Below are 72,089 nucleotides of genomic sequence, written 5' to 3'. Positions count from 1 at the left end.
TCTTGCTAAATACTGCTGCAGTGCTGTTATTTGCCTCCTACAGAAACCCACAGTCAGTACGCTTTCAAAAGGTACTAATATGTACCATTTAGGGGTAAATAATTTAGCTTTTGTACCTTTGTATCTTATACTGCCCTAGCTTTGTACCTATTTCTGAAAATTTAGTTCTGTATTTTTTTCTAAAATTATGTTAAATGTGTTAACATATTCTCAAACCAGAGATCAGTTTCTCTGAGAGTCATCATGCAAGCGAGTGAACGTGCCAAACAAGTAACATAAACAAACTGGTAATTTATCTGGCTAGAGAGTTAGCTCGCACAATGTGCACAAACACAACAATGTCAAAGCATTTCTGTATAGGGGATTTATTCACATGCACTGTCTGTAAGCACCTGATTCACTAAAGGAATCTGGCAACAATTTGAACAAATCCTCAGTATACAGACTGTTCTAGATGCTCAGTTGAGGTGGATACAGCAGACAACAAAATCTGTATACTCTGATCATTTGTGACTGCAAACGTCAAACACAGCCATTTGCACAAAAAGGAGGTGTGTTTGCACGGAAAAGAATCACAACTAAACCAGTGCAAACAAGCATATAGTTAAACTGGTCTGCAGATAGTCAGTGAATAAGACAGATTTTGAGCTGACATAATATGCTGTAAAGTGGCAAAAGAGTTTAAATAATTTGCCCTATGACAGTTTACACTAGCCCTGAAAGTTTGGAATACTTACGATTTTTACATTTTAAAAAGTCTTATATGCTCACCAAGGCTGCTTTATTTATTTATTTAAAAATACAGTAAAAACAGTAATATTGAGAGAGTATAACAATTTAAAATTGCTGTTTTGGATTTAAAAAGTCTTATATGCTCACCAAGGCTGCTTTATTTATTTATTTATTTAAAAAACAGTAAAAAATAGTAATATTGAGAGAGTATAACAATTTAAAATAGCTATTTTGGATTTAAATATTTTAAAATGTAATTTATCGTAATGTCAAAACTGAATTTTTAGCATCATTGCTCCAGTATTCAGTGATCTTTTAAAAATCATCCTAATATGCTGATTTGATGCTCAATTATTATTGATGGCTAATTATTAATAATGGTTCTTGTTATTATCAATGCTGTAAGCACTTTTTGCTATGGTGGCTGAGAGAGCTCAACACGCTGCAACTTCAGAAAACACATGCAAATAGAAAAAGCACCAGCAAATCAAGACAACATCTTCATTAGTTTGACAGCAGGTGCTGCAAATGCTCACAACACAAACAAATAAAGAAACCCACTGCAAATGCTCACAACACAACCAAATAAAGAATTTTATTTGCAGCACGTTTCTTTATTTGTTTGTGTTGTGAGCATTTGCAGAGTGTGTGTTGTCAAACTGATGAAGCTGTTTTCTTAATTTGCAGTGCGTTTCTTTATTTGGTTGTGTTGTGAGCATTTGCAGTGCGTGCATTGTAAAATTGACAAAGTTTTTTTCTTCATTTGCAAGTGTTTTTCTACACTCTTAAAAATAAAGGTGCTTCACGATGCCATAGAAGAACCTTTTTGTCTAAAATTTGTCTAAAACCTTTAACATCTGAAGAACCTTTCTGTTTCACAAAAGGTTCTTTATGGTGAAAGAAGGTTCTTCAGATTATAAAAAGGTAAGAAAGAGATGGTTCTTTAAAGAACCTTTGACTGAATGGTTCTTTGTGGAACCAAAAATGGTTCTTCTATGGCATCACTTGAAGAAGCTTTTGAAGCACCTTTATTTTTAAGAGTGTATTTGCAGCACGTTGAGCTCTATTGGCCACAGTATTTTCACTTTTTATCAATCTCATAAATTCAACTTTTGATAGCGCATAACAGTTTCCATAAAAATATAAAAGATAAGCTGCAAAACAGTTTTCAAAATTGATAATAATAAGAAATGTTTCTTGAACAGCAAATCAGCATATTGGAATGATTTCTGTAGGAAACTTCTAAACCTTAATTATTTCTTAAGGCCATCAGTGTAAATGCAAATTCTTTTAGATTTTATTTTATTCATATTCAGACCATTTGGTTTAGGGGCAGACGTGTTACAGAAGACCGTTTTTCCTGTGACACGATCAGAATAGATTCACACATGAAGACACACACACACACACACACACTGATACACTCCTTATTTCCGCCTACATATCCTTAAATTTCTCCACAGCTTTCTCTCTTGGCTCCTCTCTCTCTTTCTCTCTGTCTATTTCTCACTCTTCATGCTGTGGTAAATCTGGGAGACCTTAGGCCTATTAGAAGCTTACTTATGTCCCTCAACGGGCCTCTTTACCCAGTCTGTAATTAGACCTGGCCATACACACACACACACAGAGTGAAGCCAACTTCATATATTCAAATGTACCTCAAATCAGGATATGACATCAGTGTTGGTTAGAAAAAAAACCCTCAACCAAGTAAAGCATTTCTGTGATGTAGACGAGAACTAATTTTGAGCCTATAAATTTATTGTTCACTTCCCATCCCAGATATGTGTGGTGTAGCACACAGCCTTGACCAGTTGCCCACTGGCACGACAAGGTCAGCCTACCATTAATCAACACTGCAGACCGGCAGTTAGACATCCATTAACGATACCGTGGATTATAATCTAGAAGCTTGGTCAAGGTCAGGATTGCGGGTATAATTAGCAGTGTGATTCATTGTGAACTGGGCTAGAAAGGTGGGCATGGCCAGCTGAAAAACTAGAAATAAAAGGTGATTTACAGAAGATCTATCTAAACTGAAACATCCTGTGGCAGTGAAATCTCTCAGAAACACACTGTAATCTGTTCTTGGAATGCCATTCATATCGAGAGTTGCCTCAAATCCATACGAATGATGTTGTGGATTTGCAGCATATTCTTATTAAATAAACTGCATTGGTGTTTGAGCTGTTTTGGTCCATTTTGTCTCATACTCCTCATTAATGGAGTCAAATAAATAAAACTTCCCATTTTACTGTCAGTAAACGTTTACATGCAAAAATTTAATTTAAAATAAAATAATGTGAATTAAAATAAACAAATTAAATACAGAAAAAACACTAATATCATGAAATAATATTGCAATTGCTAACATTGGTTTCCTATTTAAATATATTTTTAAATATAATCTATTTCTGTTACACAGCGCTGAATTTTCATCAGCCATTACTCCATTACAGCCATTACTTTTTTAGCCTTTGATACTTTTTTCTTTGATTCTCTGATTAATAAAAAGATAAAAAGAACAGCATTTAAGTCTTTATTATCACTATTTATCCATTTAACACATCCTTGCTGAATAAAAGTATTAATTTCTTTAAAAAAAAAAGAAATAATTTACTGACACCAAACTTTTGAAAAGTAGTTTATATTGTACAAATAAATTATATTTCGAATAAACACTGTTCTTTTCAACTTTTTTATTGATCAAAGAATCCTGAAAAAAAAACAAGTCCCAAAAAATATTAAGCTACACAACTGTTTCTAACATTGACTATAAATCAGCATATTAGTATGATTTCTGAATAATCACGTGACACTGAAGAGTGGAGTAATGATGCTGAAAATTCTGCCTTGTTTCACATGAATCAATTATATTTTTTAAGTATATTTAAAAATGTAAAACTGTCATTTTAAATTGCAACAATATTTCACAAAATTGCAGGGGGGTTTCTGTCAAATAGATACATCCTTGATGAGCATAAGAAACATTAAATATCTTAATGATCCCACAGTAGTTATGTGTGTGTGTGTATATATAAAATACACTTAAAAATAATGACAAAAATGACACTACGACAAATGCAATAAATTACTTTAGATATTAAATATTTAAATTTGCTCAGTTAATGCCAAAGCAAATATTATAATGTGTTGTTCCATTACCAAACTGTACTGTTTAACATATGAATATTGTTTTCTAATTTAAGAGTTCATATTTTAAGATTATTTTTAATTAAATACTTCATATTCATTCTGAACTGACAACATGAACCACAATATTTAAACATTTACACTTTCATACAAGTTTTTGTTTTTACAAAATGACTAATTGATAAATAAATTTGAATGACCTTGAATGTCATACTCTGAGCTAGAAAACACTTATACACTTGTATGTTTAGATTGCCATCTGCCGTTTAAACGGAGTACTGCACAAGGCTGAAACACGTTGCAATAACTAAATATGACGCCAGGTGTCACCCTTATGATACGACTCAAACTCTTTGGGCCACCTTTGAGGATTTGAACTGAAAACAGCACAGTTAACTAAGAAAAAAAATAACATGGGGACAGCTGTTTCCTCATGGCCTTGAATCAGGCTGTGCACAATAATATGCAAGCTTTCTTCCTCAAACAGGTGTGGAAATATTTACATTTTGAGTTTTTGCTCTGAAACTAATGAGAGTTTAAGTTCTTACTATTGTAGTTTACTACCCTCTCATGAGGTGCAAATCAGTTTGCCAACATCCAGAAAACTTTTGATTGAAATTACTTAATGTGCCGCACATTGTGGCCACCGATTGGCTCAAAGGATAAATGAACCTACATTCACTCCATGTTGCATAATCATTTGTTTGAAAGTTTTCCATTTTTAAAACCTCTGATGTTCATTAATAAACTGAAACCCAAGCAGGGCTAATGTATTTGGGTCATTAAGTAGATAAAAAAATGAAATAAAAATAAACAAACTAAAAATATATTAAAAAATGTGCTATATCCTACTTGTTTTTTTTTTGTTTTTTTACCTTACTAATATTAGTAAAATGAATGATAATGTAGAACAATATCCAGCATTATTAAAATAAACACATTTTCTGGTTTGGTGTTGATGAAGGGGTGCTTGATCTTTACTGATGGGTCCGTGAGGAAACCCTGTACTAATGGATTGCACTATTCACTTATAAGAGATCATCATTTGTTTGGGTTATTAGACAAATTCACACTAAACTGTTCCAGGGAATTTAAATAGCCCTGGTAAACAACACTAAAAAGCATCCAATGACTGTAGAAACACCCAGTGTGCGCACCTGCTATTGCTCGCACTTGTGAAATTATTCCAAATGTTTGTGCAAAATGGTCTTTAGTTGCTAGGAGACATGTATACATAATTACATTAATTACATAGCAACAAACGATCTTTTCGCAGTTCTGCTTTGATATAACTGATGGTACATATGAACATATCAGCACCGAATAGAAATATCAGACACATTATTTGTATGCCAATTAGGTTTGGCTTCCACTTATGTGCACATTACAAATGGATGGGAAATTTTATATGCTTTTTTATCCATATATGTATCCACTTCATATGCTTTTTATCCATCCATTCCTTCAAACCAATGGAAAACTACCCAGGGGGCTGTGCTATCTAGTATTAATACTATTAATACTAATACTAAGGATTAAATGGTTATATTTAAGGGGCCGGTTAGGGCTGCACAACATGTTAATACTGCTAGAAATGTAAGGGAATGTTTATTAAATGGCTCCATCACACTTGAGGTGTTGACAGTAACCATGACGGTTTTAAGGGTCTGTCTGGCAATGATAACATTGCCTTCTTATTTTATATAGCCTTACATATAAGGATTGGAAGTGGATTTGTATCTGACGCGACCTTTGATATTAGTGACTGAGGTTGGTTAGAGCTGGCATGCTTTTTATTTTGGCGTCATTGTGTTTTTACACAGAATTTTGTGAAGTCATAGTCTTAACCCGGCTGTATAAAGAAACCCTGAGGAATAAACAAAGTGGGACAACCACACACAAACTCGCTGGGGTACATAGGCACAATGCAAAACAAGTATGGGCATTGCTTTGCCAGAAAATTTTACCAATTTATTTTGGAAAGACAGTATGCATTTCTTTTCAGCAAAACAATGGAAAACACAATCAACAATAATCAGCTGATTGGAGTAGATAAACAGAATTTAGCAATGCATACACAAAATGTTCCACTCTATGAAGACGGGAATGGACCTCACAAAACGGCAACAAGCTCTGACCAAGACTAGCAATTAACAAACAACACACATCGCCGTCTTTATCCTGGCATCAGGACTGAGCATGCTCAGAAAGCACTGACATATTCATTGGCTTTGAACTTCAAGCACACCGTGAAGATCTAAAAGACAGATAATTATAACACGCTCTGAATGGAAGGCTTTTAATGTCAGAGATTTATTTATTTTCCACTTACTGTATCCGAAAAGACACAGACATGCTTGTTTCAAGTATGAGGTGTTATTATACTCAATTTGATTGGGGAAAAAATGGTTTGAGTTGTAAAGGACTACCCAAATTATTGCATTAAACAACAAGTACTATTAGATAAAACTAAACAGGAACAAACGGTGGCAGTTCAATTGTGTTTATTTTATTTTTTACCCATGTTAAAAAGTATACATTATTTTTAAAAAGTGTAATTATTAGGGAATTATTATAATAGAACATATACTTGAGTGCAGACTGAATGTATCGTTATCAGACACTTACTTGCATGTTAAATGCAACTGAATGAAAATGTACTTTAATTTATATTAAATGCAATTAGCTTTATATAATTCTTTATTGTATTTTAGAAGTACTTCTATTGCCTGAAATACGGTTCAAATTTATTGGCGAATGTACTGACAAGCATTTGTTTAAACCAAAATATACTTTAATTTCTGCTGAAACTTGCGTGTCTTTTTTATATTATATTTGTAGTAACATTTGTGATGAAGCTGCAATTCAGACCATTTTAAATATATTAACTTTAAATGTAATATTTAATAACATTTAAAATTATGATGAAGTACTTTACATGTGCTTTAGTACATCAAAATAAGTGTACTTTTTAAAGCATGACAAAAGATTATTAAAACTATGATTTACTTTAAAGTAAAACTTTTAATTTGACTTTTTTTTAAAGTATAATTTTTAAATTGTACTTAATTGTGGTCATAAAAGTGTATTCTCTATTTAAGTACACATAAATGGCCTTTTATTTTATCAAAATATTTTATCTTCAAGTACAGTTTTTACTTTTAAGATTTGAAGTATATTGCAAGTGCACATTCAATACAATTAAGCATATTTCCTTTATTTTTACCATAGAAGAGCAACATTCAGCAAGCAGGTGTCTGGGAAAAAATAAATAAATAATAATAATTCTATGGAAAATTTTTAAATAACAGTCAAAACTGTCAGATCATAACTGCCCATCCCCTTTTTTGTATGAGTTGTTTTAACAGTATTGCAACCAGATGGTTGCCAAACTTTATTAAGAATAAATGCTCTTGACATGAACATTTGAAAATGATCAATATGATTTACAATTTTTTAGTGCAAAGTGATTTAATGTTCTCAAAGAAACAGAGAAAAAAAAATCATCAATGAGATCACTTACACTTTAAGATAAAAAGGAAAAAAGATCAGCCAAAGTGTCCTTGCCAATCTCTTCTCATCTGCTTCCAGGAGAGCAGTGGACCAAGACAGAAATCCTATCCATGACCTCTGTGGGTGGCCACAGCACTTGACAAGGGGAGATCCGGCCAGGTGATCACATAGTGGTCATAAAGTGTGTACCAAACACACACAAACACAATCCCTGCGAAATCAAACACTTATTTGCAGATCTATCAGTTAACGATTTGTCTTCAGAATGATTCAAAATGCTTTCCAAAGATTTCCTAATCGTAAAGTTTGGAAATGATTAACCTCCCAGCCCATGATATGTGCTGAGAGCATTTAAAAAGCACATTTCATCTTAACAACTATGCTTCTGTGGACTACGTTTCATTCAAATCTTTCAAATAATGTAGGCCGGATCTGATTCTATAGGACAATATATGGTTTGGCTTTGAAATAACACATACTGTGAATCCTTAAATCCATTTATAAAACACTTTAATGAAGTGTTGAGCTTCACTGCTATGTAAACCACATGAGAGGTCACTGGGGGCAGCTTTAGTCTCTGTCTGGGTCTTTTCAGTGTGGATAGCAAGGTTGGGTGAGGTGAGTGGGTCAGTTGACCTCAGATCCGTCTGTAACCAGAGACTCTTCTAACAGATCAGGTTTAAGGTGTTTTACCTTAACCGTTTGACCAGCTGGAAGTGTCGGGCATGTAAACATCACAGCTTTTCATTTCACGGTTCAAAGAGTTCAATATCTCTTCAAAAAGGCCTTGTTTACACCTGGTATATAGATCTGTGCTCAGCCAAGACACATCACTGTTTACACCTGGTTGTAACATGCATCTCCTGTGACCACTTGTGATCAAATTTCTAGAGGATGGTCTCTGATTTCTTAACTACATGCATCACTCACTACACCAGTTTGTTATTTAAAGAGCAAGAAAGCATGAAAAAAAAAAATCAATGCAGATTCAAAATTTGTGCCAAATTGATATTTTGAGCTGAATTCCTGACTGTTTTTAAGTATCAAATAGAACTTTACAGTGACCGTCCGTTCAGTTTAATTGTGGGTATTTAATGATTCATGTCATTAAGAAACATAATAATGAATTGGTTTAATGATGAATTCGAAACTATGGACATCACACTTAAAAATGGTAAAGAATATTTTTAAAAAGTTAAATTATTTTTATGTCTTGACATTAAAGGCATCTTAAAAACCCAGCGCTCATGCATGGCATGCTTTAAAATAAGCGAGATATGCAACAGCCTAAGACAATCTTTAAGCACGTTCTTTAAGCCAAAATTGAAAATTAGCCCACGATTTACTCACCCTCAAGCAATCTTAGTAGTATATAACTTCTTCTTTCAGATGAATACAATCAGAGTTATATTAAAAACTGTCCTGGCTCTTCCAAGCTTTATAATGGCAGTAAATGGTGGTCAAAATTTTGAAGCCCAAAAAAGTGCATCCATCATCATAAAAAGTACTCCACATGGCTCCGGTTCTTGCGAGACTAGCATGTTCTCACCAGAGCTTACGCTATGCCTACGTCATCTGCTGGAAAGCCACTCTCTCGTAAACCCCTGTAAGACAATTAGGGCCTGTTCACACCTGGTAACTTCATGCATTTTCGCTGATTGGATATCTAATTTGTTAAAACGTTTCCATTTACACTTGGCTAAATAAATGTGTCTTTGCAAAATGTTCACGTAAACAAAAGCAACAGATAAGCACTGCATTTTTTTTTCATTATCAGCTAATTTCAAGATCAAAGACCACAATAGGAGAAAGAGTGGCATCAGCACTGGAAAGATAAGTTCAATCAGGCCAACTCTTGGAAGATTTTAGCATGGTAATGGTTTTGACAATGTTAATGTATTTGTTCTTGGCACAATAGAGCTGCTACGCTGCTGCTGCTGAATTGCTGTTGGTTATTGCTGCTGCTGCAAGTAAGTAAGGGAATTTGCTACTGCCAATGCATACGGTGAAACGGTGCTGTAAGTATTTAAGACATACTGCTGCTGCACAAATAGAATATATAGTAACCCGTAGCAGATTTATACAGGTGGAGCTGGGGAAGTGGAACTCTGAAACTCTGAAAGCGTGCTGCTAAATGCAACATGAACCAATACCTTGCAATTCCCCTACTTGTGCATCTGTGACTTACTTTCAGTTTTATTTGTGGGAGTTTGCGCTTCGGCTTTTTGAACAGATACTCAGCTGCTCATCTGCGGCGATGCATGTTGCATTATCACTGTCATACCTTACTATAACATATCATATAGCCTATAATATGCTCTCAGATGTTTGTAATTTTAACATTTTGGGAGGAGTAAAATTTTCATATGTGGTTTCAACAACCTGGGGTCTCATTTATAAAATTCTCCGTAGATTTAATCCTAAAAAAAAAAGTGTACTTACGCACAAAAGCTACATTCTTTCAGATTTATAAAACCATATGCATATCATTTCCATGCATATTCCCATCCACGTGACATGTGTTTAACACCGTCAAAGGTACAAGACATTAAGGAAATATGAGATCCTGACTGCAATTCCATTTGGGCCATAGCCTACACATTAATTGTTATTGCTAAAAATTATCCAGTATCCTTGTTATGTTTGATAAGGAAAATATCCATAAAAACAAAATGGTTTAAAATAGTTGATCTCATTCTTTTACACAGGTCATATAGTATTTAAATTGTTTTAAACAATTCAAATCAAATTAAATGTATGCAGTTTTGCTGATAAGGTGAACATAAGCTGAACATCTGTTTTTAGTGGAATATAATAGGCCTATATTTTTTGCAGTGTAAATACAACTGTCTGACTGCGAATTACTGAAAATATTTTAAAAAGGAAATGTGCAAATCTTACTGTTTTCCTTTATTGGTATCCTTCAAATACAGTGGTATTTTTTATAATGTTTTGGAGATGCCTTTACACGACATCAACACGTCCGTGCAGCTGTGGTAGTACAGTAAGATATTATCATTGGCCCTATTCAAACCGGACAATGGACTTACCGTTCGACCACCATATCCAGCTGTGTCCGCCATAATATCGAAGTAAGTGCACATCACGATCATTGTTCGCGCAAAAAAACAAAAACTCCTCGTAACATGAGATCTGCAGTTTAGTTTAAAAATGAATTATTGTGCACCTATAGCACTCCTCGCTGTCATTAAAACATAGGATGCCACATGAAAAGAGATCAAATTAATCCACTATATGTCTAAATTTAATTTAGTTTAACTTCTGCATAATTACGTTTTGTAATTTTAGTGCTTATCTCCATTAATGAAAGTGGAATATTTATTGCAAATGCTTATCAAAATGAAAACACAGTTTAAAATCATTTACTTCATTACTTCTCACTCCAAAAGAGTTCGGCATGGTCTAGAATGTCAAAGTACGGTGCGTACATATTTATGTCAAGTTTATTTTATGTCAAGTACGCAATGTTTATAAATGAGACCCCAAATGCATTTGCAGGTGTCTAGTTCAGTCTGGAATGTGGCCCAGACCACCTCCTGAAGAGGTTTGAGCAGTGGCGGCTGCTGGTCTTTCAAAGAGGGGAAGCTCATTTTCGGCCTACATCATAAAAATTTATCATTTATTTATACGTAAATTCTGCCCTACGTTCCTTTTCAAGAAAATGCTCTGTGACCCTGTCGTACCAAGCACTGTCTGCCATCGTGTGCAGTTTGCTAGCTGGCTAGTTCACCCATATGAGGCTAGCCTGGCCTACTGAATGAATGAATGAACGAACAAACGATCTAAAAAAAAAAGATATTAAACTCGACAGAGGAAATGTGGGAATTAGGTTAGACTGAAACAAGGAATGTGGTGTATAATTGTGTGAAATGTATGATGAAAATAGCCTAGCAATTTTGCCAAGTAAATACCAAGAAATAGGCTGCAGCAGTTTGTCTTTTGACTACACCTGAAAAATCCGCTATGGGACTGAGCTCGAATAGCTTCAGCGTCAGAGACTTCTTATAGGACAAAATCGCTGTCAATCAAAAGGAGATGCAGTCTTTCGACAGACCCTCCAATCATCACGCAGAAGCCCGGAGTCCAGGCCAGCCCACTCCTCTATTCACCCCCAGAGATGCTGAGCGTCCGGGGGCGGGACATAATTTATCCAATTACCATCTAGTTTTGAAGCACTGAAAAAAACTGTTCAAAGCAGCCCCATTGAAGTCAATGGACGCTAGGCTTCAGCAGGGAAATACATTGTGACTCTACGGGAATGTATGAGAAGGAAATCGAGTCAGCCGACCTGCTATATGTAGCTGGTTCTGAACTAACTCGTCTTTGAGATGAACCTTTTTCTAATGCATTTTTAGTCAATAAAATGTTAAAACAATAGTACATATTTGACCATTAATTTTTTGACATTATAGGGGAAGCCGAGCTTCCCTTGCAGTCTTAAAGAAATCCCCACTGGGTTTGAGCAATCGGATTTAAATCGGTCTCAAAAGCGTTTCAGAGGGCATTTAACACCTGGTCTTTTCACGATCGGATAGCTATCCGATTAAAGAAAAAGCATGAAGTGACCAGGTGTAAGCAGGTCAAAAGCATAAGCTAGAGATTACGGTTTATAAAGTTTTAAATATAGATATTTTTCTTACAAAAGTGCATCACTTCCCTTTAGAAGGCCTAAGACGGCTTGAGGGTGAGTAAATCATGGAGTAATTTTAATTTTTGGGTGAACTATCCCTTTAAGCACTGTAGATGAAAAAAAAACATGTTTCTGCATTTAAAATCGTGAGATGCAAAGCAGTGGAATTAAAAAGGAAAAAAACTTAAAATACATTTTTAAAAGTTGAAAAAAAAAATTTTAAGTTGACAAAATGTGGTGCTCAGATATAAAATACTCAAGATGCTGTACGAAGGTCAAACACATCCATTTAGGATGTTTACATGGAAAATCAATTGAAAAGCAGAGCAGTGGAATGCAAAAAACAGTGTCTGTCTGAACAAGCTCTAAGCCAGACTTGTTTAAACTGCAGTAAACCCATTTTAAGCAATCAACAAAAAAAGCAATCAATCAAAAAAAGCACTTACCACAGGTAATCTTAAATGAAAATAGCCTTTTTATGCGTTTTATTCATTTAGCAAAACAGTCCTGAAGAACATCTCTTGTGCTGTTCATGCTCCAATTACATATGCATTTATTTATTTGTTCATATTACAGCACACTAGAAGCTTTTGTCAAAGACTGCAAGATTTCATCCACTAAAAGAACAATCTGACTGGCTGATAAATCTGATAATCAGAAATCACGATTTTTTTCCCCTATATACAGTGGGTGGAAAATTATTTGATCCCCTGCTGATTTTGTACGTTTGCCCAATGACAAAGAAATGATCAGTCTATAATTTTAATGGTAGGTTTATTTGAACAGTGAGAGACAGAATAACAACAACAACAAAAATCCAGAAAAACGCATCAATTTCAAAAAAGTTAGAAATTGATTTGCATTATAATGAGTCACATAAGTATTTGATCCACTATCAATCAGCAAGATTTCTGGCTCCCAGGTGTTTTTTATACAGGTAAGGAGCACTCCCTTTAAGAGAGTGCTCCTAATCTCAGTTTGTTAAATCAATCAATTGTTGTCAATCAGATTCCAAACTCTCCACCATGGCCGAGACCAAAGAGCTGCCCAAGGATGTCAGGGACAAGACTGTAGACCTACACAAGGCTGGAATGGGCTACAAGACCATCGCCAAGCAGCTTGGTGAGAAGGTGACAACACTTGTAAATTGTCAATCTCCCTTGTTCTGGGGCTCCATGCTAGATCTCACCTCGTGGAGTTTCAATGATCATGAGAACGGTGAGGAATCAGCCCAGAACTGAAATCCTGCAGCACTCACAAGGTCCCCCTGCTCAAGAAAGCACATGTACAGGCCCGTCCGAAGTCTGCCAATGATTCAGAGGAGAACTGGGTGAAAGTGTTGTGGTCAGATGAGACCAAAATCCAGCTCTTTTGCATCAAGTCAACTCACCGTGTTCGGAGGAGGAGGAATGCTGCCTATGACCCCAAGAACACCATCCCCACCATCAAACATGGAGGTGGAGACATTATGCTTTGGGGGTGTTTTTCTGCTAAGGGGACTGGACAACTTCACCGCATCAAAGGGATGATGGAAGGGGCCATGTACTATCAGGGCCAGGGCATTGAAGCCAACCAAGGCATTGAAAATGGGCCATGCATGGGTATTCCAGCATTACAATGATCCAAAACACACGGCCAAGGCAACAAAGGTGTGGTACAAGAAGAAGCACAAGAAGAAGTCCTGCAGTGGCCTAGCCAGTTTCCAGACCTTAACCCCATAGACAATCTGTGGAGGGAGCTGAAGGTTCGAGTTGCCAAACGTCAGCCTAGAAACCTTAATGACTTGGAGAGGCTCTGCAAAGAGGAGTGGGACAAAATCCCTTCTGAGATGTGTGCAAACCTGGTGGCCAACTACAAGAAACGTCTGACCTCTGTGATTGCCAACAAGAAATGCTGTTCTTTTGAACTTTCTATTCATAAAAGAAACCTGGAAAAAAATTATACTCAGCTGTCTTCAACATCATCATAATAAATGTTTTTTTTTTAGCAGCAAATCAGAATATTAGAATGATTTCTGAAGAATCGCATGACTGGAGTAATGATGCTAAAAATTCAGCTTTGAAATCACAATAAATTACATTTTAAAATATATTCAAATAGAAAACAGTTATTTTAAATAGTGAGAATATTTCAAAATTGTACTGTTTTGCTGTAGGCCTACTTTGGATCAAATAAATCCAGGCTTTCTGAGCAGAAGAGACTTCTTTAAAAAACATTAAAAATCTTAATGTTCAATAACTTTTGACTGGTATTGTAGGCAACTTTAATTTTTCTCTTTTACTAGCTTTTAATTGGCTTATAAATCAGATACACTGCTGGACAATAACTAATAATAATGATTTGTTTATATACTACAAACTATTTTTTATCCCATGAGGCAGAATAGTTTCTATACTGCATTGTTCATATGCTTTATTTATTACCTGGAGATGACTTGAAAAACCAAGTTAAACATATTGTTGCCATCGCAATTCTAAACTCATCGTTTTTTGTTGTGAAAACAGCTGTTTTCATTAATTTCATATATTAGGAATTTCATGGTGTTTTCTGCACGACAGCGTCCTCCGGCTTCGAGTATGAATGAACACACACTGCATGTAATGAGCGTTTAGTGCTCCCTGATGTTCATCTCGCCTTATTCTGCATCCGAATAAACATCAGGTCATGCAACAGACTATCCTGTCTCTTTGAATTTAAATCTATATTTATTCACACCGGCTCTTGAAAACCTTTATGCCACACACTTGCCAGAAAAAGTGTGGGGGACGAATTTACGTGATATTAAAAGTGGGGGGACATGTCCCCTGCATAATCTACGCCCCTGCCACTAAGATAAAAATAAGTTATTTAACTCCAAAATAAATAATTCAAGTAACTTAACACTTTAAATAGTTATTATGAAAATAAATAAATGAATAAATATATAAATGCATAATCCAATACTTTCTGAACTCTCCCCTAGTCTCATTTGAATATTGAAGCTGAATCTTCCTTGGGAGTTTGTGGCTTATTAGGACAACGGTAGCCTATTGGAAATAGACAGCTGTGTAGCATAAATGGATATTTGACTTCCAGTAACTCCAATGTCACCAGAAGCCCATGGTCTGGACGAATCAGCATGGATTGCCATGTACACTGCAAATGCATGGTCAGTGCATTTTCATCCATCTCCAAATCTAGTTAGTCAGATCATAAAATATTCTGGACCCTGATCTTAATGCCAGGTGAAAAAGGGGGATTGACGGCCTGCCAAAAAACTGCAGCCATCACTACCAAATACTATAATCACAACTGTCAAGCCACAGCACATCTTTACTGGCAGAGAGAAGAGCAATGGATTTCTAACACCACAACAGAGCAAGTGTGACAAAGTTTTATACCCATTTTTACCAAAAAAAAAAAGCGCGAGAGAAAGAAAAGAGCCACAGTCTCTTTGTGGTGTGATCCCATTCAGACAGGTTTCAGAGTGTGATGCAATACAGAAAACCAAAGAAAGGCATGGCTCCAAACATGAGGTCACAGGGCGAGGAACAGTGGTATCATGTGGTTCCATACACACAGAGCTGACACATAATACTTAATGAGGAACAAATAGTGCTGTTTTTTTAACTGCATTTCCTCTCTTCCTGGATCAAATGTCTCTACCAACAAAAACAGTCTCGTGCATTTGCCGTGATGAGTAGTCTCATCATTACCCAAGATACAGAGGATCAGTAGATTCGCAGCACTTAAAAGCAGTCCCAGAAAGCAGTCTATAGACTTCAGCAATGACCGTGGGGCACTGTGACTGTTCTATGGGAAGAGTGCATTTTTTTAACCAGATGTGCTACATAATGCCTGTTTTAGCTTCCTCCTCCACTACTTCTTTCGTGATTTTGCATAGAAAAAATAGATGTCAACAGTCTCAGTGTATCTCAGCTTTACAGGATTATCATTTGAAGGGTTTCAGGATTGTTTTATTTTTTATTTTTTTTATTTTGTGACATCATAACATCACATCTGTGCCATAGGTGTTATATCGATCCAACTTCATGTTGATCCAAACTTGAATGACTTACTTTCTTTGGAAACTAAAAATAGATATTGTGAAGAATGTTGGTACAACAAACAGCTTTGGTTCCCATTGATTTCTATTGCATGGACAAAATACAATAGAAGTCAAGGGGGATCTAAACTTTTTGATTACAAAACAGTTTCTTCAAAATACATTATTTCATGTACAAGGTTTCATTTTTGGTGTACCATCCATTTAAGCTTTAAAGTGTGGTTAAGCCTTTATTCTGATTTCATATTGCAGTAAGTAGTTTAATTTCAGAAACCAACAACATCTGTTTTTTTCTGGAAATAGAGATGCTTGTTCTTGCTATATGACAATGCTCAGTTACAGTGAATATTTTGAATGTTGTGGATAAAGTGGTACATTTGGATTAATATACCAACTGTCTTCAGATTTTTAGAAAATATTCCAAATATTCCATTCTCAGATTTCTAGATTTTCAGATTTTTCAGAAAATACTGCCTTACAGCAAGGTTAATCTGTTTTACATGCTTATATAATTGGACTACATGACCAATTTTTTGAGTAATATCGGTCTATTCTTGTGCGTGTTAATGCAGTCATTGGCAAAAGAAGCTTTAAATAGATATAATCTATTTACCTTTTAATGCAATTTGTTTTAAATTGATTACACTGTGTACACCAAACCAAGTAAACCAGTTGTTACAAAAGTAAACCATCAGACCATCTTTCCAATTCTAGAACAGCATTGTCTTCAAAATACAAATTTTGAGAGAAAAGTCATGATTGATCATGCCATATATAAAATGCAGAAGACATCAACTGATATGAACATTTAAACAAAGGAATTTCCATGAAATTACGAGAAAGAAAGGAAAGAAGAAAGATGAAAAGAGTCCTGGAAGCTCTCTGCCTGCAGATGTTGGCCTAGTCCGGCCCACCCACGTTGGCCCCAGTGATCGCTGATGGCGATGAATGATGATGTCAAAAGAGCTCAGGCCAGAAGACGAGAGGAAAAAGCTTATCATCACTGATGCAACAAAGCGTAACACGAACACACACACGCTCATACTGTATATATGTGCATACATAGCCTGCACAAACACATATGCACACACTCAGCACCAACCAGTTAAGCTGCATGGGCAAAACTAGAAGATCCATTCATTTTTAAATTAAATGAGCCAATTTTCAGATGAAGTCTTTAATATCCAATGAACAGACTGTTATTAGGACCTGAAGCAGTATGCATGGCATAATTATGCAAATTTTCATTTAGCATTTCATTAACATTAACATGGCATTTAAAGTCAAACGCATGGCATACAAAAGGTAAATGCACGAGTAGCTTACGCAAATATACTAAATATAAGAAGAAAACTATATAAATATTACTAAATATACAATAGAGATTAGAAAATGCTTCACAATGAGGACTTGATTGCTTAAGGGGGTTAAGGAGACATGCTGAAACTTTCCTAATTGTGTTCTTAGCAAAATAATCTTCTCCTGGCTGTTTTCAGTATTTACATGGGTGGTCAAGTTTACCAGTTTATTTATTCATTTTCTCTGCCTCAACTAAAATGTTTATGCAGTATGCTGTTGTATTTTTTTTTTAAATTACATTTGGATATCCTGCTTTGTCATTATGTCCCAAATTTGTAATTTCCAAAATATAACAACATTTAAATTTCACTCTCTGGAGGGAGTTACCACAGGAATGATTACACAGAGTCAGAGATATGCAAACAAATACGGCACAAATATAATAGAGTTTTCCTTACTGGGAGATTTTGCTTATTTCTGCAATGATTTTTGGGTTAAAAAGACATAAATAAATACTAATACTCATAGTAATAATAAATAATCTGATCTATGATGCAAAGTTATTTAGTCCAATAAATCCTGCGGCCACAGCAAAGTCTGATATTCATTTGTTAACAGCGATGAGCGGCTTATAAATCCTGCTCTGGTGCCTTGCTTGGATCTTCACAAATGTTCCAGGGACGGCATTTTCACTGCCAGTTGAAAGAAATACACAGCATCACCTAAAATAGTCTCAAAGGAAAGCAATATATTCATGTGTCATTTTCTTTTCCCTCAAAATTACTGCCAACTGCCATACAACACTGCATTCTGTATATCCCACAATACTACTGCCAGCTGCCACACCAAACTCCAAGTCATATTTCTCAAATGAAGTGACAGAACCAACACGTCTTTTAATGATGGAAAAATACACAATTTTGCCAGAAGACCCTAAATGTAGGCACTGAAGGAACTGATCATCAACTCTGCATTAATAACAAGGATTAAGTGCGCGCACAGTCTCTGCTGTTATGAAGATGATGAATGAAATAGAAATAGCAGTTGGTTAGAGAGTACAGTGATTATAGTGCCAGGTAGTCCTAATATAAGGCTTAAAAGTCTTGAAACAGAAGAAGCTTTAGTTGCCAGGTACAGAAATTATGATTTTTCTTAGTGCATGTGTCAACACAAAGAAGAAATAGGCCTACATCTGAGGTGTCGTGAAAAAAGGACTACATATTAGCCACACAAGGTATTATAAGTAGTAGTTATTATTCCTTAAGCAATAAAAAGTTTAAAAATAAATACATTTAATGATTTGACTCCGTGGTCTTCATAAATTAGCAAGCTAAGATGCAATAGGCTATATTACCATTATTTGCTTCATCTTGCTTGTTGATGGTTGAGGTAAATGTTGTTTAACCCAAAAACTTTTTAAATATTATGTAACATGAATTTACAGCAGTCTAAAAGAATCCAAACCCACAGAGAGAGAACTTTGCCAAATCCACATAGGAAGAGAGTGAACGTGTTCACCAAACAAATATGTGGTTGAAATGATTTTAAAATCTGACCTGTGTATAATATTAAAGCTTCCGCTTAGAAAAATAGTCCACTACGGCATCTGGCCGAGCAAATAATAATAATAATAATAATTTGTTCCATTTATATAGCGCTTTTCTAGGCACTCAAAGCGCTTTACATAGTAAGGGGGGTATCTCCTCGTCCACCACCAAATGACGGACTGCAATATATTGCAGGAATATTAACCATTAGCTAAGTGCTCTAAGCGATTTCCACTATAATTGATAACTGAGACACAGCTGTGTTTATATAAAATGACAGAATAAAGCAAATCCACAGCGTGACATGAGAGACTATAAAGTAGCGCCGGTTTCTCTCATCCGGATACAGCGTTGCTAAGCATGAAGGCAAATATTTGGCAATATCAGACCGCTAAATGGTGTGAATGACCAATCAGAATCAAGCATTCCAGAGCGCCGTGTAATAAGTTTTCAAAGAGCCATTTAGTTCATCTAACCTAATTGTGATCAATCAGTAGCCTACATTATATAATTAATGTGATTAAAATGTTTAATTGAATTATAGTCCTATAAATTACTAAATAAATCAGAAAAAAAAGAGTTCGGCTTCTGATGATCGGCTTCTGTTTTGTGGCTTTTAAAAAATCATCGATATGTACCCTATCAAATATCTATAAATATGAATTTTTTTACTTAACATGTCACTCAGCTCAGACATTAGCGTTCAGCAGGTTTGTTCCTATCCTCATACTGCTCTCGGCTGAGACATGCCTGTGAAAATATAAACAGATCAATGTCAATAATGAAAAGGGCAGGAAAAACACAGTGGAATGTATCATCACTGCTTGCCAAATTAAATAAAATCACCGTACACTAAACTAAATCTTTAGTTCATGTTGTTCTTTCCTTAACAAGCTACCTGTATTGCCATCTTAGCCATTCGTTACAAGTTACCAAACTGCACGCAGTGTTTCTAAGACCAGTCCAGTTTCCAGTTCATTGTTTACTCAGATTTTGCATCTCGGTGCTTAACATTCCAACTGTCATTTTTACTTTATTCTGTTTCTGCTCCTACGAAGCCCAAACTCAAATAACAGTAACAGTTTCATAATTGGATGTATTAACATAGGAACAAGGGGCCCCAGAAACACTGAGGGTCTTTGTTTTACACAAGATGGGCTAGCTGGAGGATGAAACCATCTCTCAAGAGCATCTTGGTTGAATGAGAAACAGGTGTGACTGCATTCGGATGCTTTTTATCTCATGTCTGTGAGTGGATGGGCTTAGCTGCATCAGCTGCTCTTATACAATGTAAGTGACATTCGTTGACCTCTACATAAAAAGCTTTGCAGATAGTGGTATAAATGTGATGTTACAAGGCTGCTATGGTTACAAGAGAGTGGGAAGGATTAAACACTGAATAGAAAAAGTCCTGACAATGGCCTTGAGACATCTCAGAAAACTTTGTTTTGCTTTGTGCTCTAAAAGACATGAGGTAAAATCATCAACATCTCAAACTTAGGTAAAGGCCTGTCATTGCAACTCATAGCCGTGGGCTATGCTGTAGCTTTGTGTTTTGATATTTTTAACGAAGCAAATGTGATTGTCTTATTTAGTCCCGTTCTACAGTAGATTTTCTTACATTCACACACAGTACAAACTGACACTTTATTGGACCTCTTTTCTGGATGTTAGCAGGCTAGTTAAAGGAAGTATTTGTATTGTGGGTGAACTTTCCTCTCTGAGATCCTGCCTGGCCCTCTTCCTGGATATAACTAGAGAGTTTATCATGATTAATTTTGCATCATTACTGTGGGAATTGTTACCACATGCATAGAGCCATAGCTGAGAGGAAGAGTCAAATATACCCTCATTAGCCATTTCACAGGTGTGCTCTGCTGGGTTAAATCACAAAAACATCAACCTTGTGAGTTTTTAATCACACGCTATTTTGAATTTAGCAAAAGTCAAAGTGACATTATGAAGTTTAGTGCACCTAAACATGTTTTCTTTGTCTATTTGATACAATAACTTAAAATGTATCATGGATCATCCATGATCACTTTCAAAAACTACTTGTTTTTTTCCTGATGGTGAATGATAAAGACAATCAATATTGACCTGACATTAAAGGACTAGTTCAAAAACAAATTGCTGAAAATGTTAAGATGTACAAACCGAATTCTGGAAATGTTGGGACGTTTTTTTTTTTTTTTTTTGAATAAAATTAAAACTAAAAGACTTTCAAATCACATAAGCCAATATTTTATTTACAATAGAACATAGATAACATAACAAATGTTTAAACGGAGAAATTTTACACTTTTATCCACTAAATGATCTCATTTCAAATTTGATGCCTGCTACAGGTCTCAAAAAAGTTGGCACGGGGGCAACAAAGGGCTGAAAAAGCAAGACATTTTGAAAAGATTCAGCTGGGAGAACATCTAGCAACTAAGTAAGTTAATTGACATCAGGTATGTAACATGATTAGCTATAAAAGGGATGTCTTAGAGAGGCAGAGTCTCTCAGAAGTAAAGATGGGCAGAGGTTCTCCAATCTGTGAAAGAGTGTGTAAAAAGATTGTGGAATACTTTAAAAACAACGTTCCTCTTTGGCTTTGCAAATCTCATCATCTACAGTGCATAACATTATCAAAAGATTCAGAGAAATCTCTATGCGTAATTTAATAATTTAATGAAATTTGACATCCTTGTTGGAAATCACGGACGCCGTGTCCTCCGGGCTAAAGAGGAGGGAGACCTTCCAGCATGTCATCAGCGTTCAGTTCAAAAGCCAGCATCTCTGATGGTATGGGGGTGCATAAGTGCATACGGTATGGGCAGCTTGCATGTTTTGGAAGGCACTAGGTTTTAGAGCAACATATGCTCCCCTCCAGACGATGTGTATTTCAGCAAGACAATGCAAAACCACACACTGCAGCTATTACAACAGCATGGCTTTGTAGTAGAAGAGTCTGGGTGCTGAATTGGTCTGCCTGCAGTCCAGATCTTTCACCTATAGAGAACATTTGGCGCATCATTACATAAAAAAATATGTCAAAGACGACCACAAACTCTTCAGCAGCTGGAAACCTATATCAGGCAAGAATGGGACCAAATTCCAACACCAAAACTCCAGAAACTAATAACCTCGATGCCCAGACGTCTTCAAACTGTTTTGAAAAGAAGAGGAGATGCTACACCATGGTAAAGATGCAAGTTTTGGTCCCAACTACTTTGTGTCACACTCTGCCCGGGAGCACGGAGACCAGGAGACAAGGAATTCACAAACACGAGAATCTTTAATCCAACTAGGAGCATGGGAGGCACAGGAAACACATCACGGACAGGGAAGACAATTCAACGACCGACAAACATTCATAGAAGGACTGGGGCTTTTAAACATAGGATAATCAGGGAACTAAGGAGACACACCTGGGATCAATTAACACAATTAACATGGGGAAACTGGGTCACACGGGGAGCAAAACACACACAAAACAGTCCACAATCCTGACACTTTGAGACCTCTAGCAGGCATCAAATTTGAAATGAGCTCATTTTGTGCATAAAATTTAAAAATTTCTCAGTTTAAACATTTGTTATGTTATGTGTGTTATATTGTGGGCTTATGTCATTTGAAAGTCTTTTAGTTTTCATTTTATTCAAATTTAAAAAACGTCCCATCATTTCCAGAATTCGGGTTATAGATGAGTTTGTTTCTTTATTGGCTTTTCATTTCATTAATTTGTTAATTGATGGACTGGAGTCAAGTGGATTACTTGTGGATTATTGTGATGTTTTTATCAGCTGTTTGGACTCTCATTCTGACGGCACCCATTCACTGCAGAGGATCCATTGGTGAGCAACTTATGTAATGCTAAATTTCTCCAAATCTGTTCTGATGAAGAAACAAACTAATCTACATCTTGGATGGCCTGAGCGTGAGTACATTTTCAGCAAATGTTCATTTTTGGGTGGGCTATTCTTTTAAAGAGCTCGAGCATTTAAAGCAGCAGACGACATACTATAATGCATGCTCACAATAAATAGAACATTATTGTGTGTTGGTTTAGACAGGCAGCATTCAATTCATGATTGTACAATACATGATGTAAAAGACACTATATGCTCAATTTAGTTGTTGAAATTTTTAGTCCAACTATATGTTCTGTTTAAACAACTACTATTTCAAGTTGACACAAAGTAAAATTTTAAGGCAGCACTGACACATAAATTTTGTTTTAGCTTTTTTGCAGTAAAGATGTGTGACTGTGAGGTTGCTGTGTTGCATATGGTAATGGTCCAAACCCTAGGTGAGGTGGAGTTACGGCTATTTTGGCACATTGTACTGTGTTGACAGATTGAGTTATACATCACTTGCTGCAGGAATTAGCTTAAATTAAGCGCTGCCCAGGGCTGTATGGTATATGATTATAAATGTATGGTTTAAACAATGACAGTTTGTTGAGAACTGACAATTGTTGTGAAATGATGCACAGCAACATAAAACTATATGGGGTGATGAAACCATGTGAGAAGAAACAAATTAAATGGTGTGTGAACTACGAAGAGACGATTTCGTTTTTTTTTTCCGTTTTTCGTTTCTTGAACTATTAAAAAAAAAAAACTCTTGAATTAAAAATTATTTATGCCAGTGTGTCATCATGTAAATTTATGGGATTTTCTTGGTCCGCTAATCACAGCATACAGCGTAAGGTTATTTGAAATACCAAGAACAGGGTTTCTCAAACTGGGTTATGTGAACATGAAAATGTGTTTTAGGTCAAACGAGTTTGACTGACAAAAATGTTTGGAATCAGTGGTATAGCCACAGAAAATGTATTAAAAACAGTAACAGCAACTGCTTGTACAGAAAAATGAGTGTAGATTTTGTAATCCAAGTAATACATTCTGATCATTTCACAGTAACTCAAAGCAGAACATGCAGCTCTACTTGTGAATGTAGTTTACTTACTGTCCCTTAAACGATCTCTTAATATCCTGAATAAAAGGCATGAAAATTCACCCCATCTGTTTTCTAAACACAGTTTATAGATATTATTGTGAGCAACTCATCCATGATTGTGTTTCTTTTTTTTTATGTTTTGAGTTATGTTTATGTAAAGTGTCACCACTGGATCTTCTGGTTAAATGACAGACTTGTCTCTAGTGACATATGCCAGATTTTTCCAATCATTTAGTCCAAGCTCACGTTCATCTGCCTTCACATCTCAAAATCCATTCAACAAACGATGCACAGAACCAAGTCCCCACCCTATACGCAAATAACCTTGCAAACTTTGGTAAAGCCAATTCTGAGCTCAGAATCTTGAGTAAACAAATAACACTTTACCAAGGGATAGCGTGTTTGAATACCACAGTATGTGGGAGTATGCAAGTTTTGTGGATCAGAGCAACCCTCTCTTTAGGGAATGTATTTGGTAATTGAGCTTATAAATAACAGCAGGTGGTCCCTGCATCTCAAACTCTCTGGAGGCGAATCTGTTGTCAGGAATAATTATAGACGGAGAATCAGTACAGACAAAAGCACCCGTTTCTGACTGCACCTGTCAACACACCGGAGACATCAGACAGACGTCTTCCGTTAGACTCATGATATTACCTGCCTTAGATTCTCAACCTCATTTTATCTCAGACAGCACACCCAGGACCGCCCATAGTCCGTTTGCTGACCTTCTGATGCATCTCGCTTACAAAACTGGAAAGCATTTTCTTGATTACCTAAAGTTTGCTACACACTTTCTTTTACAGGATCCACAAAGTATCATCTTCCAGTGACTTGCAGTGTAATCTGTGCAGTGTCACCTTCCTCTGGATTCCTGGATTCATAACACAAGGAATCTGATTCATAATTTGGGAATTTAACCTCAGGCAGGGCAACACGACTTTCAGAATGGCAGAGTGAAAAGATACGGGATACAATGAAGCAGCTTTAACATGTTGCCGCCAAAAAGTAGCTGATGTGCCTGCAGGTGAGGGCAGTCCTTCACAACAATGCAGCGTAGAGTTACGAACACAGTGAGAAAGAACTCACTTCTTGAACTAATTCCTCATTTGTTACATAGTTTCTGTCGGTCCGGGAAATTCTACAACCTTGCCTTTAGCTACAGTCAGTGGACTCAGTGAAGAAAATACAAACCAGCATAAGTAAACTACTTAATTTATTGTATAAATGGGTATTCAACTGTGTAAATGTCAACTTGAAATTTTCATAAAACAACTCTATAAAAATATATGGATGTAATTCTATTCAAAAAGACTACATATGAAATGCAAATATTTACATAGCTGTAGTAATGAATCAGTTTTTAAAGGAATAGTTCACCCGAAATGAAAATTGTGTTATTATTCACCCTTAAGTCGTTCCAAACTTTTTCTTCTGTTGAACACAAAAGAAAATATTTTGAAGAATTGGTAACCAAACAGTTGGCAGTAGCCATTGGCTTCCATAGTATTTTTTTCTATACTATGGAAGTAAATGGCTACCGGCAACTGTTTGTTTCCCAACTTTCTTCTTTTTGTGCTCACCAGAAAAAGAAACTCATACAGGTTAGGATCAAATTGAGGGCGAGTAAATGATGACATTATTTTCATTTTCGAGTGAACTATCCTATAACTTTCGTCTGTCATTTGAAATAGTATATATAATTGCTTTATGTAATTAGGTTATTTATACAAAATATTACCATATTACACTCAAAAAGTGCATATAATCTCACACATACAAAGTCATAAAAGAATCCACATCTGAAAATATTAAGAAACACAGCTGTACATCTTGTTGCAGTCCAAGTCAGAGTCATTGTAGTTCAAAGTCACTTTCCTTCCATGCACAGGGCTGTGTTGGTTAAATCTGCATAAGTATGGCTCATCCTCAACAAACTAGAGGCTCTAATATTTATTCATTTTTAGAGTTAAGCTTTGAGTTTTTATTTTTGCTTTTTTTCTTCTTGGGGTTCTGCAGCGGCTGATCCTTTGAGGGACTCTGAGGTGCACGAGAGGACTCGTTGTTTTGGCGTGTGTATCTCTTGCAGGTGCAGGATGTGACGGCGGTGATCTTGTAGGTGCGTGTGCTGCCATCCTGGCACTGGAGTTTAATGCGCTGGATGCGTGTGCGTTCGGTGACGCAGCGCCACTCCTGAGCGTCCCGTCTGCTCCAGTAGTGACCTCCACCGATCCAGTTGGGCAGCAGGTGGGTGGGTAGACATTCTCCAGCACACACTAACTCCTTGACAGGATTCAGGCTGGTGCACTGGCCGTCAGATATGTATTTAGTGGACCTCAGCTCCCTGCAACCGACTTGGTGCTGTTCTGCAAAAGAAAAGTTCATGCTTTAAAAATCAGTGAATGGAGAAGGAATTATGATACATTACACTTTAAGTAACTTCTACAGTAATACAATAGCCTGAAAGTTTAAATCAGTTCTAAAAGGCTTTAAGTTTTAAGGTTAAATAGACATGAACAGATAGATAGATAGATAGATAGATAGATAGATAGATAGATAGATAGATAGATAGATAGATAGATAGATAGATAGATAGATAGATAGATAGATAGATAGATGTTCAGGCAGGTTGCACATCTGCAGATGTTCTGACTTGTTGAAAATCACAAAACTTCTAATGCAATATCAACAGAGTTATATAATATACAACAGCTCATGTTTTTAAAAATATCTGCGAGCAAACATATAGATTCGGATATAGATTATAATCTTATTAAAGATATGAACCCTACAAAAGTATGATAAACGCATGAGTAGCATACTTAATAGCAAATATTGAAAGGTAAACACGTACCGGTTTGGTCTCGGCTCTCCGTTCGTCTTCCTCCGTTGCGTGCTCGATTTAAAGAGGCATTATTTGGAGTCTGGTGAGACGATGCGACCATGTGCTCATAAAACTCTTCAGTGGCATCATTTTTGAAAGCATGACAGCTTTTTATCAGAAAGCAGAGCAGAAACAGCAGCTGGTATTCGCATGTGTTGAGGGGCATTGCAAAAGAGCTCGGTTCAGTGTCTCTTTGAAAACCCAGAGAATGATTATACCTACCTGTTTCTCATCCATGTTTATATACCCGCCCATTCCAGAACAGCAGCAGTGAGTGGAATGATGAAGTGTGCTGGAAATGGGCGTGTCCTCGCGATGTAGTGCACGCCCACCTACAGCTACAGTAATCTGCACCATCCACATGGAAAATTATACTGATGTGAGCTAATCGTTGCAGAAACATGACATGAAATCTGACAAAAAATAACATTATAAATATATTGTATCCAGACGATTACATTTATTATCTGTAATAGCCTATTTATATATATGATTATGAAAACCAATAAAAATGCGTTTATAAATTTAATTTGGTGTAAAACTGCAACATTAATAGAGGAAACACTAGATACCAAAACGCACTTGCTGTGAAACGTGTAGTTTTTAATTTGGACTCAGACTATTCATTCTGACTGACTTTTAAATGTTACTTTCATTCTAATATTAATTTGACCATAATTTATATATATATATATATATATATATATATATATATATATATACATACAACAAAGAAAGAAAGAGAAAACAAAACATTAAAACATTTGGACATTCAGACAATTCATTCGACGAAATGAATGACATTTTTCTAAACAAAGATAATTTTTGTTGTCACCATCATTTAATAATATTTTCTTGGCCCTACAGAGGAGAATGTCTGGATGGATTCTTGAATTACATTTTGTTGAATTTTCATATTTTGCAGTTGGATTTATTTCTTTCTCCAATTTTTTTAATAAAGAATTAGCAGCATGCTATTTTATTTTTTTACTAATGCAAACAAGCTTTCACTATTATTGTACTGCTGATCTTAAGTAGGAAACACCAATTGTGTAGCTCAGTTGATATGTGAGCAAACAGTGCATTGTAACACCCTCAAACAGAGAGACACTGTGCTGAGGATGTTGCGCTCTCAGGTGTGAATGAGTTTTCAAGCATATTTAGATCCTCTACATGTGAACCTGATGCATTGAACTCTAGGTACAGGCATGCATGACAAAACCTATGAAATGGGATAGCCCTGGATTATTTTACCCCAAAATTATCCAAACAGGTGCCTCCGATGAGCTCACCAAATGAATGTGCATAGCACAAACGACATGGAGGAAACACAAAAGCCCAATGCTCGCTTTCTTCCACTGAAAATGTGTGGCTCCCCCAAAAAGTGTCTAGTTTCACTCACTCCTCAGGTATTTACGATTAATTCATTCCGCTTGCCCCCAGGTACACTTCTTTGATTTGGACGAAAAACACTTCAATATTGTGCTGATTTTTTTCCCCTTTTTTTGAAGGAAAAAAATATGTATTTCAAAAGCCACTGCTGTCAAAATGATCTCTTATTACCTAAAAAGCACTGTTAGTCATATTGGTAAAGGGGGGTTTATTGGGGATCACTGAATATGCAACCTCAGGGCTTGAAAGAGGAATATCAAAGTCATGCGATACGATGCGGCATTCGCTAATTTCTACATCTGAAAACCGGATATTTGAGATAGTCCTTTCATGCACCTGTAATGACCGTGACATGCTCATAGATGGAGACAGGAGAGGGATGAATCTCAGGGGAAACCGAGAGGTTATGGCACTGAGTTATGGGTATATTGACATGCGACGTGACAACCGTGTGCTAAATAGACCCTCGTTTGGCCCACAGGGTGAGATAGTCCCTTGGGATGAGGGGATGTGGAGACTGGGAACAAAGCGCTCAGGAACAGACAGAGCTGTCTATAGAATTCTGAGCGAGTGCCTTAGGATGTGTGCAACAGGACCAAGTGTGGGAAAGTCCACGGAGGAGATCCCTGCTCTCTCAAAACTCACTGTATAATGCAGTTACCACATTGCAGCTTAAACGGGACATTTTCCAAACATTTTTTGAGAATGTGTTGGTATATATTGATTGATGATTATGAAAATGATGCATATTCATTTAAAAATGTTTATCTTTATTTTATTTTAAATAAACATCATCAGGTGCCTATTTCATTAGGTGATCATTATTGAGATCAAAAATTCACCTGAAAGAGATTCATGTTTGTAATAAACACTGTGATTCTGATCATTAAGGCATGTATGCTATTCATTCTAAGAAGTAAACAGTACACAGCTTGCTGATGCCAAATTTTCAAGTTCACACTTGATCTTCAGAGGATGGACGCTGCCCTCTAGCGGACAACTACAGAATTAAAATGTATGTATTACATCAATTTCTTTATTTGATCAAGAAAAAAAAAATTTAGATAAAAGGAAGCCTTCAATATGAACTCTTTTAGAGGTTCTACTTTAAAAGCAAATTACATGAGAAGCAAAAGGCAGATTAAAAGAAAAAAACTATGCTCTGAAACAAGCAAAAATAGAAACACTAAGGTTGAAAAGGTACAACTTAAACAAAAGAAAAGATGAAAAATGACACAAAGATGAAAATTTGCTGATTACTTACTCAGCCTCAGGCCATCCAAGATGTAGATGAGTTTGTTTCTTCATTGGAACACATTTGGAGAAATTTAGCTTTACATCACTTGCTCACCAGTGGATCCTCTACAGTGAATGGGTGCCGTCAGAATGACAAACAGCTGATAAAAAGCATCACAAAAATCTACAAGTAATTCACATCAGTTAACATCTTGTGAAGCGAAAAGCTGGATACTTGCAAAAGACCAATTCATCATTAAGATGGTTTTTAACTATAATTGTCACTTCTGAGTCTATAATCCTCCAGCGAATAAATCCATCCAAAATGCCCCAACATATTTGTTTAGTATTCTTTTGGACTGTTTTCACTTGTAAACAATGCTTGATCTGTGTATATTTTAGATTACTTTTCAGATTAGATTACTTTTTCACTGGAGAAAGCAATATGGATAGAGGACTTGTATTTTAACCGGAAACAACGATTTCAATGATGGACACGCTGCTTTTCGCTTCATAAGATGTTAATTAGTGGACTGTAGTCATGTGGCTTACTTGTGAATTACTGTGATGTTTTCATCAGCTGTTTGGACTGTCATTTGTGAGCAACTTATATAAAGCTAAATTTCTCAAAATCTGTTCAGATGAAGAAACTAATTCATCTACATTGAGGATGACCCGAGGGTGAGTACATTTTTTAGCAAATTTTCATTTTTGGGTGAATGATTCTTTTAAAGTTGTAGAGAAAATCCTCAAAGTTTTTTTTTTCTGTCTCTGGAGCATCAAACAGTTGCCCACAGTCAAAGTGGGATGTCCTTTGGTTAGCAGTTTGTCATGTGCTCTATATGTCCTGTCTTCTGTGTGGTACTTATACAGCTTAAGGAGACACAGAATAAATATACAATCCAACACTTCAGTATCATAAATTACTGAATAAAATGTTTCCTATAAAATGCAGAGCACCAATCACAGCACAGCACGCTGAGGAAGAAATGGATGCCCAGCAGACTTCACCTGGCCAAAGAAACAAGAGACAATATCTTTCTGTTCCTCAGTCCTTTCCAGCACAGGTAGGATCTTCAGAGGCCTCAGAGGTTTCACTGTGGTCATCAGAGGGTCCGTTCTGAAGTGCACATTTTGACAACCCCAGACACAGAGCCAGCATGGAGCTGGCGGCGTTCACTACATCATTGTCATCAACTGATAGGAAACAGAAAACACACAAATGAAATAAGCTTCATACTTCACTTCTAAAACTCTTATAACATAACATAAAATGACAAGAACAAAGCTTCTGTAGAAAAAAACCTTGGTTTTATCACCAGTCCTTAGTCCTTCAGTGTCATAATGACCTAATACACTGGTAAGATCCAGTAAGATCTAACTCAAGCAAATCAAGCATTTCTTATCCAACCACTGATATGCTAATATGCTAACACTTTACCATTGCTAGAGAGTTCTCTCAGTTTGGGTTGGAGGTTGCCTCTCTGTGGCAAAGGAGTTTTGCACTGCCTCTTATGGGTGAACCAGTGCAGCCTCTGACACGTCAGCCCACAGTAGACCACCTGCAAAGAGATCAGAGCATTATGGGAAAACAGCTACATGTGAAACTCCAACATAATGACAAGTATACTGCAAAGTATACTTAATCATAAGTATACTTTGCAGATGGTCATTATGTGTGATTAATTGTAAAATAAATCACATTAACAACATTTGTAAGTTTGGCTATAAAATGTCAATATTAACTGAATGAATGTTGATGGCAAGTTATGATTACTTAAGGAAAAGAGGAAACACAATATACCATTTTACAGAAGGAGCACTTCTTGTCAGCACCCTTCTCTCCACATGTAGCACAGTACTCTGTGTCCATAAGCACCATCTGGCCTGTCAGTGCCTGGGTCAGAACCGAGAAGGCTGTGGGGTCGTTCCCCTGGAAACAAGAGAGAGATTGTGAAACAAAATGTCTACACATTTTTATAAATTGACATCAGTCAGCAAGTTATGAACATCAACACTAGCATTCAAAATATTGTTTAGTAAATTAGTAAAACAAAGTAATGTTGTGAAATATTATTACAGTTTAAAATAACTGTTTTTGATTTTAATATTTTGTAAAATGTCAATTATTTCTGTGATGCAAAGCTGAATATTCAGCATCATTACTCCAGTCGTCAGTGTTACACGATCCTTCAGAAATCACTTTAAGATGCTCATTTGCGGCAAGAAACATTTCTTATTCTTAAAAATGTTGAAAACAGTTGTGCAGCTTAATATTTTTGTGAAACATTTTTCTTCGATGAATAGAAAGGCCCATAGAATAGAATGTCTTTATTGTCACATTTGATCAATTTATGCATCTTTGTTAATTAAAAGGATTAAAAGTAAAAACTGACTTCAAACTTTTGAACAGTAGTGTATAAACAGTAATATTTAACTTAATAAGTTTAACTTGTAAAATAGTGATTATTATTTAATATTAACTATTAAAAATGTTAATTAAAGGTGCTCTATGTAAGTTTTTGACTCAACTAAAGCATAAAAATACCATAATATGTTTGCAGATATTTAAGAAACATGCTAAGTTAACATTTATCTGAAAAACAATGCTGCAGTCAGTTATTCTCCTTTGAAAATGTGCATTCCGGGCCGGAATGTTGGTCTCTGTTTTGGTCTGTGTAACTGCCCACTGCCAGTTTATCCAATTATATTTCGACACCCCGGGTTGCCAGTTGGCGAAAAACACAGCGTATTTCATGCAATTCATCGTCATGTGCGCTCGTTCCTGTTGGTGTCCTTAATTTGGCAACCTGCATGTGCCTCAAGTCTGAGGAGGAGGGGCCAGGTGAAAAATCCCTCTCCAATATTTAGAATTTGGACTGCAATCTTACATACACCACCTTTAAATATTATAATATATATTATATTATATTATATTATAAATCTAATTTATTATATTATTTAAATAAGTATTATTTACAATAATTCCACATTATATGACCCTTTAAACTTTGTTTAAAATTATAAGGTGTCCGTTTTATATGTTTAAAAATGTACTGACAATTTCCATGGGTGCAATACTTTGGACCAGCTGTTGTAGCAGGGTTGCCTCACAATAGGGAAACTTCTGGATACAATCACGAATGAATTTCTTCTGGTACTGAGGGAAGCCATCACCATCTCTTCCTTTCAGAAGGCTTGGGCAGAAGAAAAAATATGTTTTTGTGATTTGCAAAAATTGCAAAATTGTCTAAGATGGAAGAACCGTAATTATGATGTCACCTCTTCAACAGGGCATCCAGGTTGTCATCACGTTCCTGCAGGAAGGCCATACACTTCTGCAGCACGCAGCTGATGTAGTGCATCTTCATGGCCAGAACCTCATTCATGTCCTGCTGTTTCATGCACTGCTCGCACAGCAGATCCATCACACGGTAGCACTTCTCCAGGGCAACCACATCCACCAATAAGGGGTCCTCCTTCACCAGCATCACCATCTGAAAACACATGATGGAAAAAATGTGCCCCAGAATATGAGAAGTGAATATACCAGAGAGACACTAGCCTTACTTACAATGCAAATTTCATGGAGGAAACATGTTCTCACGCTACATGATTCTGTTAACTGATCCCTGCTGAGTATGGTGCTGAGACACCTTACTCATCAGAAATCACTGGATGTGAGACAGCTGAGATTGCGAACACAGATGCCATCCGAGATCTGCCACAAAGCACACACGCAAGTCTCTACTAGAGCAACTGTGTATTAAATTACTAACACACACCTTTGATTTGACACTCACAGGCCTGCATTTGGAAAATACATGTCTGCTGATTTGCCAAAAAAGCCTAATATTATTTTTACATTTTAATGACGCTGAATTGAAAAATATCAATAAAAACCTCTCATCAAATACAATTGTTTTCACAAAATAAGAATGAAGATTATATTTTAAAATTATATATACAGTATGTGTCAGCTTTAATGCATTTATCAGAATAACAAAAGCAGTCAAAAGTCAACTGCCAAACACATACTCTATTGTCAAAGACTTTTACATAAACACAAGATGAAAAAAAAAAAAAATCAATCACAAGACTAATTTTCTGTTGCTATTTGGATGTAGTAAAATCCAAACAGCAACAGAAGTTAATTAACAAACCGTGTATTTGAAGTACATTCTCACCTAAAAAACTCACCTAAAGACACAAAAACAGTATTATTTATAAAATTATAGTGGATCTGGTGTCCGCCACAACACTCGCTGTGAGAAATACCGCAAGCAGAGTGATACAAACAGTGAAGTGGTTGGAGTTCTGTTATCACTAGAATATTGCACTCCTCTCAGCCAATCAGATTCAAGGACCAGAAAGAACTGTTGTATATGGGAACTTCTTCACCTTACAAATGGCTGTCGAAAGCAAAAATGCTACAAACTGTGTCATATTTTGTAAGAAACTTTGACTATTTTTTGCCACTATTTTTGGAATCAGCACCCCAAAATTAGTAAGAAACAAGTACTGGATTTCACTCAGCAAATATTATGCAAGGCGGTGTTATTTATGTATTTCATTGCAATGTCACATGCAAATGTCATTCCATTTTTCATATGTTATGCAATGAAGGCTGTTTATCAGAGCTGTACGTATAACAGATTTATACCAGAAGTCCAAGCCTGTGAAATGCAGGCCATGTTGTTGCTCTGTAATATCACAAGGATATATTTAGATGGAATAAAAGCAGAAGGGGTGTTGGTTAGTGCAAACTGATGCTTCCTCCAGTCATGTGACCTTGTATGGTATTCTTATGGGTCCGTGTTATAAAAGAATAGGTTGCTGTGTTTCACTCACATTGTTTGGTTTGTGTGAGCATGGTGCTTTACCGCTGCTTGAAATCTGAGTTATATAAACACACTTGGCAGTTCTTACCTTGACAGGATTGAGGTTAGTAGTCATGATGATTTTGTGTAGGGGTCCTGCTAGTTTAGGGGGTAGTTTAGGTTCAATCTCTGAGCCCTGGGGCCTGGTGTAGTATTCCAGCCTCGCACGAGAAAAGTAATTGTTGATCACTGTCACACAGTCATGCTGACCTGCACAGGGCAGAAAGATTAAAATTATTTATTCATTAGTAAGTAGTAAGTGTATGTATATATCTGAAACACTCACCAACAAAGGCAGCCATCTGAGCAGCAGTACGTCCCACGGAGTTGACCAGATCTGTCTCTGCTCCAGCATCTAAGATCATCTCTGTTATTTCTGCATTACCTGTGGGATTATTTAGATTAGATGAGCTAGGAAAACAGACTAGATGCCATTTTCAGATTATCTATATACACTACTCTTCAAAAGTTTGGGGTCAGTAGTATTATCTTTTTTAAGGAATTGATTTTAAGGAATTGATCTATTCAGGAAAATGCATTAAATTGATCAAAAGTGGAGACATTTATAATGTTACAATATTTCTTTTCATATAAATGGTGTTCTTTTGAACTTTTTATTCATCAAATAATAATAAAAAAAAGGATCATAGTTTTCACACAAATATTACAGCACAACTGATTGCAACATTGATTATAATGAGATTTAGGCAATATTTCAATTAAACTTTTCTCATGTAAAAACAATACTTAAATCAAATTGATGTGATTAAGCTCATAATCATCAAACATAATCATAGTAAAATATGTGGCAAATGCAGATTGTAATCTCACTTAAGAGATATGTAAACATATTACTGCGATTAATTCCTTACACTGATTATTGGAAATAATCAAATATTTTTGATCAAATAAATGCAATCTTGGTGAGTTTAGGAGACTGCTAAAAACTACTGCTTTTATTGCTTTAAAACTGGATCATTTTATTGTTATTTTATGAACAGTTGATAAGAAAGAAATCACCAATACATGCAAATGCATTTTACAATATATTTTATGATATTATTAAATTTATACTCACTTTTCTGCCCTACTTATGTGTTTTTGTGATGATTGTGTTCTTTGTGTTAGCCAAAGCCAATGCAAGGTTGTCTCTGGAAATTCATAAATGACCTTGCAAAAGCTGTTACTGACGCAGTGCCCTTTCAAAAGGTACTAAAATATATACACTTTAGGTAATAATATGTGCCTTTAAAGGTACTAATACAAACATTTTAGGGGTAAATAAGATACAAAGGTGTACCTTTTGAAAAGGTACTCAGTGAAGCTTTTGTACCTTTAAATGTTAGAGTATATCGTCATGAGTTTACCTGATAGGCCAGCAAACATGAGGGCAGTATAACCATACTCATGCTCATTACAGTTGACATCAGCTCCGTGCTGCAGAAGCAGTCTGCACATGTCTGTTTTGCCCTTATAGGCCGCATGCATGAGAGGGGTCATGCCATACTGAAACAACATGAAGGAAAATACTTCAGAAATGTCTTTTCATCGACTCAAAAGCAAATTACATTTAGCCTTGCTCATTCCCCTCACAAATTGTGAAAATCTAGGAAATGTGTTTGCAGGATAGAGATTCAGACAAAACACTGGCACTTGTTGAGAGTGACATGAGCTGGGTGAGTCATAATCTTTGTTGCTCCTTGGAAGAATTCGAAAGACTGCATTGGTGGCACAGCGAACAAGCTGCACATCTGATTTTGACAGGTGAGATACACTTATCAACTGCTGTTTCTAATCATCCTGGACCTCAAGTAGTCTGTAGGTTACATCTAGTGGCATGTCTACATTATCACACCTCTTTAAGGACTACATCTGCCACTCAAGAGTCTCCGCCATATGCTTGAATAACAATGTGGAACATATGCTGTCACCTCACCATCCCACCAGCCCCTGCACTTATTTACATAAGCACTGATCATCAGAAAACTACTAAATAATACCAGTATTTACAGTGTAAGGTCAGTGACTATGCAGTCAGGCTACAGTAAAACAGCATAAACATGAATAAAAGTAGCAATAAGTATCGGTTGTGTTTGGCCAGCAGCCCTATGTCTGATTTTATGTTTTGTTGTGTTACAGCTTGGTGAACCCCAATGAGCCATAACTAGTGCTTAAATGGCCTGTAAATTACTACCCATATTCATCACCTTTATGTTCTTACCTCATCCAGACAGTTAACACGCACATTTGGATTGCTGAGCAGCTGGGTGGCCTCTTGCACATCACCTTTTAAGAAAACAGTCTAGAGTTTAAAAACGAAACATTAGGATCATGGACAACTCATGATGATCCACCATCTTATTCCTTTGGATACACACCCAACTGTATTTTGTATAAAAACACTACTGAGGGTATTTTTTATATCTACCTTTTTCAAATTATGCAAGGATTCAGCAAAAAACTGTTCTAAGATGAACAGAAAGTTTAATTTGTCTGGTTAGTTTATAGATAAAGTGGATTATGTGAACAAATCTTACATTTAATATCAAAGTCTGTATAATATGAAACAGGCACTGTATATACTAGGGAATGTAAGATTATGGTTTTTGAAAGAAGTCTCTCCCATTCAGCAAGCCTACACTTTTTTAGATTAAAAATACAGTAAACACAGTAATATTATGAAATATTATTACAATATCTGTTTGAATGTACAGTAAAATGTATTTTTCCTGTAAAGCTTTCAGCAGCCATTACTCCAGTGTTCAGTGTCACATGATCCTTCAGAAATCATTTGCTGCTCAAGAAATATTTCATATTATTATCATTGTTGAAAACATTTGTGCTCTCTAATTTTGTGGAAATCTTTTTTTTTCAGGATTATTATATTAATAGAAAGTTTAAAAACAGCATTCATTTGAAATAGAAATATTTTGTAATAAATATGTTACCTAAATTCTAAAAAAAAAAAAAGTGAAATAAAATAAATAAATTAGAACTAAAGAGGGATTTCCAGTACCTGCAGCAGCTACCTGTAGCATCACTCTCTCTTCAGATGTCAGATCACCTTTCCTTCCAGGGGTCATGCTGCTCATATTGACACCAGTCATTTGTTATTATTGTTAAGGATAGGATAAATAGTATATCGGCGTGAAAATTGCTTCCTCAGAATACTGACTTTATAATACAGAACTCAAAGTAATAAAGAGAAAGCATGCTTGGTTCATACCACTTTGGAAATTGAAAGGAGGGGAGGGTGGATATCGACATGATGTGAACGAGCCGTAATTAATTTTTTAGAATATAAACATCTATTTTATTTAAAAATCTTCAGTAAGTACAGGTTATTACTTTTTCATTCAAGACGATTTATTGATTAATAGCAGTAGTAATAAATCATATCGTGTGAAGTACCCCTGTCGGCAGTAGTTCAGTCCAGCTGTATTTAACTTGCCTGCTCAAACTGTCTCGTGAGATACTGCGCGGAGCGGTGCTCGAGATCATCACAGGCAGAAATTAATCACAGACAGGTAAATACAATCGCACGATGGCATGCGCAATGTTACTATAAGCCTGATTCGTGTCCAGTTATATGTATATGTATATGTATATGTATATGTATATGTATATGTATATGTATATGTATATGTATATATATATATATATATATATATATATATATATATATATATATATATATATATACATATACATATACACATATATATATATATATATATATATATATATATATATATACATATATATATATATACATATATATATATATATATATATATATATATACATATATATATATATATATGTATATATACATATATATATATATATATATGTATATATACATATATATATATATACATACATATACATATACATATACATATACGTGTGTGTGTGTGTATTACACAGCTTTCTGAAATACTTCATTCTGATTGGTAAGCTGTGATATTTAGCGGTCAGATTTTTCATATGTTTGTGTATATATGAAATATCTGACTATAGAATGTGCAATGCTGAATGTAAAAGATCAAAGGTATTTTATATTACGTAAATATGAATGCCCATGAATTAATACATTAACTATAGTGTAATATAGTATAATATTTATAATATGTATAATATTTATATCTTATCAAAGCTTCCGTCATGTGTTGTGTCCCAGCACCTCATTCCGACTTTGAAACCAGGTTGCATTCTCTTCCAGGAATGCCATAGCTTGTGTGTTATTCTTGGCAGTGAAGCACTTATAAATTGGGACCGGCAACACTGGCTAAAGAGTGTGTCATGGAACATAAACCTACAGCTATACAGCAGCAAACGCATGAACACGCCTGCAAGAACCTATTCTTGTGGTTGCCAAGTGCAGTGTGATGTTTGTTTAATTGGTTTTATGACAAGGAATGTCACTTATACACTGTGAGAAAGTGGTGACATCAAAGAGCCATGTTGACTTAACAGTGTGGTACATTAACTGGAGAGTGTTTGGGAGTGATTTTGCTGGTTGTAAGACCCACTCACTCCTCAGGGACTTTTGTAATCCCGACTCTGACTTTTGACTCTCCAGAGTTTCCTACAGTATTTCTGGTTTACCAGCGACACCGGTACTAACCGGTACTATGAGGTGTTGTGCTCTGGACATCTAAGGACTGGTTACTGCATTGTCTGTTGTAATGGAAGGTTTGGTGACAATTAGCTAAATCATCCCCTTTGTGGGCTCATCCCTGGTGAATGTGGTTGTTGATATCATTTATAAATCACACGGGACTTGCACATGAGTACATATTGTTCAGAGCTGCGTGGCTCTTAGAAAAACACTGAGCCATGATGTAGAATGCCGTTTAAAAACAACTGTTCTGATTTCAATGAATTATCACTGAGTCATGAGTTCATTTTATTTTAGAGCAGTATTACAGAACATTGATGAGAAGACTTATCTCCTCTGACTGATTTTTTAGAAACAGATTTATATATATATATATATATATATATGCATATGTGTTTATAAAACTATATGTCTGGGATTGGTTATTTTAATTTAATTTATTTAATTAATGAATCAATTAATTAATCTATTTATTTACTAATTTACTTACTTATTGAAAGAAGTGTCTTTTGGGCTTTTGCTCACCGAGGCTCAATTTATTTCATATGCTGATTTGGTGCTCAAAAAATCAGTTGATCTGCTGTGAACATGATAGACTTTTTTTTCCAGGATTATTTGATGAATAGAAATTTATAAAAGAATGGCAATTATTTTAAATCATTTTAAATGTTTCGCAATATTGTGGTTAGTTTTTACAGTTACCCTTGCACAATTGAATGCATCCTTGCTGAATTAAAGTATTAAGATTAAATTAAAATTTAAATAAATAAATAAACCTTACAGACCCCAAACTTTTGAACAGTAGTCTATAAAAAATATATATATCTTTAAAGCTGACTCTCAAAAATAAATCTGCCTAAATCTTTTTTTTTTATATTAGTTTAAATGTTTACAATTAGATTTAACTAAGATTTAAATGAGTTAAATCAGTTTAATATTATATTATATTTAACCCATTGTAACTCATGTTTCCATCACAAATCTTTCTCACACTTCTGACCTCATCTTCACTTTGGTAACATATTATAACATGGTGAAATGTTCATATGTAAAATTTACTGCAACATAAAGGAATAAAGGACATCAAGGAACTTTTTGGTTTTGCTGGTTATGCAGAGCTCATAAAAACTGCCTTTATTTACCCCATATATTTTGTAGATTCTTGTCATAAGTTTACACACACTGTTGACCTGCACTCGGTCACTCTGGGCATCAATACGTTGTTGAGGCAGTTGATGGAAAATGTTGATTTTGTTTGTGTATATGTTTGTACATGTGTATACTTTGTGAGTTTGCTTGTATATACACACACACATACACACACACACACACACACACACACATGCAGACGGTTGTAAGCTGTGATCAGACATGTCCTTGCTGTAATACGACACGTGTCCCAGGCCTGGGTGACTGAAGTTTACACTGTCGGGGATAAGCCCCTCTATATTTAGCACAGGGCAGCGAAAGGCTTGCCGGAGCACTGGCTTTCTGCTGGAGCACTCACTGCGTGCTGGAGAGGACCTCTCAGCTGATGAGCTTTTAGATCGCAAGCTTTTTTTTCCTCCTAGTACAGTGCGCTATTATAAACGAGGTGTGTGAGAGGAAGGTGTAGTGTTGGGGAAAGCACAGATTACTGGGTCAGGAGTTGTTTCATTGTTTTGTCTTGTGGGGCATCTGGCTTATTCAATAATGGCTCTGTCATAGCACAAAAAAATGGGTCATCTATGTTTTTGTTGCTGATTTGAATATATTTTATGTCTGTTTCTTTGCATGTGAAGGACTTTTATGAATACCGGTAAGCAACAGAAGCCAGTGCTTACAGGCCAGCGGTTTAAGACCAGGAAAAGGGGTGAGTCACTTTTTATCTCTATATTTCCTATTCTACCTCACAGAAACTAATTGTGGCCTTTACAAAGAATTTAACTCATAAAAACAAACAAAAACTTGTGTTGACAGTTAAATGGCAAATGTTCAATGATTGTTCTTAATATTTGTTCACATACAGAAACACACACACACACACCTTAGATGTACACACAGCAATGCAGTGGCAAGGGTCTCAATTCATGTTCCATTAATAGCTTGTTTGTGTGCTACTGTGTACTTCATGTCCTACACAATACTCTGGTACCAGTGCAGACCCTCTGCCGTTCTAATTTTAGTTCTGCAGTCTCAGAAACACAGAAGTTAACAAATAGCTTACTGCAATAGCTGCAGCATTAGTTCCAGAATCAGAAAGTTTAGTGGGTGTTCACACAGAAAGCGTTTTTCTGTTCCACTGTGCAACTTTTCCATTGTGCATACTTTTTCCTTTATGTAAACGTGCTAGATGGACATTGTTGACCACGGCACTCTTACACATGACACAGTGTTCTTAAAATGCAACGTTAAAAGAAGTTCAAACTTAACAAGTCTCAGTTTTTTTTTTTTTCATTCCATTTCCTGCGTCAAAGCAAAAACACAATTTTGTGTGAATGGGCCCTTATCTGTTTTGTTTAAATATTTCTTATTATTATCAATGTTGAAAACAGTTGTGTTGCTTAATATTTTTGTAGAGAATCTAATACGTTTTCTTAAAATAATGGAAAGTTGAAATATTTTGTAACATTGTGTCTTTACAGTAGTACAATACTTCTGTAGTCCATTTTAGACATTCTACTGACTAGTAACTTTGCAAGTACATGCCAACTTCTACTAACCCTAATCCCAAACAGTCTACTAATACTCTAATGAGAGTTAGTTGATGTGCAGTTTCAAAGTTACTAATAGCTAATAGAATGTCTAAAGTGGAGTATTTAAGTAAAGTGTAACCATCTTTATTGTCACTTTTGATCAACTTAGTGCATGTCATACAGTATCCGCCATACAGGTCTAATTTGCATCATCCATGTAGGTGTATGATTGAACACCGTTAGACATTACAGACAGCTTAGGAACGTCACTTAATAGCTTTTGACTGTGACAAATGTGGGGGCGTTTTCAACCGGGCATTCGAGTTATGCTTCACTAGCTTGTGTGGTAGGTGTGACTGGCTCTTCAAATGTGAGATCGCACAGGAAGACACTCAACATGCTCTTTAGCGTGTGCTATAATCAGAATTCCTAGCCAGCAGCGAGGCGAGGGAACTCATTTACATAATGGTAGGTATAAGTGCGGCTTGCATATTTCTGTGTGCAACCACCTGCTTCGTTATCAAGCGTTCTACACCGATGGATACAAATCAAGGATCAACTCTAAATCATTTAAAGCATTATAAGTGGCTAATGTGAATCCTGAATCTCTGCTGCGGTAACCTTGACTGAGAGTCTTTCTTGTGTTTCCTCTCTTACAGATGAAAAGGAGAAGTTTGAGCCTACGGTTTTCCGAGACACTATTGTTCAAGGCCTCAACGAAGCAGGTGGTGATCTTGATGCTGTAGCCAAGTTTCTGGATGTCACCGGGTCGAAACTAGACTACCGCCGCTATGCCGACACCCTGTTTGACATCCTCATGGCTGGGAGCATGCTTGGTGAGAAGGTTCAAAACCTTGTGCATAATTTGGAATGGTGTCTTAATACTGCTTTAATTATTGCTTTGTAGATCCAATTTCATCGTTGTGACATTGATGATAGCATTCTCGTGATTTTAAAGATACTATTTTATTTTCTCTTGTTTCAGAAATGCAGTTAATAATCTCCCAAACCTTGTTGTGATTAGGTTGCAACAAGATTTTAAATTGGCAATAAAATGTAATCATATTTTTTTGCTTCTTTAGTTCAAATCATGCGAAAGAACCATAATTTCTACGACCAGCTCATTCAAGCCTAATAATCCTAGTATTCCAAGTCCATATGTTCCTGAAAAAAATGGTTTTGGACTTGGATTTGGAGACGGATTACTGAAAAGGAAAAATGTAGGACAAGGGACTCTTACACGGAAGATTGAGTTTTTTTTTAATCAAACATATGCATGGATGAATAGTTTACAATAAGATCAATAACATGCATTTAGAAAATAGATGAGGTGAACTTTCATTTCATGGTGATTTGGTGATGGGGACTAAATAATCAAAATCACATTAGCTGGACCAGTCTGAAAAAAAAGTTTTGGACTTGAGTTTGAGTCTAGTCTTGTTCGATCTCAAGCACTGCAATACAGCAGTATAGAATAAAAGATTTGTTGCTGTTTTGGATATGTCGCAAATTTAAACTCAACAAATTCTTATGAATGGCCCATAAAACTAAAATCCCACTGAATTAACACCTGTTAAATCTGGGGTAAGTGATTTCTGGAAGCCAATGTTGATATTTGAAATCATCAAAACAAACACGTCCCTACCCCAAAAGGGTCTCACCCCTATTTTGATAGCTCCTGCCCCACACATACATAGCCTACGCAACCCAGGCAACAATTAGTTCTGTGATACAAAGCAAAACCCATGTTACAACGTATCTATACCGGACGCGAGCGGCGTGACAAAATACTATAGAAGTCATTATAATCAGTGATGCTGTCTACACTGGATGCTGCGCAACGCGGCGCAACAACTCCCCGACAGAAAACTGCTGCTGTGTTCTGTTTATGTCGTGCCGACACAAATTTCAATTCCTTTTCAACGGTCGCTTTATCTCGTCCAGTGTAGGCAGACTTAAGCTGTTGCGGCACGCCATGTCCGTTGTAGACACGGTGTTACTCACCTATCGAGAAGAAACAAAGCAACCTTGGTGTCCGATCGTAGACCTTCCGCTCCTTGAGTTCTCTCCAGCCCTGGAAAGCTGATCCGATATTTACACGGGTCCTACTTCTTTGCCTTATCATTCCGAAGATGTGTTCCTCTTTTGTTTTTTATCCGCCATCTCTATCTTTCTGTCACTCAGCTCGGCTGTTCATTGAACACTCTCTCCTCCATATCATGAGTAGACACGTCCCTTACTGTTGATTGGCTACAAGTTTGTTTTGGTACTCGGCCCTGACTCAGTTTTCTAAAGCGTTTTTGAACAATTACATACCCCACCTTTAATTTGAGTCCTTGGCTTGAAAGCTCATATCTCAGCATCAGATCCTGAGATCATTTTCTTTTCTTTTTTTTAGACCAATTTTTAGGGTTTGTAAGGTAAAATGGCACTCACAAGGCCTGTGAATACTTCACTTTCTGTTTTCATTCCGTGTCTGCGGACACTTCTGATAACGAAAATTGCGTCACGCAGACCTTTTGCAAAATGCCAAATTATACTTTAGTCTACAGTGCGACATGAATCAACAGACCATTTGGGTCACAGTCAGTGGTGTAGTCCTAAAGAAAAAAATTGGTTTACTATTACCCAGTCGCAACTTATGCAAGTAAGTACAAAAATCTAAAATGAAATAAATATTTCGTAAAATTCTTAAATTTTCTTTGGCTTTAGGACAGTGGTAATATAAAAGCCCATATTTATGTTTATACTGTGTAAGAAAAATATAAGGCATCATATTATAAGTCAGTCTTTATACATGTAAAAATATAGCTAATTTTATTATTTAACTGTAAACACAAATCCGCACTGGATAGTTTGTCAGATCTGTTTCATCTGTTATTACAGCTTAAACTTGAGGGTGCTTAGCACTAGCATTCCCAACAGCATCAATAATATATCAATAAAAGCTGCAAGTAATTCACATTCAACATGCTTTCTCTTCAGTAACTGCCTCATCTTTTACCCAAGATATCACTGGGGCCATACTGTACAATCTGACAAGCAACATTTGTAAAGGACAGAAAATCACTCGTAGAAGCATCCTTTGTGCTGTTCGCTCATGCAGACACTGGCGTCTTTAGCAGATTAACAGAATGAGAGGTCATTAGCTCACTCCCCTGTGACAGCAGGCTGTTGCTCAAACACTTGCAGCACATCTCTGGATCAAAGTGTTTAATGCAGTACCTCCAGGCCATCAACTTATAAATCCCATTGATGGTTAAAGATGAGGACAGCAGGGAATACACAACACGATTTTAGCCTGTCTTAGTTGTCTCCTAGGAGCTGTCACAGCCGGTTGGAAATCTTCAGATTTGTTGCACATAAGCAGGCTGAGAGAGTGAGTGGGCGGCTTCACTGTGGGACAGAAGCAGAGTGTTGAATTTGGTTGGAGCAAATATGAGAAGCCAGTAGAGAACAGCATATTATAAGGGTTTTTGGAGTTGAAAATGCATTTTTTGTGTTTAAAATGATATACGTGTAAAGGGATGAGAAGCACATATGCTGGCAGATCAGACAGCACATAATCAGATTATAGCAGTTTACTTTAATTGTGTACTGAGCCATGTTACTCACATAACGTTACATCATAGAGTGCATTCAAACCAATATACTATAGAAATATGACATGAATATACTGTTCAAAAAGGTATGCATTAAATTATCAATTAAAAGTAAAATAAATATGCAGATGAAAATGAGCCTCTGGCTAAACCTGGTACAATGCATTAAATGCAAACATTTATGTTAAAAATTGTACATGGTTTCTTTCAAAATGTTTCAAATAATTGCTGTTAACTTGAAAATTATATTCATCAAAGAATTCCGAAATAATGTATCATGGTTTCCTTCCTTTTTTTACTCCTTCTGATCATTAGCTAATAAGTTTATATTCTTCCTCTCACACACTACACTTTTTGTTCAATCTGTGTGGAATGAGTTCAGTTTCAAGGACTGGTAGAGATGTCTTTAGGGTGGGACTGTCTCTGTCAAGCCAATTAGGGCTAAAAGGTTTACTCTGGCTCTATATAAAGCCCAAATATCTGTGAGAGCACATAAGAGAGGAAGAACAGCAGCCTGATCAAACACCCAGTCAGCAGTCCGATTACTCCAGCTAGAGAATAGAGCCCCCATAAGTAGAAGACTGCCGTTAACTCTGTAAAATAGAGATTAAGTCCAAATCTTCTGACCTTTGCACTTATTAGTCCTTAACAAAGACCGGTTTTCCTGAACTCTGTGAAAATAGACTGGGATCTATTACATAAATGTGATGAAAGCACTACATTCAAGTTAACATGAAAACATGGGATGAAAATAAACTCAGTTTACTTTCTTAATGCATGTTTTTGGTCTTATAATGAATTTAATTTATTTGTAGACATTCATTTTTCTTCATAATTTTCACCAAAATAATTTGCTAATGTCTTTAAATCTGCATTTTTTCAACCTCTTAAACCACCCTTCAAAAGACTGCCCTAGAGAACTTTTTACATGATTCAATCAGTTCTTTATTAATAAAATTAGTACTGTTTTTATTTAGATTTTTTTAAATGATTGAATATACTGTCAATTCAGAAATATGTCACATTAAGTAAAATTTGTTAAAATATTTGAAAATGTTTTTGCGTAGTAATTTGATGAAAAAGAAGAACGCCAGAATTTCTGACGACCTGAAAAAGAAAACTTTGATTTTATTTAAATGTTTTGAATATTTTTGCCTGAATAATACAAAGCCTCTAAGGAACACATGGAAAATGTGTTCTGTTTCTTTTGTGTTCACTTGCAAAACTTTCGCCCCAAAGAAAAGTTGTATATGCATGAGAGAATGCAAAAGTTCTGCGAGTAAATGCAGTTTCTCAGGTGAGATAGTACTTTGGTTAGGGAATACACAAATTTTGCAAGGGAACACAAGTTTCAAGTTTGCAATAATGGTTCGAGTTTGGAAATAATATGATTAATAATAAAATATATATTTTAGTGCTTTTGCATTTATTTGCTAACCTTTTGCATTTCCAAAACCACACTGCATTTGCAAGTTTCTCTGGAGAAATTTTGTGAGTGAACAGAAAACTGGTAATGGAAATAATATAAGGATGGAGGAAACTATATTTCAGTGCTTTTGCAAGCCAATGCAAAGTTTCTCTGGGAAACAAATTTTTCTTCCAATCATATTTTTTCCATCATCATGCCCTCTTAGGTGCTCCATAGAAAAGCCAGTTTAGTGTTTTATGAAATGGTAAGATGGGAAGTATTACATTGACCAATCAATGGATCAGTGGCTCAACACTGTAATCCAGAGAAAACCTCTCAAGTGGATGTGAAGTTAACTGTGTGTATGGTATTAACCTGGACACCTGTGGATTAGTCCATGAGGCATTGCATTGTTATGTGTGCAGAGCACATTGAGAAACCATGTCCTATTTTGGGGTGTAAGCAATGCTGTAATTCATTTTTTTCCCTTATTTGATTAAATGCTTTGGAAATGCATCAACTCTGTAGTACAGAGGGTAATGCTTTTTTAACTTGACCTGTGCTATACTTCTCTTATACATAAAGCTGTACAGAATAGTACTGTACATTATGCATTATACATAAATGGAACTGTAAACATTGCAAACAAAGCATATGATGCAGGGAATGAAGCATTCTGGTATAACTATTGTGTTGTTGTATAGCTGCTTGCTGTGACGTCTGCTCATCTCAGTTATAACTGTGCAGTAGGCACAGTGACATTTTCTCAGTAGGGGTTAACAATGACAGCACTGTGCATTAACCTGTAACCTCACTTTCCCTCTCTCAGCTCCCGGGGGAACTCGCATTGATGACGGGGAAAAGACCAAGGTGACAGAGCACTGCATGTTCAGGACGGAGGAAAACCACACTGCTGTCCGTGGCTATGCTCAGGTGACCCCGTTCAATGAGATGCTTTTTTTCCTTTGTTGTACAGTATATGAAAAATGAGCAGCCGGAACCAAGATGGCAGGAAGGCAGGGGAATCCTGTTTCAAAATTGCATTAGATGTACTTGGCCCCCAAATCCTCTGGTAGAGCCAGTGTGCCACTCATACTGTGCCATTTTGAAATAATCCCTTGGAGTACATTGTCTCTAAATCACCAGCCACTGTAAGTTTAAAAGCATGTTATTGTGTCCAGGGTTTTGATTTTGTCATATCATAAGGAATCAATTTGATTTGATTTTGGTTTAAGAAGTGTTATGCATTTGATGTATTATGCTACAACTATAAAAGTAAATGAATAATAATAGCATAAAAGTATTACATATAAAATATTATTATTGTTTCTTAAAATATTTATTTAGGTATTTTTATTTGATTGTTTTTAGATATTATTATTATTATTATTATTATCTAAAAATAGTATAATAATAGTAATAATATCTAACAAATAATATAATGTATAATGTCACATATATTATTAATTATATTGAATATTATTTATATATATATATTACACGCACACGTTGTCAGTCCTTGTCTTGTGTTTCCCCTCCTCCCGTGCCCATATTTGGCCTTCCTGTTCCTGTCCTCGTTTGTCTTCATTAGTTTAATTAGTCCCTAGCCCTGTGTTTGATTAGTCCACACCTGTTCCTTATTTCCCTGTGTTTATAAGCCCTGTGTTTCCTAGCCCCTGTGTCCGGTCTAATCGTCATTGATGTTCGTCTCTCCCCAAGCGCCTCGTCTCGTTGTGTGTGTCTTCAAATAAAAGGATTATTGGAACTTCCACGTCTCCGCACCTCCTTGTATCCCGAGAGGGAACGTGACAGAAGACCGGACCAATACAACTCAACTATGGCTGAAGACAGGCTTTGGTGTCTGCGGCAGGATGGTCGGGATTTGGTAAGGTATGTTGAGGAGTTTCTTGAGCTTTCCAACGAGGTGAGCTGGATTGACGCCTCGCTCGGTGTGTGTTTTCGGTTTGGGTTGGACAAAGATGTCATCAGCTGCGATATCCCCACGTCCAGTTTTTCCCTTATCGGGCTGATAAATTATGTCCTCAATGTACATGGTATTGATTTCGAAGTCGAAGAATGTCAACCCGATCTTCGTCCAACCCAACCCGAGAACAACCCGGCCTCACCAGCTCACCGCTCGCCAGGACCCTCCACATGCCCTGCCAAATGTTCCGGCCACCCAACTCTTCCCAGCACTGCTGCTGTCCTCAGCCCAGAGCACCCCCGCAACCCCGCGCTTCAAGAGCGCCCTCCTGTACCTGAGTTCCCGCTGGTTCCGTCCAGCCCTCCTGGGTTCCCGCTGGTTCCGTCCGGCCCTCCTGAGTTCCCGCTGGTTCCGTCCGGCCCTCCTGAGTTCCCGCTGGTTCCGTCCGGCCCTCCTGAGTTCCCGCTGGTTCCGTCCGGCCCTCCTGAGTTCCCGCTGGTTCCGTCCGGCCCTCCTGAGTTTCCGCTGGTTCCGTCCGGCCCTCCTGAGTTCCCGCTGGTTCCGTCCGGCCCTCCTTCGTCTCCGCTGGTTCCGTCCGGCTCTCCTTCGTCTCCGCTGGTTCCGTCCAGCCCCGCGCTTCCCGAGCGCCCCCAAGTGTCCGCGCTTCCCGAGCGCCCCCAAGTGTCCGCGCTTCCCGAGCGCCCCCAAGTGTCCGCGCTTCCCGAGCGCCCTCCCGTGCCGGCTCCTCGCACGTGCCCTCCCGTGCCGGCTCCTCGCACGTGCCCTCCCGTGCCGGCTCCTCGCACGTGCCCTCCCGTGCCGGCTCCACGCACGTGCCCTCCTGCGTTTCCGCTGGTTCCATCCAGCCCCGCGCTGCAAGAGCGCCCGACAGAGTCCGCGCTGCAAGAGCGCCCGACAGAGTCCGCGCTGCAAGAGCGCCCGACAGAGTCCGCGCTGCAAGAGCGCCCGACAGAGTCCGCGCTGCAAGAGCGCCCGACAGAGTCCGCGCTGCAAGAGCGCCCGACAGAGTCCGCGCTGCAAGAGCGCCCGACAGAGTCCGCGCTGCAAGAGCGCCCGACAGAGTCCGCGCTGCAAGAGCGCCCGACAGAGTCCGCGCTGCAAGAGCGCCCGACAGAGTCCGCGCTGCAAGAGCGCCCGACAGAGTCCGCGCTGCAAGAGCGCCCGACAGAGTCCGCGCTGCAAGAGCGCCCGACAGAGTCCGCGCTGCAAGAGCGCCCGACAGAGTCCGCGCTGCAAGAGCGCCCGACAGAGTCCGCTCCTCTGTGGCTCCCAGGGGGGAGCTTCCCCAAGAAAATTTTTGGGGGGGGGGGGGTAAGAGGGTCACAGCCTGTGTGGCCGGGCCAAGGGCCAAGGCCACACGACCCGAAAAAAATAGGCCGGGGCTTCCCGAGTCTCCAGATCCGCCATGGCCTCCCGAGTCCCCTGACCCGCCATGGCCTCCCGAGTCCCCTGACCCGCCCTGGCCTCCCGAATCTCCAGACCCGCCCTGGCCTCCCGAGTCCCCTGACCCGCCCTGGCCTCCCGAGTCTCCAGACCCGCCATGGCCCCTGGAACGGGCACCGCCCTGGAGGCCTCCAGAGCGCCCACCCCCCCTCCCCATTGGATGGTGTTAGGCGTGAGGACACGCCTTCCGGAGGGGGGCGTAATGTCAGTCCTTGTCTTGTGTTTCCCCTCCTCCCGTGCCCATATTTGGCCTTCCTGTTCCTGTCCTCGTTTGTCTTCATTAGTTTAATTAGTCCCTAGCCCTGTGTTTGATTAGTCCACACCTGTTCCTTATTTCCCTGTGTTTATAAGCCCTGTGTTTCCTAGCCCCTGTGTCCGGTCTAATCGTAATTGATGTTCGTCTCTCCCCAAGCTCCTCGTCTCATTGTGTGTCTTCAAATAAAAGGATTATTGGAACTTCCACGTCTCCGCACCTCCTTGTATCCCGAGAGGGAACGTGACACACGTGTGTGTATAATGTCACATATATTATTAATTATATTGAATATTATTTATATATATTACACGCACACGTGTGTGTGTATAATGTCATATATTATTAATAATAAGGAACAGGTAACAAAATATAATTATTATATAATATTATTTTACATATTTTATTACATTATTATTATCATTAGCATCATCTAAAAGTACTATAATAAAATATAATAATTATATCTAAAGATAATATATTATATGAAATCTTCTTTATTGTTATATATAATTTTATGTTTAGATATTTTAATATATCTAAATAATACAATACAATAATATTAATGTCTAAAATTCTATAATATATAATATCAAATTATTTATTATTATTATGTTTTGGAATTTATTATTTGTTTTTAGGTTGTATTATTATGCAAAATGTATATGACCCCTTTATTTTTTTTTATTATTTCACCATTATTAACCTTAATGATGTGACTCATAGATGATTATGTCTATATACAGGTTTTTAATAAACTTATCAGAAGGTACAAATATCTGGAGAAGGCCTTTGAGGAGGAAATCAAAAAGGTAACTAATGTGCATATCATGTTCTTGCTATTATCAATATATAATGCTAATGATAATGTAGTGATATAATGATAATGTGGAGGATGTTCCACATAGGTTGATATACTGTATGTTTTGATCCATATGTCTTCCCGCATAGCTTATTCTCTTCCTGAAGGCCTTCACTGAGTCTGAGCAGACCAAACTAGCCATGCTAACGGGCATCTTGTTGGCCAACGGCACACTGCTACCATCTATCCTCACCAGCCTCTTCAGCGATAACCTTGTCAAAGAAGGTTTGTGCTTTGTCTTCTTCCTCTTGAAGGAGAGGGAAAAATATGTATTGAATATTATTGGCTTGAGAAATTTTTATTTTATTTTTTTTGCATTGGCAGTGAATTCTTCATTTGACTATTTTAGAAATGTATTAGAGTATGTGCTGTTTTCCCCACTGTCTGCGTTGTAGGAATATCAGCCTCTTTTGCGGTGAAGATGTTTAAAGCCTGGATAGCAGAGAAGGACGCCAATGCGGTGACATCTGCCCTTAGAAAAGCTAACCTGGATAAGAAGCTCCTGGTATGATTGTTGATGCTCATCTGTTCTGCGTTTGCTTACACTCGAGATCAGTTCTGATACTGAATTCATTAACCTCTGAAAATTACGAGGAGATAATGAACCATTTTGCAGATAAATTATGTTTCCATGGAGATGTTCATCACCTGGCAGATGTGTCTTAACACCCCTCAACTCACTCATGACCTTCATGCTCGCAGTACAACAAAATCCATGCAGATTATATAACAAAAAAAAGGTTTTGATTGTCAATCACAGGTTGTAAATAATTGTAAACCGTTTGGAAACAATCACAATTATGATGCTATTTCTTAATCCATAAGGTTTTTGAAATGACCTGTAGTTATGAACTACATGTTTGGCGGTGGTACGATTTTTTTTTTGTTTTTCAAAAATGTCTTATGTTCACCAAGGCTGCATTTGTTTACCCTTTCCCCTACCCTTTCCCCTAACCCTAGCCCATAACAAAGACATCTCAAACAATGTCATCTTTGCATTAATGCTAAAGTAAACTGATGCTAAAGTGTGTAATTTCTGTTCCACTATAGCCTCCCTAAAAATAATTGCAAAAACGATGATTCAATCATATTTTCTCCATCTTTCCCTCATCTTCCATCAAAATCAAGCTGGGAAATGAGAAAGTATTTTAACACAAGACCATTGATACACTTCACCTTCTTAGTCTTAAAGGTTAAAGGTTCTTCCAAGTTCCTCCTGTAGTTAATCTAATTATGTAATCTGCTCTGACTTCAGGAACTCTTCCCTGCCAATAAGCAGAATGTGGAGCACTTCTCAAAGTACTTCACTGAGGCAGGACTGAAGGAGCTGTCAGACTTTCTGCGCATGCAGCAGTCTCTGGGCACACGCAAGGAGCTTCAGAAAGAGCTGCAGGAGCGCCTGTCGCAGCAGTGTCCCATCAGAGAGGTGAAGCATCCACACATGTTAAACACTGCTTCTCGACTGCTTTTGCTTCAAGATCCAGGTTTTATATTGGTCATTAAGGATCATGTTAGTCCTTAAGTCCTTCAAATGTTCTGGTGTGAATTGTGCTCAGATCGTGGTGTATGTGAAAGAGGAGATGAAGAAGAATGATCTTCAGGAGCAGGCTGTGATTGGATTACTGTGGACCTGTCTCATGAATGGTGTTGAATGGAATAAGAAAGAGGAGCTGGTCACCGAACAGGCCCTCAAACACCTGAAGGCACAGTATCAACACCCAGACTTTATAATGCCACATTGATATTTATAACACTCATATCTACAGTATATTCTCTTATCTAAATAATCATTAAACTTCAAAGTGTTTTGTAGCTATACTACATGTTTTTAGAAATTAAATTACACCATTCTTACACTGCAATGATCACCACTGAATCGCTTCAGCTATAATCACTGAAGCTGTCTACACTGAGAGTCAGTTACAGACGATACACATGAATTTGCAAAAAAAAAAAAATAATAAATAAATATATATACAGGTGATGGTCATAAAATTAGAATATCATGAAAAAGTTAATTTTATTTCAGTAATACCATTCAAAAAGTGAAAGTTGTATATTAGATTCATTCATTACACACAGACTGATATATTTCAAATGTTTATTTCCTTTCATTTTGATGATTATAACTGACAACTAATGAAAGTCCCAAATTCAGTATCTCAGAAAATTAGAATATCAATTAAGACCAATGCAAAAAAAAATATTTTTAGAAATGTTGGCCAACTGAAAAGTATGAACATGAAAAGTATGAGCATGTACAGCACTCAATATTTAGTTGGGGCTCCTTTGGCCTGGATTACTGCAGCAATGCGGCGTGGCATGGAGTCGATCAGTCTGTGGCACTGCTCAGGTGTTATGAGAGCCCATGTTGCTCTGATAGTGGCCTTCAGCTCTTCAGAATTGTTGGGTCTGGCGTATTGCATCTTCCTCTTCACAATAGCCCATAGGTTTTCTATGGGGTTAAGGTCAGGCGAGTTTGCTGGCCAATCAAGAACAGGGATACCATGGTCCTTAAACCAGGTACTGGTAGCTTTGGCAGTGTGTGCAGGAGCCAAGTCCTGTTGGAAAATGAAATCTGCATCTCCATAAAGTTGGTCAGCAGCAGGAAACATGAAGTGCTCTAAAACTTCCTGGTAGATGGCTGCGTTGACCTTGGACCTCAGAAAACACAATGGACCAACACCAGCAGATGACATGGCACCCCAAACCATCAATGACTGTGGAAACTTTATGGTTTTATGTGCCTCTCCTCTCTTCCTCCAGACTCTGGGACCTTGATTTCCAAAGGAAATGCAAAATTTACTTTCATCAGAGAACATAACTTTGGACCACTCAGCAGCAGTCCAGTCCTTTTTGTCTTTAGGCCAGGCAAGACGCTTCTGACGCTGTCTCTTGTTCAAGAGTGGCTTGACACAAGGAATCTGAAACCCATGTCTTGCATACGTCTGTGCGTGGTGGTTCTTGAAGCACTGACTCCAGCTGCAGTCCACTCTTTGTGAATCTCCACCACATTTTTAAATGGGTTTTGTTTCACAATCCTCTCCAGGGTGCGGTTATCCCTATTGCTTGTACACTTTTTTTTCTTTCTTTTTTTTTCTACCACATCTTGTCCTTCCCTTCGCCTCTCTATTAATGTGCTTGGACACAGAGCTCTGTGAACAGCCAGCCTCTTTAGCAATGACCTTTTGTGTCTTGCCCTCCTTGTGCAAGGTGTCAATGGTCGTCTTTTGGACAACTGTCAAGTCAGCAGTCTTCCCCATGATTGTGTAGCCTACAGAACTGAGAGACCATTTAAAGGCTTTTGCAGGTGTTTTGAGTTAATTAGCTGATTAGAGTGTGGCACCAGGTGTCTTAAATATTGAACATTTTCACAATATTCTAATTTTCTGAGATACTGAATTTGGGACTTTCATTAGTTGTCAGTTATAATCATCAACATTAAAGGAAATAAACATTTGAAATATATCAGTCTGTGTGTAATGAATTAATCTAATATACAAGTTTCACTTTTTGAATGCTATTACTGAAATAAATCAACTTTTTCATGATATTCTAATTTTATGACCAGCACCTGTGTATATATATATTTGTGAGGTATTATACTTTGTGAGCTATCATACTTTGTGAGCGTATGAATAAACAGGATATACTTATATCTCCAACTTTATATGTAAAGCTGTGATAATATCATTTTACATTTTTCAATGATACAACAATCAACTGCTTTAGATTTCTTTTGTTATATAAAAAAACTATTTCAACTACTAAAAGTTCAAATTTCTGAAGTGTAGAATTTGCAGCTGATTAGTCCATGAAGGAACTTGATTGTTGTATCAGATGATTATGTAGGCAGCCTCCAGCCATTGCAGCTTAACACATCGCAACAAGTCATGTGCTTCCAGTATATATCTGTGTAAGAGAGAGACAGTGATGCTGGAATGATAATCATGATTGTTTCTCCTGTAGCACTTTGCACCTCTCCTGGCTGTGTTCAGTACTCAGGGCCAATCAGAGCTGGTCTTACTGCTCAAGATTCAGGAGTACTGCTACGACAACATCCACTTCATGAAATCCTTCTGCAAAATAGTGGTGCTCTTCTACAAAGGTACCCATGTCTCACCTGATCAGTGTTTTAATGGTAAATTACAGGCAAGGTAAGATATGGTGTGTGTTTCTCATTCCACAGCTGATGTCCTTAGTGAGGAAGCCATTTTAAAATGGTACAAAGATGCCCATGCTGCCAAAGGAAAAAGTGTATTTCTGGAGCAAATGAAGAAATTTGTGGAGTGGCTTCAGAATGCAGAGGAAGGTGAGGAATTATATTGGATAAAAATATCCTCTGCCAAACAAAATGTAAATCTCAAGCACATTTTTTTTCTTAATTCTCTCTCCCACAGAGTCTGAGTCAGAGGGGGAAGACGACTAATAATTTTGAGGATCCTGAAGATTTTCTGGGCTTTACACTGTCAGCTCTCTGTGACCAGCTTTTTAGTGCATATTTAGGCTCTTTGTCATTACATTTGTGTCCGGAGCGACAAAGTCATATACACTGAGGCCCAATTCAGGGAAAAGCTTCTGAGCTCTAAATAAAGAGCGGAGGAAGCTACGTATAGACAGCCTTTAATAACAAACACTTTAACATGGATTTTATATTAATGCCGTTCAGGTTATGCGTTTCCTGCAACTGATTTTCATTTGAACAAACACGTGTATATGTCGTATGGGACTGCTTTGAATCTTTTTATGAATAAAAAGTTTTATATGTACTCTATTTCAAGAATTTGACTTTTACTTTGTCTGACTCCTCTTTATCTCCTCATTTCTAAGTCACTTTGGATAAAGGCATCTGCCAATTGAATAAATGTTGATTAGGACTATATTAAAGGCTTTTAGTTCTACAAATTATGCAAAGGACAAATCCTTTACTGTCTCACTCACATATTGATAAATGTGTTTTAAACATTAACATGAAGAGAAGAATTTTGAATTTCATTATAGAGCTGGCTCATTATCATTCAGAGTAGATAATTAATTGACTTTATAAATTAAACATTAGTTGTCTTAAAATTAATTACTTTTTTAAATGTTTCTGAATAAGCCTCTAAACTGGGCAAATATCACCCAACAAATCTAAAGAAAAAAAATAGATATTAGTAAAATTATTATTCTTACTTATTATTCTCATTAGTCTCAATACTGTTACATAGAAATATATTACTGTGTATAACTATACATATAAATAATTTAAATTATAGTAAATATTGCATTTTTGTATCATCCATCATTCTTAATTGTTATTCTCATTAGAGTCTGTAAGAATTACAGAACCTCAGGCACTTTGAACTTCTGAGATGGACAACACACACACAGTGTATTAACATACAGACATCTGTCTCCACATCCCAGTGAGAGAAAATGTGGAAAAACGCCTCTCTCGCATATGCATCAGTTCCTATCCATCCCCTTCCTGCCATTCACCCATCCTTCCCTTCACTCAGCTCACTCAGAATGGTCAATAGTAGAATATAATGTTCTACATGAATGCAAGTGATATTTACAGTCATGTTTGGTATCATTTGAATTGTCTCGGGGTCTCATTCTTACAAGAAGTAAACTAAAAGGTAATACAGATCCTAAGAGTTTACTGGGTGGGTCAGTTCCCAGTGCTTTTCATGCAAAATTACCATTTGTCCCAAAAGGTGTTAACTTGATCAATACAAATTCCAATTGTTAGTTCTTGTCTCCATTTCGGGGGATGTTGGTCTTGGGCTGAGTTGAGTACTTAAGGAAATCTGGCAAGAAGGTCGGGGCGATTCTGTAGCCAGAAGCAAATAGTATGGTGTGTCTCTATACTTCACATTATGTATTTCTATAAAGTCAGGTATGCATCTATTACTCGTAGATTTATCTTTGAGAATTCGATGTTTTGTATTGATATGATTTGATATAATCAATAATAATAAATTGTTACATTTGATTTTATTCTGTTTTACTCTGTATTGACTCTAGTAGATTACGTTGTATCCTTGTTAGCGACATGAGCACCCGAATGAACGAGTAAATATAAAGTCAAGAGTTAACTAGAATAATCAAATATCAGAAGAATACTAATTAGAAATAGGCAAACAACCAATTTGCATTTCAACCTAAATTCGAGGTCATAATAAAATGGAGTCAGATTAGAGTTGAACTTAAATTAAAGAACTTTGCACATTGAAAAGACCAAACACACAGGAAACCTTCAGCCACCATTAGATAGCTTCTTTGGGCCAAATGTGTGGACCTTACAGAGTCCCAATACTGTTACAAAGTAATATGTAAATACATAATGTAAAAATATTTATTTAAATCATGTAAAATACTAAAATGCTGTATATTTGTAAATACTATATCCTCGTGAAACCCAGGGGAAAAAAGCTTTGAATTTAGTGGGGTTTTTTTTCTTCATGTCATTACATTGCTTAGACAAAAAATATTTTATTCATATGTTATGCTATGTCCCCTGTAGAGGACAACAGGACTCAGTTTTTCTAAAAAAAAATTAATTAATTAATTAAAAAAATGACATGAAAAGACAAAAACAATGGGATTTAAAAAAAATAAAAAAAATAAATCACCAATAAATTTTTAGGTTTCAGGATTTTATACCAAACTTTGTACGGATGATTTAATCATCATTAAAGACCAAGCAGAAGTTTCATGGTGAAACTTCCAAACATTTGTGGTATCCCTGAAAAGTCCTGAATGTGCGTAAAACGGTGACATGTCAGGTCTCAGAGAAATTTACTAAAATATAATGTCCTCTACTGATACAAAAACTCCACCAAAAGTTGGCTTGCCCGCCGCCGATAAACACTACAAGAAGAAGAAGAAGATACAAAAACTCCATAGCTGGGTGAAGCTCAGGATGATATATTTTCCTTTTCTTTACGGCAATGAGTGGGACTGGGATAGCCTACTCTTATTTTTTGGGGATTGGGGGACGGGGATACTCTCACAGGCTTCATTTGGTGACGTGTTGTCAGCAGAGGGCAGTGTAGAGGCTGTAGTGTGTGAGATCCTCCTCCTCCGCAGAAGAAGCCGCTCTTCTTCTCCTCTCCGCTCATTGGTGGCGCGTGCTCTGCTAGTGTCTGTCCGAGTTGGCGCGAACGTGCACGCCGGCGCGAGACAAAGAGCATCCTGCACTCCCGAGGAAACTACACCGGTATCCTGTTATCGGTCAAGTTTACGAGTGATAGCTGTCTGTCGAGGCGTTATGGCTGATAAAGAAGGTCAGTATGGTTCCGTGGCGTTCGGGGTTCTCTCTTTTAGCGGCGGTGGATGAATGAAGCCGCGGAGCTGGTGTTGGAGTGAATTCAGCGCAGGCCGAATCCCGCCATAACGACACAGTGCTGCCACAATAGTACAGTTCGCATATTATGAGCACACAGTAGCTGTTTTGCGGCGTAAATGTATTATTATTATTATTATGGGAACGTGTTAGGAAGTATCTAAACTATTAAGCTATTTAGTTAAATTAGCGTCGAATTAGCTGCGGCTTGTTTGTTTGGCTTTTAAGTTGAAGTGTGTGAATGTGGGATGCGTCGCTTCATTTCAGGAAGCTTTCAGTATTGTTTTGGATTTTTTGTGTTGTTAACTGATAATAAATGAAACACATTTTGGCAATGTGCACTAAATTTTAAGTCGTTTTCCAGAGAGTTTACGACAGATTGAGCAATATTGGTTTCATCTTTCAGTAAACTTACTTGTATATTAGACGGAAAGTCATTTATTGTCGTACAGTAATTGTGTGTAAACATTACTACTTATTCAAGTTGCTCTATAAAAGTATCTGTATTGAAGGCGTTTTGACAGATCTCATCTTGTTTTCCCGCCCCTTTTTGTTACAGCTGCATTTGATGACGCGGTGGAGGAGAGGGTGATAAATGAAGAATATAAAATATGGAAGAAAAACACACCGTTTCTTTACGATCTGGTGATGACCCACGCGCTGGAGTGGCCCAGTCTTACTGCTCAGTGGTTGCCAGATGTCACCAGGTAACACATTCACACCTACTGACACTGGCTTTGAAATGGGAATGAAACCAATTGTTTTGCTATTCAATTCTGTGGGAGAAAATCACTTTATTCGCTGCTGTGAAGTGACATGACTGATGCAATTTATCAATAAGCAAATTTGTCAATTATTTTCATTATTGATTTTGATTAGTTTATTTGAAACATTTCATTTATTGAGTGGGTGTGGCTTCAAATGATCTTTTCAACATGTTTGGGCTTTTCCCATGATGTCAGCTTCACTGCTTTAGGGATGCGTGTAATGAATATAGTGTGGATAGTGATTGTTTCATCAGCTGTAAAATGTGCAGTTTTAGAAAGGTCAGTGTAAATAAGCGCACTTGTCATCTGTTTCACAGACCTGAGGGGAAGGATTTTAGCGTACACCGTCTGGTTCTCGGCACACATACCTCTGATGAGCAGAATCACCTGGTTATTGCCAGTGTCCAGCTGCCCAATGATGATGCCCAGTTTGATGCCTCGCATTATGACAGCGAAAAAGGAGGTGAGTGGCTTATATATGATGTTTAGATCATGAACTAAATTGTGACTCCATCATCTCCACCTGTGTACTTATCTCATGTTGTCACACCTGTTTCTCTGTTTTTTTCACAGAGTTTGGTGGTTTTGGCTCAGTAAGTGGCAAGATAGAGATTGAAATCAAGATTAATCATGAGGGAGAAGTGAACAGGGCTCGCTACATGCCACAGAACCCCTGCATCATTGCCACCAAGACCCCCACTAGTGATGTGCTGGTCTTTGACTACACCAAACACCCCTCCAAACCTGGTATGAGCAATCCTGGAAAAGTTATGTAACTTTAAGCTCAGTGTATCTAGCAGCATTGCTTAAAAGGCGATTGGTTTTAAGACAGCATTTTAACATGTAAACATAATAGCTCGAGTATAGCACACTATTTAAAGCACTGCACTAAAAAATAAATTCTAGGTTTTTAAACACACTAATCAACTAGTTGTTCAATGTGCTTATGACCATGCCTTATTTGGTAGGGAAAACATGATAATGGGAGACACAACTTTATTTCCAAGCTACTTGTCAACTCAGTGTTTGTGTTGGTGTCATATGTCAGTATTAAGTATTCCCTCTAAATTTGTGTTCCCTTCCTGTGCTCCTGGAAGACCCCTCTGGAGAGTGCACTCCTGACCTGCGTCTGAGGGGACATCAGAAAGAAGGATATGGTCTTTCCTGGAACCCCAACCTCAGTGGCTGCCTACTGAGTGCATCTGATGATCACGTAAGCCATTTGTACAATTGCTGTCATTGACTTAATTATATGGTGACCACAGCTGTACATTTGCAAACATGCTGAGGTTTCAGATGTTACTTTTATGCCCTTCATTTGTTTTTAAATTCAGCCAACACTAAATATTCAAGTTCTTCTGCTTTTTCTGCAGACCATCTGTCTGTGGGACATCAGTACAGTGCCAAAAGAGGGGAAAATAGTGGATGCTAAGACCATTTTCACTGGTCACACGGCTGTAGTGGAGGACGTGTCTTGGCACCTGTTGCATGAGTCTCTCTTTGGGTCTGTTGCAGATGACCAGAAGCTTATGATGTAAGTTATTTGTCTTCCTGTGTGTGTCTGTACTCTGAATGATTTTTAGCACAACGTGTAATTTAAAAAGGCATGCAATGGTTTGAACTGTGCTTATGTTATGCAAGCAGTATTTTAATCTGATTTCTCCCCTTTCCTTAGCTGGGACACACGCTCCAATAACACATCCAAACCCAGTCATGCAGTAGATGCCCACACTGCAGAGGTCAACTGTTTGTCCTTCAATCCCTACAGCGAGTTCATTCTGGCCACCGGTTCTGCTGACAAAGTGAGAACTACATTGAACAATAGTTTCTGTCACACCTGTGAACACTTATTAAATGTGCTTCTATATTTAGACCTCTGAATTATGCTTTTTGTCTCTCATAGACTGTTGCATTGTGGGATCTGCGAAACCTGAAGCTGAAACTTCACTCATTTGAATCGCACAAAGATGAAATCTTTCAGGTATCAAATCCCTTCCTACCATGATTGTAGATGAAATTAAAGATAAATGAGTGTGATGACAAACTCTTCAAATGTGTCCACAGGTTCAGTGGTCACCCCATAATGAGACCATTCTGGCTTCTAGTGGAACAGACAGGCGACTCAATGTTTGGGACCTCAGGTGGGTTGTCTTCCATTTTGCTCACTACTACCAATGCAATGTAAAATACTTTAGTATCTTTTTACATGGTTAACGAGAATTCATTGTTTTTCTTGTAGTAAAATCGGTGAGGAACAGTCACCAGAAGATGCAGAGGATGGACCTCCAGAGCTACTGGTGAGTAGTAATGTTGTTCAGTCTTATTTTAAGTGTATGTAAATATATATATTTAGATAGTTATTGTGCTTTTCTCTGAGGCCATGTTATTCACATTTTATTTTCAAAAAAATGTAGTTCATCCATGGAGGCCATACAGCCAAGATTTCCGACTTCTCTTGGAATCCAAATGAACCGTGGGTGATTTGCTCCGTGTCTGAGGACAACATTATGCAAGTCTGGCAGATGGTAAGGACACTTTCAGCTTTTAAGACAATTTTTTACAACTTTGAATTGTCCATCAGCTCCTCTGCAATAAATAAACATCAGCTCCTTTCTACCTTTCTAGTTTTATCGGTAACACTTTTTTTTTTTTTTTTAATAAATGCACACTATGAATCATTAGTTAAGCATTAGTAAATAGTCGATTCATCCTTTATAAAGCATTGTTCCAACATTAATAGGCATTAGTAAGCAGTTTATAAATACAGCTATAAATGGTTTGTTCTTGAGCATATCTGTAATGTTTAATAATTGTATTTTCATACTTTATTAATGATCAGTTTATCATTTCTAAGTTATGTTATTTACAGAAGTTATTTAGGAGTTGTCAGTTGTTCATAAGATCATTTAGAAAGTTTATTAATCATTTACTTACACTTTAAATGTACATTTATAAATCGTATTATTTAGATGCATGGTAATAGTTGCTCAGTGAGTAAATGCTTTATTAACACATTCCTGCTGTAATTCATGATTAAGTCAGGTAGTTATAAAAAATGTAGTAGTTGCCAGCCATCTATTTTTGTGAGTTCATCTAAATAAGGACTATTTATACCTTGTAAAACATTTACAAAGGAGATTTAAAGGCTCATTTATCTTCCAAACAGAAAAGTTAAACACAACACAGAAATATTTTTTCAAGATGTAAAAAATGAAACCGTACACTTGATAAAAAATGAAAAATAAACCCCTGCAATTTCATATATTTTTCTTTCAAACTTGAAATGAGTGTCTGAGTTTTCTATCCCTCTGTGTTATTTTCTGTTAGGAAGATAAGGGACTCTTTAAATCTCCTTTGTAATATGCTTCTAAATCAAGATCAAGGCATTTATAGCTGTATTTATAAACCGCTTACTAATGACTATTAATGTTGGGACAATGCTTTATAAAGGATGAACTGACTATGCTTACCTAATGATTCATAGCGTGCAGTTATTATAAAGTGTTACCGTTTTATCTTATAGCTCTGTTTTATATGCATATTTCTTTTTATTTATTTAGGCAGAGAACATCTACAATGATGAGGACCCAGAGGGGGCAGCAGACACCGAGGTTCAGGGATAAAACAGCTCTTTATACCACCACACTCAGCATAAGACAAAACTCTTCTAAAAACTCTGTCTACACACAAGTGAAGAACTTAAGTGCTCTCCCCTAAGTAATGGAAAAGGAATAATTGACTATTTCCCCACCAGGCATTTTCTACTACTATGTTAATAGAGTATTTTTCTAAGAAAAATGTCAGTTGATCATTGGTCAATATCTGAATGAGACAAATGAACCTTCTCATCCCATCCCACCGGTGTCTCATGAAGATTTCCTTGCAGTTTAAGTATACTTAAAGTATTACTTAATATCAGAAAAGTGTACACGGGTGTGTAGTATATTGTGACCAGAGTGCAGTAGTACAATGTTGATGTTCAGTAGATTTTTATTTTTTTTTATTTTTTTTAAACTGGCCCTACAAATGCATCTTCCCATTTTAAGTATCCATTTAATTACTGGCTAGATGTATTGATAACTTAAGCTCTTGTGTACTCTTTACTTTGAGCTTCATGTATCAGTCAGGTGGTGTTTAATGTCTTTTTAATATTGTGACTTTTCAATGTTTTTCTCCTGTATGTCCATACCGTTGTACAGAACATAATGAATAAACTGTTTTTGTTGATAACATTTATTTTTTATGTCATGGTGACACAGCTTTTGTAAGATTTTCTATGTTAAGTGCAGTGTATATCTTAACATGACCAAGTTCCAAAAAGTGAGAAAATGTGCTTGAACCAGGCAGCCTGGTTTGATTACCATTTTTAACCAATCAGAAAAGTTGTAGGCTACTGCATGCCAGTGGCGTGAGTTAGGGGAGGGGCTACCTGTTTGTGGGCTTGGCCCTTGCCAGCTTTCGCGCTTCACTGCCTGGTCGGGTGCACTGAGACTGAAAGGAATGGCATGATTTTTGAGGTGAAACGTGTTTTTTTTTTTTTTTAAGTTTGTGGTCAATTATGGGATTTTAAATGAAGGGTTTTTGAAACCAATTATGTAGTATAGTAAACAGCAAGTTGCCTTAAGATAAAAAGCAGGTAGTGTTTCATACGGTTTATTTATTTTAGTTCTTTGGTACAGGTATGTAGGATTGTAGGACTTTGTAAATTTTTACGTGGGAGTCAATATACCTGAAAACAGCAGAGATCACAGGATAAAAGATAGTAAGCACTCATGGACAGGCCTATCACACACCCTTCCTCTCATGTCCAGAATTTGCCGCAGTTCCCTCTGTCTCATAAGTGACCACAACAAGCTTTATTTGAGATTGATATTACAACCAGATGTAAACGATGATCTGTCTTGCCTTCCTGGCCACTTGTAGTTGTTTAACAAATGAAAGCCAAAAAAAAAAGACTGAACAAAACCCAGTGTTCCTCAATAAATGCCTTTTATTTTTGTAGTTACCCAAATTCAAATTTTCTACATTTTAGTCACCAAGATGTCTTGAAATAGCAACTTATTCAGTCGTTAAAAAAAAACATGCTCCCTGTCGCTCTGACAGAGTTCATACCCTTGCACTTCATTCACAACTAGGTACAAGTCATATAAACAATATTTCTAATTCTTGTTTATTTCAGATCTTAACAAGACACATCAAATCAACCAAGCACTTAATTAATCTTCTCTTAGTCATTCATCTAAACGTTCTCGCCATCATGCTGTCTGCATGTTTATAGAGCTCTCCTACAGTGCCCAAATAAGTCATTGTTTTGCCCACTTAACTTCATAAGAGAAAGCACTTAGTTCAGGCACCACTTGATATATGAGCTTTATTCCCTCTTATACACACAGCAAAACCAGTGTTTAAAGAACATTCTAAACTGTGTAACTTGTCAGATAAAGATGTGGATATCTGACACAATTGGTCCTTGCTGTTCAGAGTGCTTTTTTTTTTTTTTTTTATCTAATTTGACCTTTGCAGAAAACACTGTTGTGCGTCTTCAGTAAACTGGGGTTACTGTTTTGGTGACTGACTATTAATAAGAGAGGAGAGGCAGTTTCGATTAAACTATGAAAACAATATATGAAACACATTTTATATAACGAAAAAAATCAGTAACAAACTATAGTTCATTAGGTTTTTTCCACCACCACACTGTTCTCTTGCTTGCAGGTGCCCTCTACATGCTCTCTGTAAAACAATAAAGATGTAAAATATATATCTGTCCTAACCAGTTGCAATGCAGCAAGTTTTCAGCAATTAGTAAAAGTAAATTGTCTGTTCACACTTAAAGTGGAAATCCAGATCAATCACGGCCAATCGGAACATAGGGTAAGATGGAGGAAAATGTTCCTCTTGAGAACAGTGTGCTTTTATAGGGTACATTTACACAACAGTGATGTACTAAAAACATAAAATGCAACAGTGTTGTCAGAAGTATCCCAATTCACATGTATTTGCAAAAATGTCTGAAAATGCTTTATTATTCATGCCAGGCCAGTAGTGGGCGATGTCACGTTGTAAAATAAACACTTGTGCACATATGCATTCTTCTACAGAGCCCTGAATATCAACATTGTTGGTTTTGGTTGCCAAGTACTCTGGCATGCATAATTTACACAGAGATAATAAAATAGTGTTTTCAAAAACGTACACTTTCAAACCTTTTCAAAAGTTTGCATTTTCAGACCCGCAAAACTCGCATTTTCAGACCCGTGTAAATTATCAGCCAAAACCCATAAAAAGTTTTCAGATTTTAGCTGAAAACAGTCACATGTAAACACCCCTTAAATTGTAATGTATGTTTATATAAGTGTAGCGTGTACAGAATGATGTTGCATCAGCCAATGTGTTATTAAGGGAAATAAACTGAAACATTTGCAAAATTAGTTCAGATCAAAAAAAAAAATTCCCCACTGTATTTAAAATTGTGTTTTGGCATTTTAGTAAATAATTGAACAACTGATGACAGGCAAAGCAGCATCAGACTAAAAGAGATTAATCTGAAAGTTATATTTATGTTAAGACTTATACAGGCATATAGATATTTACATATTTAATTGCCAATATTTTAATTAAAGATATGTCATAACTTGATTTCACTGAATTAGCTTATAGGTTTTAATGAAAAGTGAAGATGTACATCTAATTCACAGAATTACTGAATTATAACCTTATGAGTTACAGTAAATAATAAATAAAAAATTGGAGTCATCATGCCCCGGGGGGAGTCTTACCCCCTTTTAATATTTAATAAAGTAAGCTTTTGGACCAATGACATATCACTGTGGGCAGTGCTATCTAGTTTAAATCTTGCAACTGTCTTGTTGCAGCTGGTTAGGATGAGGATTCATTAACATAGAAGAGTTTATCACTTGTTACATGCATGATGGATTTTCCCCTTAAATTACTTTGCAGTTTAAAAAAAAAAAAACCTCTTTGAAAAAGTGTCTGCACTTGCCTGTAGAAGAACAGCTCTTTGGCCGTGTTGTTCTTCAGCATATCCAAATCTTCTGTCTTCTTTATCTGGATCTTGAGCTCAGTTTTCAGTTCTCTGATGTTCTCCTCTAAGGCATCGACTGTGTCCTGAATGAAGAACATTAAACTTTCAATAACTAAAATGACAATTATCTAAAATCAGTGAAAATTACTCACCCGATATTGTTCCACATTTTCCCTTCTCTGTCTCTCCATTAGTTGGATCCTCTCCTCCAGACAAGTTCTCTGGAGTCTCAGCATCTGCTCCTCTTCTCTCAGTGGTCCCAACTGGGCCCTCTGCTCCTGGCACTGCTCTTTAGCCTTACTGAGGGCATCCATGGTGGCCTCACGTCTCTTCAGCAGGGACACTAACCGGGGCTCGTAGAACTCCTCCAGAGCTTTGATCCCACCCTGCAGGTACTGCTGGAGGTCACAAGAGGCCCGTCGTCCTTGAGTTACATAAGAGCGATTTTTCTTCTTGCTGGATTCCTGAGTGGTGTTCAGTTGCTTTTGTAGTTCCTGCAGGTGGCTTTGGTGATCTGAATGTATCTTGACGATCTCCTCAGTCAGCTTAACAGCAAGGGCCTTCAACTCCTCCTGAGCCAGATGGTTTTGAATACAGTTAGAGTGAATTTAACACTCATTTATCATAACTGATATGACATGAACAACAGGGACTGAGTAACTTAAACCAGGGGTCTCCAATCTTTTTTATACCATGGGCCATTTTTTTTGTTTTGACAATATTCTCGCGGACAGGAAATCATCAAATTACGTCTCTATATCAACTGCATGCAACAACAAACTAAAACAAAACATTACAACTCACCATAATAATCAGTGGGAGCACTGAGCTTGTTTACCTGCAATAATAAGGTCTCAGTGAGGAGGGATGGGTGACAGTGAGCGTCTAAAACTAAACTAAACTAAACCAAGCGTGCACGACGAGTCCTCAAAAGTGAAGCCATAGCATCTTAATTTGGATATTAGCTATCAAAGGGGAAACACACAATAAATAATACAGTGGGATAGCATATAGTCTAGACTCGTTTTGCGCACTTGCGGCCCAATAGCAGCTATTTCACAGCCCAGTACTGGGTCACGACCCCGGGGTTGGGGACCTCTGACTTAAACCATATGATTTTCTATGACATTTGTTTTACAATTTTAAATGGTTGGAACTTGTCAGCTATTTAAAATAATCTGGTTAACAAATTTTGCAAGAAAGAAATTCAACTAATTAAAAAATAACATAATTTTTGTTTTGGGGCCACTGAGAATTTTATCAGAGCTAATCTGTTAACTATAGGCAGGAAAGCAGAAAAAATCTCATACAGTTCCTGGTGTACTTTTGCTATACAGTTCTAAACAACATTTGTAAATCCTCTTAATCAATATAAAAATCTTGCTTAAGTTTAATATAAAAAAAAATAAAACTTTTTAAAATCTTTTTTGTTTCAATGTACTTGTACTCGTTCACTTAACACTACCTGAGCTTGGTTGAGCTGCTCCACCTCTTTCTGTTGTAATTCAAGCTGTACTTCTCTCTGTGCACAGTCTCGGGCCGCAATGAACAGGCGTTTCTTGGTCTTTTGAGTCTCCTCCTGCAGGCTTTGTCTTTCCAGTCTGACTTTGGACAGGAGGCCTTGTTCTTCACCCAGAGTCTCCCTCACAGTCTGCAGCTCTTGGGCCATTGGTTCCTCCAGCTCCAGAAGCTCCTGAACCAACTCATCCCTTCTGCGCTCCAACTGGCCCACCTCCTCAATACAGCTCTCAAATGCTTCTCTGAGCTTTTGTATTTCCATGGTGGCACACAACTCAGGCCTTGCCTCGACAGGGATGCCAACAGCATTATCTTCGACCTCCAACACAGTTTGCTCTTTCTCAGGAATGCACGTCTCTCCGAACTTGATTGTTTTTGGGAATCCATTCTTGTCCATTTTGTTCACAGTTTCTGAGAATAACTCCAGTGGTGCAGTAGTTGGATGGGCTGCATCAAAAGCATCTAACTCTGCCAACATCTGTTGCATAAGTCCATTAAACTCAGCTTGCAAAGCTTCTCTGCATTTTATTGAATAAGGCCTGGACTCTCCAGGAAGAGTTAGAGCAGCCTCAATCTCTTCCAAGCAGTCTTCAAAGTAGTCTTCATTTTCCTCCTCAATAAATAAGGGTTCAAACGTTTTGTCTGTCTCCGATAGAGACCCATAAGCTTGCTCAAAGTTCATTTCTTGATCTTCCATTTTATAAGTTGACCTGTAAGGTGAACATTATGTGAATGCGAGTTAAATCAGAATTAACTACGGCATGTAGTTTGTATTACTTTAACAAACACCAAATGCATTGATCACTATATTAACACGTCTTGTGGTTAGCCGTCAACTTCATTTTATAGTTTAAGTATGTACAATGTGCTGTGTGAACTGTGATTCCTGAGCGATCAAAGGATGGTGAGAAGAAATCTGAAGCGAATGCGTCATTGAAGGACAGCTGCATAAACTTGTTGAACAGCTGACTGATCATGAACACAGATTAACATCTGCGAGTGGACCTTTGGTCAGTTATAAATGTACAAATTGGTACATGCTTTTGTTTGTGGCAAACATGAAATGGAGATAATGATAACGTTTCTACAGATTTCTACACATGCATATTCTGGATCTTTATCAAAATGCTGTCAATCACCAAAAATCGGAAACATTTTTTTACAGATAAACTTTGCTCAAACTGTATGATTTAAGTATCTAGAAATACCCGTCCACTGTCTTCCTGTTAGACAGGGCTGATATTTCTCATGCCAGTTTCGATGGGATACAGAGCAGCTGCTGAAACTGGCAGCAAGAACAGACAGAGAACATTCCACCAGTGCCAATGATCCCAAAATCCCCATCATGAACAACTGCTCATTCCTTTGACATGTTTACTCAAGCATACTATATGACATATCAGCAGTTTTACATATTGTTTTGAAGTAACTAACAACTCTAATCAAGTGAAAATAGATGTACATTTGTCTTCAATTAATTAATTTCCTCTAACTTTCCAGACTTTTGAAACCATCGCCAAGAATAGAAACAAAGTGTGAAAGAAAAACCACGAAAACACTGCAGTGACTGAGTAGGTAGTGATATGACAAGTCTAAAGATGTAGCTAGAGCTAAGATACTGTGCCAATGCAAATATTCTAAAAAGCCTTTGAGGAAAATAATACTGTTATATATAGATGCATCATCTCACCTCAAATCAGATAATGAGTTTCCAGGACAATAACCATGAAGTGAACACAAAGTGAAGAGCTGGTAGCCAACTGAACATGAAAATAGGACAGCAGTAGTCTGGTCTCTCTCTGACCGAGTTTAAACACATGCCGCTGGTCTCTCAGTCAACGCTTTATCTGTTTACATTTATTAATAAACAGAAGGGGGAAGAAATATGAGCTTGTACAGCATAGGCACCAACTCGAGCAAATCAGAAATCAAGAGGTCCTCTGGGAGGCGACCTCCTCACTGGAACCAATAGGATAGCAAAGAGCAAATTTTATGCAAATAACTATAATCAGTATCCAGTGGTTGGAAAGTGTAGGGTCCGCACATGGACATGACACACCAAAAGAATCTAAGAGGGGTGGCCACACAAGAGTGACATACTTCAGTCACCATGGGGCCACTGGGAGATGCTCTTGAAAATTTGTCATCACTTTTGTGGTTTCCTAAACGGCACTGACCTACATTCAGGAATGACCTGAAAGCTGGGCTCTCATAAAGCATGGACAGGATTGAAATCAAGTGGGAACTGAAAGCTCCAAGAGAGTCATTATAGACAGTGAGATATGAGGAGTGAGTGTTTGCTTAGAAGAGCCAAACAGTGCCAAATTCCCACCATGCCTGATCATTTTCTCAGCTGCTTTTAATAGACATCACAGATCTAAATAGATGACTCACAGATCAGTAAAGTTGGTACAAGATAGATATTTTGAGGCAGCTAGTTTCAACAAATTAATAATTTGGTGCTGCGATAAGTCTTAGCAAAATATTTAAACCAAGATAAGATGCCAAAATACAATTTGTTATAAAAATAATAACAACATAGTGAAAGTATTTCTAAATATATGAGAAATCAGTGTGCTATGTTTAAATCCTTCTTTAGCAAGAATTGCCATGTTTATTCCAAATTAATCTATTGGAGGTTTTATAAATGATAAATCTGAGAAGGTTATGAGGTAACACTTTAGAATACTGTTCTGTCATTAATAACTACACGGGAACAAATGACTAATGCACTGTTAACATTCAAGTAACTACTATTAACTAACAAGAAACTCTGATTAATGAGTAAGTAAGTGCTCGGTTGAAAGTAGTAGTTCACTATTAGCTAATAAGTACTGTTTATATATATATATAATCAACAGCTCAGTAAATTATATATACAGTATATATATATATACTGTTCATATATCTCCTGGAGAACTTTTAAGAACTACTGTATTCTGATTCTTAATTAAAGTGAATAATGCAAAAGGGATAATTACTTAAAAAGTAATGGTCATGGTAACCTACTAGTAATGACACAAGTATTACCAAATCATTCAGAAGGGATTACTAATTATTTGGATCAGTATTGGAATTAAAAACTCAGAGTTAGGAATATTGCAAGACATAAAAAGGAAAAATCTTGGAGTGGTGAAAAAGATTTCTGCAGTGACTGGTCCACTTAGTTAAATGGGATGCAGCCATTGTAGGGTTGACATGTCTAGGGGCTTTCCTGTAATTGAACTCCTATACTTTCACAGCTGTGTTCCAATTAGAAGCACATGGAGGCGCTATACGACCTCTTTTCCTAAGGTAACAGATACATAGGTGCATTTTCATTTTCTTTATGAATGTTGTCTTGATGGAATTAGTAATCTGTTTGGAACCTAAAAATAACATTTCTAAACATTACATCAAGAAGCATTTTACTACAAGCTTTTTCTAACCATTTCCAACAGTTCAAGGCTCTCTCTCTTACAGAAAGACGGGGTAATAATAATAATAAGCCCCCTCTGAGGAATGCAGAGGCTCTTGAGCTGTGTAATAAAGCAGTGTTGAGTGATACCTGAGCTGACCGAACTTGGTAATGACCATTCAAAATAGTGTTCAACAGCTTCTGGTTAAGTTTATTTGTTATAAAAAGTACAGCACTTATTTGGAATATGCATTTTCTTCTTCACAATACAGTGTATCACTTGTAACAATACAATAATGAATTGTAATAATGAAGCTAGCCTTAGCAAACACTGCTAATATTTCCAAATAGTGAAAAATGAATCCCAAACTTTTTCCTATGTGGTTTGCTCAGTAAATTAGTGGATACATTAAACACTGTTACCACTGAGGTAACCATAGATACTATAAGAGACGTTAATGGATTCTGCTATTCATACACTTACATAGATGAAAAAGACTTAACCAATTGTTTTCCTAAACTATATCTATGAGTTTGATTGTATTGTGCAACTATGTCAGGGACTACTCACCAGTTTTCCATCAATAATGTAATTTTTTACAAAGGATGTAAGCCTCTGGTCTAGAGGTGCTCTGGAAAGTGAAATATTTTGGTATGCTGCTTCACATCCAGTGTTTGACCAAAAGGTCCCTACTGCTCTACAGGGCTTTGCTGTGTCAATATGTGTAACTAAGTACATACAGTGAGGTTCAAAAGTCTGACATCAAACAATAGTACCTAGAAATGATGCAAAATCTTTATTTGTTTTACATTAGTTATGGTATAATACATCATAAGGAATCTTCAAACTTAAATCCCATATTTTTGGGGGGAGGGGGACTTTTAAAAGAGTTTCGTACCTCCTCTGAATAAACACTGGGGAGATCTTAGTTTCA

The 72,089-nt window shown here is 37.0% G+C and overlaps 5 protein-coding genes across 8 annotated transcripts; 2 read left to right on the top strand and 3 right to left on the bottom strand.

Annotated features, from left to right (window-relative positions):
* Nucleotides 1-25,089: 25,089 nt before the first annotated feature.
* LOC306885433 (sclerostin domain-containing protein 1-like) lies at nt 25,090-27,019 on the bottom strand. The gene is made up of 2 exons (XM_079441933.1): nt 26,745-27,019; nt 25,090-26,256 (listed from the first exon to the last, which is right to left on the bottom strand). The coding sequence occupies exons 1-2, from the start codon at nt 26,938-26,940 to the stop codon at nt 25,844-25,846; spliced, it is 609 nt and encodes a 202-aa protein (XP_079298059.1). The 5' UTR covers nt 26,941-27,019; the 3' UTR covers nt 25,090-25,843.
* Nucleotides 27,020-30,450: 3,431 nt separating this feature from the next.
* On the bottom strand, nt 30,451-37,374 carry LOC306885779 (ankyrin repeat and MYND domain-containing protein 2-like; the record flags this gene model as incomplete). The annotated part of the gene is made up of 10 exons (XM_079442572.1): nt 30,451-30,599; nt 30,844-30,964; nt 31,207-31,335; nt 32,464-32,599; nt 32,685-32,899; nt 34,332-34,492; nt 34,569-34,667; nt 35,650-35,788; nt 36,504-36,568; nt 37,299-37,374. 10 exons carry the CDS (start codon nt 37,372-37,374, stop codon nt 30,451-30,453), a joined length of 1,290 nt encoding a protein of 429 aa, XP_079298698.1.
* Nucleotides 37,375-37,757: 383 nt separating this feature from the next.
* On the top strand, nt 37,758-55,880 carry LOC306884824 (eIF5-mimic protein 1-like). Of its 3 annotated transcripts, none has more exons than XM_079441035.1 (12): nt 37,758-37,809; nt 40,688-40,758; nt 42,241-42,417; nt 47,421-47,524; nt 50,979-51,044; nt 51,184-51,319; nt 51,490-51,599; nt 52,350-52,520; nt 52,651-52,797; nt 55,064-55,202; nt 55,284-55,406; nt 55,495-55,872. In XM_079441035.1, the coding sequence occupies exons 2-12, from the start codon at nt 40,695-40,697 to the stop codon at nt 55,521-55,523; spliced, it is 1,266 nt and encodes a 421-aa protein (XP_079297161.1). In that variant the 5' UTR covers nt 37,758-37,809; nt 40,688-40,694; the 3' UTR covers nt 55,524-55,872. The 3 variants fall into 3 exon arrangements, with proteins under 3 accessions (XP_079297161.1, XP_079297162.1, XP_079297163.1); XM_079441036.1 differs by lacking the exon at nt 37,758-37,809 and adding an exon at nt 40,359-40,500 and having other exon boundaries at nt 55,495-55,880; XM_079441037.1 differs by lacking the exon at nt 37,758-37,809 and adding an exon at nt 40,384-40,546.
* A 2,315-nt stretch (nt 55,881-58,195) lies between these two features.
* LOC306885478 (histone-binding protein RBBP4) lies at nt 58,196-64,198 on the top strand. The gene is made up of 12 exons (XM_079442027.1): nt 58,196-58,368; nt 58,987-59,134; nt 59,512-59,657; nt 59,768-59,941; nt 60,292-60,407; nt 60,568-60,728; nt 60,870-60,996; nt 61,098-61,175; nt 61,259-61,335; nt 61,434-61,491; nt 61,609-61,719; nt 62,755-64,198. The coding sequence occupies exons 1-12, from the start codon at nt 58,353-58,355 to the stop codon at nt 62,815-62,817; spliced, it is 1,275 nt and encodes a 424-aa protein (XP_079298153.1). The 5' UTR covers nt 58,196-58,352; the 3' UTR covers nt 62,818-64,198.
* Nucleotides 64,169-69,654, bottom strand: LOC306885477 (syncoilin-like). 2 transcript variants are annotated; one of them, XM_079442025.1, is made up of 5 exons: nt 69,448-69,654; nt 67,705-68,467; nt 66,392-66,811; nt 66,198-66,322; nt 64,169-64,927 (listed from the first exon to the last, which is right to left on the bottom strand). In XM_079442025.1, exons 2-5 carry the CDS (start codon nt 68,452-68,454, stop codon nt 64,870-64,872), a joined length of 1,353 nt encoding a protein of 450 aa, XP_079298151.1. In that variant the 5' UTR covers nt 68,455-68,467; nt 69,448-69,654; the 3' UTR covers nt 64,169-64,869. The 2 variants fall into 2 exon arrangements, with proteins under 2 accessions (XP_079298151.1, XP_079298152.1); XM_079442026.1 differs by having other exon boundaries at nt 64,752-64,923; nt 66,194-66,322.
* Nucleotides 69,655-72,089: the final 2,435 nt, after the last annotated feature.

The sequence above is a fragment of the Barbus barbus genome (assembly GCF_936440315.1).
Source record: "Barbus barbus genome assembly, chromosome: 19".
NCBI classification, from domain to species: Eukaryota; Metazoa; Chordata; class Actinopteri; order Cypriniformes; family Cyprinidae; genus Barbus; species Barbus barbus.
The sequence above is the reverse complement of the archived record's forward strand: the minus strand, read 5'-3'. Positions and strand labels throughout refer to the sequence as shown.

Bases quoted from the DNA above. Each gene is read 5' to 3' on its own strand.
- LOC306884824 (XM_079441036.1), top strand. From the start codon at position 40,695: ATGAATACCGGTAAGCAACAGAAGCCAGTGCTTACAGGCCAGCGGTTT. The intron at 51,320-51,489 runs GTTTGTGCTTTG...TCTGCGTTGTAG, and splicing joins CGATAACCTTGTCAAAGAAG to GAATATCAGCCTCTTTTGCG. The intron at 52,798-55,063 runs GCACAGTATCAA...TTTCTCCTGTAG, and splicing joins AGGCCCTCAAACACCTGAAG to CACTTTGCACCTCTCCTGGC.
- LOC306885478 (XM_079442027.1), top strand. The intron at 59,135-59,511 runs GTAACACATTCA...TCTGTTTCACAG, and splicing joins TGGTTGCCAGATGTCACCAG to ACCTGAGGGGAAGGATTTTA. The intron at 61,336-61,433 runs GTGGGTTGTCTT...TTTTTCTTGTAG, and splicing joins CTCAATGTTTGGGACCTCAG to TAAAATCGGTGAGGAACAGT.
- LOC306885433 (XM_079441933.1), bottom strand. From the start codon at position 26,940: ATGCCCCTCAACACATGCGAATACCAGCTGCTGTTTCTGCTCTGCTTT. The intron at 26,257-26,744 runs GTACGTGTTTAC...TTTCTTTTGCAG, and splicing joins GGAGAGCCGAGACCAAACCG to AACAGCACCAAGTCGGTTGC.
- LOC306885477 (XM_079442025.1), bottom strand. From the start codon at position 68,454: ATGGAAGATCAAGAAATGAACTTTGAGCAAGCTTATGGGTCTCTATCG. The intron at 66,812-67,704 runs GTAGTGTTAAGT...CATCTGGCTCAG, and splicing joins AGCAGCTCAACCAAGCTCAG to GAGGAGTTGAAGGCCCTTGC. The intron at 66,323-66,391 runs GTGAGTAATTTT...TTCTTCATTCAG, and splicing joins AAAATGTGGAACAATATCGG to GACACAGTCGATGCCTTAGA.